The 72,089-nt window shown below is 39.3% G+C and overlaps 1 long non-coding RNA gene across 1 annotated transcript; it reads right to left on the reverse strand.

Moving 5' to 3' along the window:
• Window positions 1-25,899: 25,899 nt before the first annotated feature.
• LOC137229711 (uncharacterized) lies at window positions 25,900-31,597 on the reverse strand. The gene is made up of 3 exons (XR_010945807.1): window positions 31,474-31,597; window positions 28,738-28,953; window positions 25,900-27,459 (listed from the first exon to the last, which is right to left on the reverse strand). It is a non-coding gene; the product is annotated as an uncharacterized lncRNA (long non-coding RNA).
• Between the last annotated feature and the right edge of the window lie 40,492 nt (window positions 31,598-72,089).

Raw genomic sequence — 72,089 nt, forward strand, 5'->3', positions numbered from 1 at the left:
ATTCAGGAAGAAGAAAGAAGGAAGGAAGAATGAAAGGGTAATTCCTTTATCAGGAAATCAAAAACTCGCCCAGAAATCTTTCAGACTTCTCTTTATGTGTCCTAGGCCAGAATTTTTCTTGTGGCCTCCTATGACTGTAAGGGAATCTGAGAGGGCAAATATTTCAGTTGGGCATTTTGGCATCAGAAGCAAGATTGGGGTTCTCATAGTAAAGAGAAGGAGCACAGATATTGTGTAAGCAGCCAGCAGCCTCTGCAACAGGCAGCACACAATAAACACTCAATAGTTGCTAGTATCAAGAGAAGACACTCAATAAAAGTTTGCTCTGTTGGACTGAAGCTTCTCCACACTGCCTTTCTGGCCCAAGTCACCATCATCTCTTGCTACAGCGAGAGCCTCCTCACTGATCTCTCTACCTCCATTCTTGCCTCTTTATAATCCATTTCTCACCAGGAGTCAAGGTGATCTTTTGAAAATGTAAGTTGACCTAAATGTAAGAGCTAAAACCACGAAACTCCTAAAAGAAAACATAGGGTAAAAGCCTCATGATATTGGATTTGGTAAAAATTTCTTGAATATGACATCAAAACATAGGCAACAAAAGAAGATAAATAGACAAATTAGACTACATTTAAGTTAAAAATGGTGCATCAAAGGACATAATCAACAGACTGACAAGGCAATTGCAAAATTGGAGAAAATATTTGCAAATCATATATCTGATAAGGGGGTCCATATCCAGAATATATAAAGACCTCCTGAAACTCAACAACAACTAAACAAACAACCCAATTAAAAATGAACAAAGGATTTGAAAAGACATTTCTCTAAGGATGATATACAAATGGCCAACAAGCACATAAGAAGATGCTCAATTTCACTAATCATTAGGGAAATGCAAATGAAAGCAACAATGAGATACTGCCTTACATCCATTGGGACAGGTGTAAAAAATATAACAATAAAACAGAAAATAACAACTGTTGGTAAGGTTGTGGAGAAATTGGAACCCTTATGCACTGTTGTTGGGAATGTAAAATGGTGCAGCCACTGTGGAAAATAGTACAGCAGACCTCAAAAAATTAAAAATAGGATTACCTATGATTCAGTAATTCCACTTCTGAGTATATACCCCAAAGAATTGAAAACAGGGTTTTGAAGAGATATTCATACATCCGTGTTCATAGCAGGATTATTCACAATGCCTAAAAGGTGGAAGCAACTCAGATGTCCATAGACAGATGAATGTATAAACAAAATGTGGTATATACATACAATGGAATATTATTCAGCCTTAAAAAGGAGGAAAGTTCTTACATATGCTACAACATGAATGAAACTTGAGGACGTTATGATAAGTGAAATGTCAGTCACAAAAAGACAAATACTGTATAATTCTACTTATATGAGGTATTTAGAGCAGTCAAATTCATAGAGACAGAAAGTAGAATAGTTGTTGCCAGGGGCTGGAGGAGAGGGAAATGAGGAATTGTTTAATGGGTATAAAATTACAGTTTTGCAAGGTGAAAAAGTTCTGGAGATTGGTTGCACAACAGTGTTAATATACTTACCTTTAATGAATTGTACACTTAAAAATTAAGATGGTAAATTTTATGCTATATGTATTTTACCATAATGAAAAAAAAATGTCAGATCACATCTTTCTTGTGTACCATCTTCTGGTAGCTTTTCATTGCACCAGAGTAAAATCCAAATGACCTTTCATGACCTATAGGTTCCACTGGTTTGTCAACTGCCTACCCCCTCGACCTCATGTGATAGCAATCTCCTTGCTCATTATTTTCCACTGTCACTGATCTCATATATTAAACCTGCTAAACTCATTCCTGCTGTAAAGCTTTTGCTGCTTTTTTCTTTGTTTGGAACATTCTTCTTTAATTTCACACAGTTGGGTCCTTCTTATCATTCAGATCTAAGCTCAAATATTTAATCTTCAAAGAGGAAAGAGATCCTTCCCTAACCCTGTCTAATAGTGCCCTTGCCACACCTTAGTCACCATCTATCATATTGCCTAGTTTAATTTATTCAGAGCCCTTTTCATTCTGTGAAATTATCTAATTTGTTTATTACCTGTCTCCTTCAGCAGAATCTAAGCTGAATGAGAGCAGAGACTTTGTCTGGTTTGCTACTGTATTCTCAAGGTTGACACATGTAGAAATTTAATAAATATCAAACAAATAATTGAATTCAGCAAATACTTGTTGGGTTTTCATTATGTTCCAGGCAATGTACTAGGCACCAAGCATAAACAAACATTGTGTGATCAACTTCTTAATGATATATCAGTAGGTTATAGTCTTTCACAAGACTGGAGTTTTAAGGGCCACCACCTACTGAGGACCTGCCTTAGAGGGAGAACAGCATTGAGTGATGTAGGGTGGTCCTGATGACTCAGTTAAGTACTGTATCAAGCATCACCTGAGGTTAGCACAGGTGAAGCCTTTAGATCCCCTTGTGTGTTTAAATCAGTTTGAGCTTGATTTTTTCGCTTGCAAACCAAAGAGTCTTGGCCCATCAATACATAACAGAGTAGCAAGAGCCATAGACTCTTCATTCATTGTCCATGGATCACATGTACACATGTAAGAAGACAGAGATAATTTTGTCTTCTAGTTCCTCTTAGGAAGGACACAGCATTTATTTAAGAGGGAGAGAACTGAGACAGATGGGTATAAATGAAACTTCTCCACATGTGAAAGGGAAGAATCTCCTTATTAACCCAGTGGGAGAAGAAGAAGGAAGAAGGAAGAAGAAAGGAGGAAAGAGGTGATATTGGAGGCATGAGATGCAAAATTAACCCAACCTCATAATCCTCAAATCATTGGTAAAGTTATTAAACTCACAAAATGCTTGGGTGCAGGTGGATTTGGGGGGGGAACAGGGGTGGAGGTGGGATGTTGTCCAAAGGCTGGGCTTTGTGCCTGGATGGACATGCTATGGAATTGAGGCAGTAGAATGGAGAGGCAGAGAATATCCCAGAAGTCACAGAAAATGTGGGGAAGGTTCCAGACTCTTCTCAGGCTGTGGATTTGGGCTCAGGTCATGTTGGTACAGATCTCACAGGGGCAAGGGACTCAAGATGATATCTGGTCTATACACATATATGTTCTTCTACTAAAATAAATAAATTCTCAGTACACTACATTTCATTCATATGTCAATATGAATAAATAGTTATTTATATGTACATTATAGACTTTTGGCTTTATATATAATTTTTTAACTTAAATTTTACACAGAACTTTTCTTCTGAAGCTTTTCAGGCTATTTTAGAAATTTCAGTGTATTTTAGAAATTTCAACCTATTTTAGAAGCTGCATCCTAATGTTCTATAATTGTCACAGGGTTGTTATGATTATACCCACTTCCAATGTTTTCACAGGAAATTGTTTTCCTTCTAAAAACATGTCCCAGTGCCAGAACCTGATATAGATATCTGAGTCAATGGTCAGTGTCAACACCAGAAAGAAATGTTATGAATTTCTAACATATTGTATAATCCAACCTTTCTGAAATGACTTATCCTGTTTTAAAAGAAAGAAGTAATCACAGTGCATGCTGTGCTCCGTGGTTTGTCACCGCCATGGATCAGAAGACAGACACTGGCCAGATCTTGGACATGGGACCGAGTCAAAGAGGACCTGGGTACAGAGTTTCTGTCTCCTTGCGAAGTGGCTCATGGACCTCAGGCTGGAGGACACAGTAGTTAAGGATGCCAGTTGTAGCAGCTTCTCATCCTTATTATTCAGTCCTTTGGTGCTACAAAGCATGAAAAGATGGAGGAAATATGTTTTCCACAGAGGTGGTAGAGAGCAGTTAAGGCTTTGGTTCAGTCCTAGTTTCCTCCACTTTAGGCCTCCTTCCTCTTTAAACCTCAGTTTCCTCACCTGTAAAATAGTGCTACTGTCATGGTTCCAGAAGCCTATGCAGAATACCAAAATGCATGGATGCTTTAGTCCCTTATCTAAAATGGTATAGTACTGCCTGCCCTCTGAATCCGTGGGTTCTGCATCTGCAATTCAACCAACCACGGATGGAAATTTCAGTTGAATTTGCAAATGCGAAAACCCTGGATAAGGAGGGCTGACTGTAATTAATACCTACCCTGTAGAGTTGTAAGGATTAAATACTAATGAAGCATTTAGCATTTAGTACTTAGGGGCCTCTCAGTAAGGAAATCTATTACATGTTATTAGTATTACAGTCAGTGCATCAATGATATTATTCATTGGTGTGAAAAGGCAAATATATGGAAATAATGAGAAGTTACAGTAAAAAACAACAAGATGTTGCAGTCATCTATGCAAAAGCTACTCGCATCATATAGATGATTACATGTAAATGTTTTCAGTTTTGTCTCATTGCTACAACTATAGTAGGTAAAATGAAAATTATTTGAAAAATCAAATTCTCAAAATTAGTTAAGCTCTAAGAAATCATGATATTGTTATGTTAACATCATAAATTTTATGTACCACTGTTCCCCACTTCTCCCCTGCTCTCCCCCCGCCCCCCAATTCTATTCTTTCTGCTTCATGGAAGGCAGTATATAATGTCATATTGATAGTATGGGCTTTAGGGAGACCAAAGTTGAAACACAGGCAATTGCTAAACTTTCTGGATCTTTTTCCTCGTTAAAATGGGATATTCCAGGACTTCCCTGGTGGCACAGTGGTTAAGAATCCGCCTGCCAATGCAGGGGACATGGGTTCAAGCACTGGTCTGGGAAGACCCCACATGCCGCGGAGCAATTAAGCCCGTGCACCACAGCCACTGAACCTGTGCTCTAGAGCCCACGAGCCACAACTACTGAGCCTGTGTGCCACAACTGCTAAAGCCCGCATGCCTAGAACCCCTGCTCCGCAACAAGAGAAGCCACCGCAATAAAAAGCCCACACACCACAATGAAGAATAGCCCCCACTTGTCACAGCTAGAGAAAACCCGCGCGCAGCAGCAAAGACCCAACGTGGCCAAAAATATAATAAATAAAATAAATAAATTTATTTTAAAAAATGGGTTACTCCAACTCAACTACTCAGTGTTGTAGGAATTTAGTAAGAAAATGCCTCAAGTTCTTATCGAAGGATCTACTATGCGCAAAGTAGTTAATAAATGGTTGTTTTATTAATTATTGAAATTTTTTGCTGCATGCTAATGAGTGGCAACATTCTAGCCTTTCAGATGGATTATTGAATAATGTACTCAAACATCTTGAAAGTATTGCTGTTATCAAGATGCAGCTTATAAAGAGTACAGATGTTCACAAATTGGGCATTGGTTAGATCAGCATTTCTCAAAACATGGTCCAGAGATTGCTGAGGGTCTCTTTATGGGGGTCCTCAAGATACTTTCACGGGATGTGGAAGATCAAATTCTCTTCTTAATAATACTAACATTTGTTCTTTATTCTCTCATTTTCTCATGATTTTTCTGGAGGCTATATGACATGTTATATCATAAGAGATTGAATGGAGAAGCAGATACAGGAAATTAGCTGTCTTAACTGAAATTTTAGAGACATTTGCAAAAATGTAAAACGATGTCACTCTCCCCACTAAATTTTTTGAAATACAGTTATTTTTCATAAAATGTTATGTTAACATGTAATTGGTTTATTATTGATATTTTTAATGAATGAATAAAATATTTAAAAATTTCTCAGTTAATTTCTGTTATATAAATTAAAACTTGTACTATTCTCTAACAGGATCATTTGTCTTTGTTTTATGAGCAAGACAAGATTGTGTGGTCCTTCAAGGCAGAGACCAACACTTAAGATTCTTTTGCAACAATTATAGTACCTGACAGGGAGTTCAATATGTTGTAGGCACTAAATAAACACTTGAAAGATGTAAATGTTGCATCTCTCTTTCAGAAGAATTATCCCATTAATTCATTCCCATTCCATGTTAAAACCTTGCAATTTCTTCATTATTGTGTCATGAGGCAGGTCTAGAAGGAGCTAGAGAATTCTTAATATCAAAATATTTAGTTATTCCTGCAGTTTAAAAAAACAAAAATAAGCTTCTACAATCAAATATCGATATGTATTACTTAAAAACAAAATTTTCTCACTGATTCATTAGCTGACAGATTTCACACTCTGCGGTGTTAATTGCCTTATTCATGTCTATTTTTCCATTTGAAACAGAAGTACTAAAGAGAATGCAAGGCAAGACTGAGGCTACCCTGAAGGATTGTTGATTTTCTATATCAATTCCCACGCTCTGATGACTCCTAGAAGATAGAGGAGTGAGACAGAAACCTACTGAGGGCTCAAGTGTATATAATTGTTAGCTGGTTAGGAGGCTGTTGGAGTATCACTGACAGGTGAAGCCCATGCTCTGACAGGGCAGTGGCAGTGGAGATGAGAGGTAGGGCCAGTTTCCAAAGCTGGATTCATGTTTTTGGCTGAGCAACAGAATTTGATGATGGCTGGGTATGAGGGTGGAGGAACAGTTGAGGGAGAAACACAGATTTCTAAGCTTGGGAGACAGGAGATTGGAAATGCCATCAGCAGAGTCAGCGACAGAAGACGCAGGTTGAAGCCTGGTGAGGAAGTGATATAATGGACTCAGGTAAGGACAACTCTTGAGCGTTCAGTCTGGGACTTTTGTGCTGCTTAACTTCTTAGACTTTCCTCACCATCAATGGATATTATTCTCCTGCAGACTTGCCTCCACGCTGCTCCCTGAGGGTGGAGAATCTCTCTGATCCCAGCTTCCCTTGATTTTATTTACATATTTGAGTGTCTACTTTCTCCGTCTTTTAAGACCTGTTAGAAAGATTTAGAATTACTCCCACCTTCTTCCTATGACACTTTCTTGGAAATCGTATTAGATCATCCATTTGTCCAATTTAGTATATGAACTGAGTGTCCTCTATTTCCATCTATATTCAAAGATTTTAGATTGTGCTTAGATTATGAGCTCCTTGAAGATAGGAAAACTGCCTCTTCTGACAGTTGGTGACAACCAGTGTAAAAGTCTTGAAGGCAAATGAAACCATATTCCAAATCAGGGGAACACTGCACTGATTTTCAGAACCTGGAGCATGGGAATAAACTCTATTTTGTAATGGGTAGAACCCCAGACTGAGTCTCATAATAATCTGATTTATTGCAGTGGCTCCACCCCCAATTAGCTGTGTAAATCACTTAATCTCTCCAGGCCTCAATTCACTCAATTATAAAATTAAGTGTCAAGATAATCATATAAAGCAAGGTGATGTTAATAATAATCATCATAGCTAATATGCATTGATTAGTTACTATACCACAGGCACTGTGCTAGGCATATACATTATCTCACTTTCTTATCAGCAATCCTTTGAAGTAGGTATTGTTTTCACTCCCACTTTACAGATGAGAAAACTGAGGCTCGGTGCCCAGGTTCACAAGCTAGTAAGTGTTGCATCTGAATTCAAATGTAGATCTATCAAACTTCCAAGTCTTTGCCCTTATCCACTAAACCACTGCTTTTCTAGGTCCCTACTATTTTCTGAAATTTTCAAAGTTGAAACAACAACCAAAAATTATAATGAACAGGATCATGGTGATTCCTTCCCCCCTTGCCAAAATTAAACTGCTGAAGATCCAAACAGTCTGAAAAGAAAGTGAATAAGGCCAATTCTTGATTTTAGTTAATTCTCCAGCATGTTGGGAACCCAGCCTTGTACTGAGGAAAGATGGGCACTGCCCACATTCCTGTTAGCACTGTGGGGGAGGACAGGGAATTGAGAGGGTGTTTTTCAGGCTCCCTGTGGTGGCGAGCCACCCCTGTCCCTGTCTCCAGTTAGAGCTCCTGATTCATACAGAAAAAAGTGTTGTGGACATGACACAGACATCACAGTGTTGGTGTGAAGCATAGGTGGGTGCGTTGGTGACTGAGGACTATTGCCCTGAAAACATTACCAAAGTGAGTTTAAGCTAGTGGATGTTGGTAAATGATAATTACTACTGCAGAGGAGTCTAACCTCTGTGTCAAAGCAATAAGTTTGGAAAACTACACCCCTCTTCCCAAAATTAATTCAAGTTCCTGAGCACCTCCTAGGGGCCTCCTAGGGGCCAGTCAGAGTGGTGGGTATTGGGGACAGGAAGCTGAACAAGACATCAAGTGTGACCTTAGGAGCTGTGGGGGAGGGGACAGACATGTCACACATGCTGTGCACTGAGCACCCTGCTGAGGGAAGCACAGTGCACTGAGAGCACAGAATAGGCTGAGCCCAACAATAGTTTCAAGGAGGAGTTAAGCTTACAGATGAAGGTCCCTAAATAGAGGCCTAGAGTTCACTTTCCAGACACTCATCACTGAACTAGATTGTAAACCAGCACAGCAATTTTTTTGAGATTTATTTATTTATTTTTTAACATCTTTATTGGAGTATAATTGTCTTACAATTGTGTGTTAGTTGCTGCTGTACAACAAAATGAATCAGCTATACATATACATATATCCCCATATCTCCTCCCTCTTGCGTCTCCCTCCCACCCTCCCTATCCCACCCCTCTAGGTGGTCACAAAGCACCAAGCTGATCTCCCTGTGCTATGTGGCTGCTTCCCACTAGCTATCTATGTTACATTTGGTAGTGTATATATGTCCATGCCACTCTCTCACTTCATCCCAGCTTACCCTTCCCACTCCCCGTGTCCTCAGTCCATTCTCTACATCTGCATCTTTATTCCTGTCCTGCCCCTAGGTTCTTCAGAACCTTTTTTTTTTTTTAATTCCATATATATGTCTTAGCATATGGTATTTGTTTTTCTCTTTTTGACTTACTTCACTCTGTATGACAGTCTCTAGGTCCATCCACCTCACTACAAATAACTCAGTTTCATTTCTTTTTATGGCTGAGTAATATTCCATTGTATATACGTGCCACACCTTCTTTATCCATTCACCTGTCGATGAACACTTAGGTTGCTTCCATGTCCTGGCTATTGTAAATAGAGCTGCAATGAACATTTTGCTACACGACTCTTTTTGAATTATGGTTTTCTCAGGGTATATGCCCAGTAGTGGGATTGCTGTGTTGTATGGTAGTTCTATTTTTAGTATTTTAAGGAACCTCCATACTGTCCTCCATAGTGGCTGTATCAATTTACATTCCCACTAACAGTGCAAGAGGGTTCCCTTTTCTCCACACACTCTCCAGCATTTATTGTTTGTAGATTTTTTGATAATGGCCATTCTGACTGGTGTGAGATGATACCTCCTTATAGTTTTGATTTGCATTTCTCTAATGATTGGTGAAGTTGAGCATCCTTTCATGTGTTTGTTGGCAATCTGTATATCTTCTTTGGAGAAATGTCTATTTAGATCTTCTGCTCATTTTTGGATTGGGTTGTTTGTTTTCTTGATATTGAGCTGCATGAGCTGCCTGTATATTTTGGAGATTAATCCTTTGTCAGTTGCTTCATTTGCAAATATTTTCTCCAATTCTGAAGGTTGTCTTTTTTATGGTTTCCTTTGCTGTGCAAAAGCTTTTAAGTTTCATTAGGTCCCATTTGTTTATTTTTGTTTCCATTTCTCTAGGAGGTGGGTCAGAAAGGATCTTGCTGTGATGTATGTCATAGAGTGTTCTATGTTTTCCTCTAAGAGTTTTATAGTGTCTGGCCTTACATTTAGGTCTTTAATCCATTTTGAGTTTATTTTTGTGTATGGTGTTAGGGTGTGCTCTAATTTCATTCTTTTACATGTAGCTGTCCAGTTTTCCCAGCACCACTTATTGTAGAGGCTGTCTTTTCTCCATTGTATATTCTTCCCTCCTTTATCAAAGATAAGGTGACCTTATGTGTGTGGGTTTATCTCTGGGCTTTCTATCCTGTTCCATTAATCTATATTTCTGTGTTTTCCAGCACAGCAATTTTTATGCTGCTCTATAAAAGAGAGGTTGATGGATAGACAGAGGTAGCTGGGAATTGAAAAATATGCCATCAAACCAGAGCAGACCCTCTAGGGTCTTATGAGTATCTGTTGAAGACTTTCTATTAAGAACCATGTATTTTCAGAAATTAGGTCACAAACATGTATGACAAGACTTTTGTCATAAATGATAAGACAAGACTTTTGATGTAACAAGACTGTAGAAATGGAATTCACCATTGTACTACCTTGGACCTGTTATTCTATCTGCTATAAGATGTACCAAGTCTAAGAGAGTTCCAGGTAAGCCTGATGGCTCCCCTCTGCAAATCAAATAGGGACCCAGGCTAATGAGATTCCACCATCTTTAATACGTAGTGCCCAACATTGTCTTGGGCATGGACATCTGGCCAGGGTAAGGAGAAAGAGCATGGAGGATCTTATATAAGAGGATTTTACAGGATAGGCTGACCAGGAAGTGGTAAAAATCACCTCTGGTCACATTTAGTCTCTGGGCTACTACTAAGTGGCCAAGAGCATCTGAGAAAGGCAATCCAGCTGTGAGCCCAGGAAGAAGAAATGGTTTAGTGATCAGCAAATAGTTTGTACCACAACAATGAATGGGGATTGGCAGACTAAGCTGTAGAGCCTTTTGAAGATCCACCTAGAAAGAAGAAGAATTTGGAAGGAAACGAACAAGATAATAACCTTTATTGATGGTTTAGGTCCTTCTCCACCTCTCCCAGGGAATAAGGCTGAGTCACAAAGCAGCAAACACCTCCACATTTTGCAAGCGGATTTTGTAGACTGAAATCTGCAGGAAATCTGTATGTCTATATGCAATTTATACCTCTGGTGTAACCTATGCATACTTTATAGTATATTCTGATTATTATATTTCTTATGACATCATGTTCAAATGTCACCAATCTCTTAATGATAATAATAATAATAAATTGCTAGTACATGGAGTCTAATTGAGTCTTGTCAACAAAACTATCAAGTAGCTACTATTATTATAAGAATTTTGCAGATGAGGAAATTGAGGCTTAGGGTGGTTGACTTATGAGCAGTTAATATAAATCAGTAAATGTTACTCCCCTGCTTAAAAATTTAGTGGCCTCCCATTGAGATTAAATAATTTAACCTCCTTACTTAGGCCTTCATGTCCTCTATAATATGGCCCAGCTTATTTCTCTTTTTTCTTCCTCTCCTTCACTATGCTGTAGTTTTGGGGGCCTTCTTTTTGTTTCAAACCCAAAATTAGTCTTTTCTTAGAGCCTCTGGACTTTCTATCTCCCTGGTCCCAGGTGCTCTAATGTCTAGATAGTTTTTATCAATCAGGTCGCAGATAAAATCTCATCTCTTGGAAGAGGCCTTTCCTGGCCATCCTATTTAAATTAGTATTTTCCTCCTCAGAGTCATTCTCTGTCTCCTTTCCCTGTATCATCTTCTTCATGGAGCTTGTCATTCTCTGGAATTATTTTACTAATGCACTCTATTTGTAGTTTCCCCCTCTAGGTTGTAAACTCTACAAGAGCGATGTCCATGGCTGTTTTGCTCTTGGCTGTGCTCCCAGAGTCTAGAACAGTATGTAGCACAGAGGACAGAGTAAATTTTGTTGAGTGAATGAATAAAAGAGTAACTTGACCAAGTTACAAGATTAGCAAGAGCTGCTATTCAAACTTAGTTCTTTCTGATAACCCAAAGCAGCTTGTAACCATCTACTATTATGTCCAGTAGGCACTCAGAAACACTGTTGACTGGACCCAGCAGCAATGTTCCCAGAGACAAAAGACAAGGACTTGATAGATCTCAACTCCCATTAGTGACCTCAGGTCAGGATGCCCCATTGCGTGCTCTGTCATTTGTGACAAGCTCCACAACCCTCTAAGTCTGAGCTTCTCTGTCTATAAAAAGTGATAAAGTACCACTTATAGTTTTTGTGAGACTTAAATGAGATAAGCATATGAAAACTTCATTGAAGACTCTCAAACATGATATGAACGTTTCTTTTTGTCAGAAAGAAAAATAAAAATACACATTTTCTTCCTCAGTCCTTTCTGTGCAGTGTTTTTTTCCAATTTTTTTCTTCCAATTTTATTGAGATATAATTGACATACAGCACTGTATAAGTTTAAGGTGTACAGCATAATGATTTGACTTATACACATCATGAAATGATGACCACAATAAGTGAACATCCATCATCTCATGAATACAAAAATTAAAGAAATAGAAAAAAGTTTTTTCTTTGTGATGAGAACGCTTAGGATTTACTCTCTGAACAACTTTCATACATAGCATTAATTATATTTATCATGTTGTACATGACATCTCTAGTACTTATCTTTTAACTGGAAATTTGTACCTTTTGACCACCTTAATCCAATTTCCCCTTTCCCCACCCCCTGCCTCTGGTGACCATAAATCTGATCTATTTTTCTATGAGTATGTTTGTTTGTTTGCTTTTGAAGTATAATTAACCTATAATACTATATTAGCTCCTTTTACACTACATAGAGATTTGATATTTCTATATATTTAAAAATGATCACCATAGTAAGTCTAGTTACCATCTGTCACCATACAAAGATATTACATAATTAAAATATTACATAGTTATTGACTATATTCCCCACACTGTACATTTCATTCCTGTGAATTGCTTATTTTGTAACTGAAAGTTTGTACCTCTTAATCTCCCTCACCTATTTCTTTCCTACCCCCAAACTCCTCCCCTCTGGCAACCACCTATTTGTACTCTGTATCTATGACTCTGTTACTGTTAATTATATTTATTCATTTGTCTTATTTTTCAGATTCCACATATAAGTGAAATGATACAGTATTTGTCTTTCTGTCTGACTTACTTCACTTAGCGTAATACCCTCTAGGTCCATCCATGTTGTTGCAAATGGCAATTTGATTCTTTTATATGGCTGAGTAATATTCCAATATATATCACATTTTCTTTATCCATTTATCTATTGATGGGGATTTAGGTTGCTTTCATATCTTGGTTATTTAAAATAATGCTTCTATGAACAATGGGGTGTACATATCTTTTCAAATTAGTGTTTGTGTTTTCTTTTGAAAAATACCCAGGAGTGGAATTGCTGGATCATACAGTAGTTCTATTTTTAATTTTTTTGAGGAATCCCATACTGTTTTCCACAGTGACTGCACCAATTTACCAGTTTCCACCGACAGTGCACGAAGGGTCCCTTTTCTTTACATCCTTGCCAATACTTACTATTTGTTGTCTTTTTGATAATCACCATTCTGACAGGTGTGAGGTGATATCTCATTGTGGCTTTAATTCACATTTCTCTGATGATTAGTGATGTTGAGCATCTTTTCATGTACCTGTTGACCATTAGTATGTCTTCTTTGGAAAAATGTCTATTCAGGTCTTCTGCCATTATTTAATCAGGTTGTTTTTTCTAATTTGAGTTGTATGAGTTAGTTTTATATTTTAGATATTAACCCCTTATTGATATATCATTTACAAATACCTTCTCCCATGCAGTAGGTAGCCTTTTCATTTTGTTGGTAGTTTCCTTTGTTGTGCACAAGCTTTTTAGTTTGACGTAGTCCCATTTATCTATTTTTTCTTTTGTTTCCTTTGCCTAAGGAGACATATCCAAAAAATACTGCTAAGGTCCATGTCAAAGAGCTTACTGCCTATGTTTTCTTCTAGAAATTTTATGGTTTGGGGTCTTACATTTAAGTCTCTAATCCATTTTGAGTTTATTTTTTGTATATGGTGTGAGAAAGCAGTCAGTTTGATTCTTTTGCATGTAACTGTCCAGTTTTCCCAATACCACTTATTGAAGAGGCTGTCTTTTCCTCATTGTACATTCTTGCCTCCTTTGTCATAGATTAATTGACCATGTAAGTGTGGGTTTATTTCTGGGCTCTCTATTCAGTTTCATTGATCTATGATTCTGTTTGGGGGTCAATACCATACTGTTTTGATTAGTGTAGCTTTATAGTATAGGTTGAAATCCATAAGTGTGATACTTCCAGCTTTGTTCTTTTGTTTGTTTGCTTGTTTTATTTTATTTTTTCACAGCTTTGTTCTTTTATCTCAAGATTGCTTTGTATATTTGGGGTCGGCCTGTGGTTCCATATAAATTTTAGCTCTGTGAAAAATGTCATCAGTATTTTGATAGGGATTGCACTGAATCTGTAGATTGCCTTGGGTAGTATGGTCATTTTAACACTATTAATTCTTCCAATTCATGAGCACAGTATATCTTTCCATCTGCTTGTGTCATTTCTAGTTTCTTTCATCAGTGTCTTATAGTTTTCCAAGTTCAGGTCTTTTACATCCTTAGTTAGATTTATTTCCAAATACTTTATTCTTTTTGATGCGATTATAAATGGAATTGTTTTCTTAATTTCTTTTTCTGGTAGTTCATTGTTAGTGTACAGAAATGCAAGGTATCTCTGTATGTTAATTTTGTGTCTTGCAACTTTACCAAATTCAGTGATTAGTTCTAGTTGTTTTTTGGTGGCATCTTTACGATTTTCTTGGTATAGTATCATGTCATCTGCAGGCAGTGACAATTTTACTTCCTTCCCTCCAATTTGAATTCCTTTTATTTCTTTTTCTTTTGTGATTGTTGTGGCTAGGACTTCCAATACTATGTTGAATAAAAGTGGTGCAAGCGGGTGTCCTTGTCTTGTTCCTGATCTTAGAGGAAATGCTTTCAGCTTTTCACCGTTGAGTTTGATGTTTGCTATGGGCTTGTCATATATGTGCTTTATTATGTTATGTTCCCTTTATACCCACTTTGTTGAGAGTTTTTATCATACATAGATTTTGAATTTTGTCAAAAGCTTTTTCTGTATCTAGTGGCCTGATCATGTTTTTTATTCTTCAATTTGTTAAAGGGAGCTGGGTGCTGGAAAGAGGGGTTTGGCATGAAGACCCAGGGATAGGACAGCTCTTGACTGTGAAAAGACAGCCTGAAGGGACAGGAGCAAGGGACACCACAACTGGGAAGGCCTATGGAAAAAGCCTGAGACACCATAGCATCATAGCCGAGTGGCGTGCAAGGGGCGGAACGGCCATTATTACACCCCTTCCCCACCTGCCAGCTTCTTCTGCCTCAGCAGGCATTGGGAGGAGCTCCTACCTGAGCGGGCCCACCCACCCTTCGGGCCGGGGTCACCTCCTCCTGTGTAGGCTCCAGGGTCCTGAGCGCTGCCCACCCTAAAACCCCTTGAGAATCAGCCCTGGGTGTCCCTGCCTGAGACAAGAGTCCACTGAAGCTGGCAGGGTCAGAGGGCTAAAGCATGTGGTTGGAAAAGCAAAACCAGGGAGAGAAATGCAGTTGGCTGTGCAGATATAATAGAAGGGACAGGAGTGGAGGGATGTGAGGCCAGGAAAGCCCCTAGAGGAAGCAGGGTCTGCCTAGAAAGTGAGGCACCATTGTTGAGAGATGCACGGGTGTGGGCCAACAGTATTCCCATACACCAGCTCCTGCTGCTGCAGGTACTGGGAGTACTCAAGTGTGCTCCAAGCAGCTGCTGCTTTTGCTTCCACTCACCTGGGCAAGGATCAGACACCTGAGGTCAGCACACATGCAGAGGTGGGGTTAAAACCAAAACTGAGTCTGAAGGATGGTGCAACTAAGGAAGAGAGACACAAATCTTTCTATGCAGCAGCACAAGATGTGAATTAAATCCCCAGGATCAGCTGAGTAAACCCTGTATTTGTCGAATACCTGAATACACAATGAGTGTTGCAACATCTGAGACCAGTCTAGCCTTCACAGCACTGGACTTTGTGGGCAAATACACACAGGAATTGGGTCAGATAAGAGTCTGAGCTGACCCCATGGTGTCCACAGCAGGTCCAGAGACCTATGTAGAGGTGTATATTCTGTTTTATTCACTTTTTTGTTGTTGTTGTTGATGTTGTGTGTGTGCCCCCATATATGCTTTCTTTGTTTTCATTAGTATAATCCTTATCAATTGTTCTTATATTAGAATTCTCGGCCTCTCTCACCTTCTGAGATGGCCCACACTCTTTCTGTGGAGTGTGTTTCTAAAAAAAAAAAAAAAAAAAGAATTCTCCTGTTTGGTTGTCTGGTCCCTTGGTTTGTTTTTTTTTCTCTCTCTCTTTGTGTGTGTGTGTGTGTGTTGTATTGCTGAGGCTGCTATTTGTTTGCTGCTGTTCTTGCTATTTGCCATGAGCTTTGTCTGCTTTCTTTTGTTTTGTTTTGTCTTTCTTTTTTCTTTTCTTTTCTTTATTTATTGTTGGGCCACACTGTGTAGCTTGTGGGCTCTTGGCTCCCAGACCAGGGGTCGGGCCTGGGTCTCCAGGGTGGGAACATAGACTCCAGGATGCTGGAACACCAGAGAATTCCAGGACCCAGGGAATATTAATCAGAGTGTGTGTTCCTAAGGGTATCCATATCAACACAAAGACCCAGCCCCACACAACTGCCTGCAGGCTCCAGTGCTAAATACCTCACACCAAACAACCAGAAAATAGGAACACAGCCCCACCCATCAGTAGACAGGCTGCCTAAAATCATACTAAACTCACAGACACCTCAAAACACACCACTTGATGCAGCCCTGCCCATCAGAGGGAAAAGTATCAACTCCACCCAACAGAGCACAGGCACCAGGCCCTCCCCACCAGGAAGGCCACAAAAGCCCCTGGACCAAGCTCATTCATCAGGGGACGGTCAACAAAAACAAGAGGAATTATGACACTGCAGCCTGTGGAAAGAAAACCATAAACACAGTAGGTTAGACAAAATGAAATGACAGAGAAATGCACTGCAAACAAAGGAGCAAGGTAAAATCACACAAGACCAAATAAATGGAGGAAATAGGCAAGGTATCTGAAAAAGAATTCAGAGTAATGATTATAAAAATGATCTAAGATCTAGGAAATATGATGGGGAAAATACAAGAAAAGATTAACAAGGACCTAGAAGAACTAAAGAACAAACAATCAGTGATGAACAACACAATAACTGAAATGGAAAATACACAAGAAGGAATCAACAGCAGAATGACTGAGGCAGAAGAACAAATAAGTGAACTGGAAGATGGAATGTTGGAAATAACTGCCAAGGAACAGAATAAAGAGAAAAGAATGAAAAGAATTGAGGACAGTCTCAGAGACCTCTGGGACAACATCAAATGCACCAACATTTGAATTATAGGAGTCCCAGAAGAAGAGGAGAAAGGGAAATGGCCTGAGAAAATACTTGAAGAGATTATAGTCAAAAATTTCCCTAACATGGGAAAAGAAATAGTCAAGTCCAGGAAGCACAGAGAGTTCCATACAGGATAAACCCAAGGAGAAACATGTCAAGACACATATTAATCAAACTAATAAAAATTAAATACAAAGAAAAAATATTAAAAGAAGCAAGGAAAAAGCAACAAGTAACCTACAAGGGAAACCCCATAAGGTGATAAGCTGATTTTTCAGCAGAAACTTTGCAGGCCAGAAGGGGATGGCAGGACATATTTAAAGTGATGAAAGGGGAAAAACTTACAACCAAGATTACTCTACCCAGTGAGGATCTCATTCAGATTTGATGGAGAAATCAAAAGGTTTACAGACAAGCAAGAGCTAAGAGAATTTAGCATCATCAAACCAGCATTACGACAAATGCTAAAGGAACCTCTCTAGGTGGGAAACACAAGAAAAGAAAAAGACCTACAAAAACAAACCCAAAACAATTAAGAAAATGGTAATAGGAACATACATATCTATAACTACCTTAAATGTAAATGAACTAAATGCTCCAACCAAAAGACACAGACTACCTAAATGGACACAAAAACAAGACCTGTATATACACTGTCTACAAGAGAGCCACTTCAGGCCTAGGGACACATACAGACTGAAAGTGAGAGGATGGAAAAAGATATTCCATGTAAATGGGAATCAAAAGAAAGCTGGAGTAGCAATACTCATATCAGACAACATAAACTTTAAACTAAAGACTATTACAAGAGATAAGGAAGGACACTACATAATGATCAAGGGATTAATCCAAGAAGAAGATATAACAATTGTAAATATCTATGCACCCAACATAGGAGCACCTCAATACATAAGGCAAATGATAACAGCCATAAAAGGAGAAATTGACAGTAACACAATAATAGTGGGGGACCAGCAAACAGAACCCAACTACACATTAAAAGTGTCAAACACCCTGATTAACATGATCAAGTGGGATTTATTCCAGGAATGCAAGGATTCTTCAATATATACAAATCAATCAGTGTGATACAACATATTAATAAATTAAAGAATAAAAACAATTTGATCATCTCAATAGATGCAGAAAGAGCTTTTGACAAAATTCAACACCCATTTATAATAAAAACGCTCCAGAAAATGGGCATAGAAGGTAACTACCTCAACATAATAAAGGTCATATATGACAAACCCACAGCAAACATTATTCTCAATGGTGAAAAACTGAAAGCATTTTCTCTAAGATCAGGAACAAGACAAGGATGTCCACTCTTGCCACTACTATTCAACATAGTTTTGGAAGTCCTACCATGGCAATCAGAGAAGAAAAAGAAATAAAACAAATACAAATTGGAAAAGAAGAAGTAAAACTGTCACTATTTGCAGATGACATGGTACTCTACATAGAAAATCTTAAAGATGCCACCAGAAAACTATTAGAGCTAATCAGTGGATTTGGTAAAGTTGCAAGATACAAAATTAATATGCAAAAATCTCTTGCATTCCTATATACTAACAACAAAAGGGCAGAAAGAGAAACAATCCCATTTACCATTGCAACAAAAAGAATAAAATACCTAGGAATAAACCTACCTAATGAGGGAAAATACCTGTACTCAGAAAACTATAAAACATTGATGAAAGAAATCAAAGATGACATAAACAGATGGAGAGATATACCATGTTCTTGGATTGGAAAAATCAATATTGTGTAAATGACTATACTACCCAAAGCAATCTAAAGATTCAATGCAATCCATAGCAAATTACCAATGGCATTTTAAACAGAATTAGAACAAAAAGTTTTACAATTTGTATGGAAACACAAAAGACTCCTAATAGCCAAAGCAATCTTGAGAAGGGAAAATGAAGCTGGAGGAATCAGGCTCCCTGACTTCAGACTATACTACAAAGCTACAGTAATCAAGACAGTATGGTACTGGCACAAAAACAGAAATATAGATCAATAGAACAGGATAGAAAGCCCAGAGATAAACCCGTGCACCTATGGTCACCTAATCTATGACAAAGGAGGCAAAATATACAGTGGAGAAAAGAGAGCCTCTTCTATAAGTGGTGCTGGGAAAACTGGACAGCTACATGTAAAAGAATTAAATTAGAACACTGCCTAACACCACACACAAAAATAAACTCAAAATGGATTAAAGACCTAAATGTAAGACCAGACAATATAAAACTCTTTGAGAAAAACATAGGCAGGACACTCTTTGACATAAACCACAGCAACATCTTTTTTGACCCACCTCCTAGAATAATGGAAATTCAAACAAAAATAAGCAAATGGGACCTAACTAAACTTAAAAGCTTTTGCACAGCAAAGGAGACCATAAATAAGACGAAAAGATAACCCTCAGAATGGGAGAAAATATTTGCAAACAAAGCAACTGACAAAGGATTAATCTCCAAACTATACAAGCAGCTCATACAGCTCAATATCAAAAAAAAAACAAACAGCCCAATCCAAAATGGGCAGAAGACCTAAATAGACATTTCTCCAAAGAAGACATACTGATGGACAAGAAGCACATGAAAAGATGCTCAACATCACTAATTATTAGAGAAATGAAAATCAAAACTACAATGAGGTATCACCTCACACAGGCTAGGATGGCCATCATCAAAAAATCTACAAACAATAAATGCTGGAGAGGATGTGGAGTAAAGGGAACCCTCATACACTGTTGATGGGAATGTAAATTGATACAACCACTATGGAAAACAGTATGGAGTTTCCTTAAAAAAACAAAAATAGAGCTACCATATAACACAGCAATCCCACTAATGGCCATATACCCAGAGAAAACCATAATTCAGGAAAACATATGCACCCTAATGTTCACAGCAGCACTACTTAGAACAGCCAGGATATGGAATCAACTTAAATGTCCATCGACAGAGGAATGGATAAAGAAGGTGTGGTACATATATACAATAGAATATTACTCAGCCATAAAAAGGAATGAAACTGGGTCATTTGTAGAGATGTGAGTGGACCTATAGAGTGTCATACAGAGTGAAGTAAGTCAGAAAGAGAAAACATGAACATGGGTTGTCTTTCCATTTATTTGTGTCTTCTTTAATTTCTTTCAGCAATATTTTGTAGTTTTCAGTGTACAATTGTTTTGCTCCCTTGGTTATATGTATTCCCAGGTATTTTATTCTTTTTTGTGCTATTGTAAATTGAACTGTTTTCTTTTTGGATCACTCATTGTTAGTGTATAGAAATGCAACTTATTTTTGTATGTTGATTTTGTGTCTTGCAATTTGCTCAATCTGTTTATTAGTTATAATGCTATTTTTGTGGAATCTTTTGGGTTTTCTACATATAAGATCATGTGATCTCCAAACAGAGGTCCTTTTGTTTCTTCCTTTCCAATTTGCATGCCTTTTATTTATTTTTCCCTTGCCTAATTGCTCTGCCTAGAAATTCTAGTACTATGATGAATAGAAGAGGTGAAACTGGGCATCCTTTTTACTGAATAAAAAACTATCCATGTCAAAGGGAATAAGAGCATATAGTAAACTGATTTCAAAGGAAGATATTGAAGCAGATAAAAGTCAGACAGAGGATTTCCATAGGGATATTCTTAGACCCTTGGGTTGCTTTTCACCCTCCTTCGTGCTCCAACAGGGACAGTGACCTAGGCCACAATCACATTAGACAAATATTCCTGGATGAACAGATGCTAATCTAGGCACTGAAGATTTAGGGAACAAGATGGTAAGGCCCAGCTTTCAGGGTGATTATGGTCTTGTTTGGGTATATGTGTGTGTGAGTAATAAGCTATAATCAAATAAAGAAGAAAATTTTTGAAAGTGGTAAATCCTATAGAGAACATACAACAGGGTTGTTAGATAGGTAGTGACTAGGAGATAGTTAAGGCATCTTATCTGAAGAGGTGACACTTGAGCAACCTTGGTGTAAATGAGGGGAAGTATGCAGCCACGTGAAGACCTGGGAACAGTGCTCTAGACAGAGGAATCATCAGTGCATGAGTTTGTGACAGGAACAAGTTTGGCCTGCTCAAGCAAGATAAAGAAGGCCAGGGAGGATGGGGAAGAGAGAGCAAAGACACAGTCACAGGAAATGAAGTCAGAGAGGTTGGCTTGGAGATGATCATACAGGGCTTTGTAACTCAAGAGCTGTGACAAAGCGAGAGAGAAGCATGGACATATATACACTACCAAACGTAAGGTAGATAGCTAGTGGGAAGCAGCCGCATAACACAGGGAGATCAGCTCGGTACTTTGTGACCGCCTGGAGGGGTGGGATAGGGAGGGTGGGAGGGAGGGAGACTCAAGAGGGAAGAGATATGGGAACATATGTATATGTATAACTGATTCACTTTGTTATGAATCAGAAACTAACACACCATTGTAAAGCAATTATACCCCAATAAAGATGTTAAAAAAAAAGAATTTATTCTTAGAGTGATGAATAAGCGATTTGATCTACATTTTAAGGACATTCAGACTTATCATTATGATGCTGTATAAAGACTGGGTATGAGGATAATGGGCTGTACACATTCTGTTCTCAAGTCATCCTTACCTCGCACAGTGTTTTTCACCCACTGATCACAGCAAATCCCTGGACCAGACAGAGGCTTTCCTTTTATTCTCATATCAGGTGCCAGTCCAGCTGTCTAGGGCTATAGGGATGGCTAGGGGAGAAGGGTGTGTACAGAGAAGGTGAAGAGGGAAAGCCAGAGCTGGATTTTCAGATGTTGGGACTTTAGCTGGAGGTGAAAGTATAGTTGACACCAACACCTCATCCATATACCCTCAGTCTGTACCACCAGGACCATTCCAAGGGCATCATGGACTTTTCTATGTTTTCTATGTCTGTGATTCTGTTTCTGTTTCATAGACAAGTTCATTTGTGTCATATTTTAGATTCCACATATAAGGGATTTCATATGGTATTTATCTTTCTTTTTCTGACTTACTCCACTTTGTATGATAATCTCTAGTTGCATGGAGCCTGTATTTTGAATATGAAAGAATAGAGTCAGAGAATTCTACTATGTAGCCTCTGTCTATGTTTTGGTGAAGATTCAAGCAGCTATAAAAGATGTCATTTTCTGGGTTCTCTTCTTTCTCTGTGGCGGTACCACTACTCACCTTCATACTAGAGGGCACTAAAATCTTCATCCTCAGAGATGGATCTGCAAGGGCTTTGCTCCTCTGAAGCCGAGACAATGCAGCTTGGAGGAACTGTCCACCAACTGTGGTAGTGTACTTTTTCCTGGATAGTTTCCTATGAAATCTTGGAAGAATATATCTTAATCCAACTGTTCACTGATCTTTTAAACTTTCTTACAATTTGCTGATTGTGTAAGCCAGAAATTGAATAATCCCATACAGAGAGCTCATTCTGTTCTTTGAATGGCTTCATCCATATACTCAGCCAATATCTATGCCCCTATAATGTCTTCTCAATTGCTCCTGTTTATTCCCTGTACCCTGCTCAAACAGGCATGCTGGAATTTTAGCCCATTTTATTATGTGGCATTTAAACAACACTGAAAGCTTCTCTTCCTGCATAGTGATGTATGAAACAAACAACCCGTCCACACAAATTGTGTAAATAGTAACTTCCTGGCTAGATCAAAAACCTCGAGAAGCCAAACAAAAACAGAAACAAACCAAAAAAACACCACAAAACCAAAAATACCACCTCAAAATCAACACAAGAATGTGTTTCTTTCACTGCAAATATTTCAGCAGGGCATATTTCCTACCCAAGGACAATGTCAGGGAACCCTATATTCAATCCGAAAACCATGCATGGTAAGCACCAAGCACAGGGGTTAATGAAGTCAGGGAGAGAAAGAAAAGTCCCGTGTGGGAAGTAATTATGCTGAATTGCCTGCTCCCTTTGGATTGATGGTGCAAGCAGAGGGAGAGGTACCCTGCATGACAGAGACACCAGGTCCAGTGTCTTTTAAAACCAAACAAGTTCTCTCTCACATTAGTAGGGGTAAAAGCATATGTTTGGTGAGAAATAATGAGCTATACTCAATACAGAACATCCTATATATTTGCACCTAAGAATGGTTGTCTAAACGCTGAATGTACATTTATAATAACCATTAGAACAAAAAAGTACAGAAATATAGACAATGGATACCCATATATTAAATGTAGTTCAAGAAGATTATATTTTTTTCTGCTGCATTATTTATTTATTTTATTATTTTTTTTTTGCGGCATGCGGGTCTCTCACTGTTGTGGCCTCTCCCGTTGCGGAGCACAGGCTCCGGACGCGCAGGCTCAGTGGCCATGGCTCACGGGCCTAGCCGCTCCGCGGCATGTGGGATCTTCCCGGACAGGGACATGAGCCGGTGTCCCCTGCATCGGCAGGCGGACTCTTAACCACTGTGCCACCAGGGAAGCTCCTGCTGCTGCATTTTTTAAAACAATGTAGCTCTTTAGAACTAGAAGGGAAACATTTACATAATAACACCAGTTCTTCAATTAATCTTTGACCCAATACAGCTGTTCTCAGGATATGCTAATAGCTAGCTTTTACTAAAGCACCTGTGAGCTAATATCCTTGTACCATACCATTTAATCCTTAGCCCTTAAGGTAATATATAATACTTTCCTCATTTCTTAGATGTGGAAACTAAACTTTTATGAAGTTAAGCAAATTGTTCCAATTCACACAGTCAGCAAAATGGCAGAATCAGGCTTTGAGCTCAGGTGAAGTGACTCTGAGTTCAAGTCTGGGAGGTCCCTGCTCCACACCCAGTTCTTGAGTGAGTGAGAGGGACCAACAGGGAGGAAAGCAAGATGAGGCGGTGGACACTGTGTCTCTCCTAAGGGAAAACTTGCCTCTGAAGTTGCATCTGAGATGAAGCTGGAAGGACAAATAGAAAGATAAAAAATCAAGTGGCGGTGGGGAGATGGAAGGCAGGCAAAGGCGCTCTATGATACACCCACATGGACAGAGTACCACGTGAGAATGAGGGTGAAGAGGAGTGACATGACACATGGTACTTTCCAGGATGGTTGCAACAATGTCTCTTACCCTACATGCTCTTCTACAGCCTTGACACTCCCCAATCACCAGGTGGAGTCTAATCTCCTCACTTGAACCAATATAAAGTCATGGAAGTGACAGTGAGTACTTTCTGTTGCTAGGTCACAAAGGGTAAACAATGCTCCTGCATTGTTAGCTGGGACTTCCGCCTTTGGAGTCCTGAGCTCCATGGAAGAAGTCCAATGGACCTGAGCTTACCATGCTGTGAGAAAGTCTGGGTCACATGGACAAGCCATGTGTAGGTACTCTGGCTGACAATCTCAGATGAGGCCCCAGCCAACAGACTCGTGACATCATCACAGACACCAACCTCTAGACATGAGTGGAGATGCTTCCAGATGATCCCAATCTCCAGCTGTTAACTCCCTTCAGCCTTTAAGTCTACCCAGCTGAGTCCCCAGCCATAGTGCAGCGGAAACAACTCTTTGTAGAGTCCTGAGTTCCTGACCCAAACAATGGTTGTTTTATGCCACTCAGTTCTGGGATGACTTGTTATGTAGCTATAGTAACTGGAGTAGTTGGTTGTATTGTGCAAGCAGTTGACTAACCATGTCTGGAGCTCAGAAGAGAGATCTGAGCTGGAAATTTAGTCCCCGGAGTTTTCTACATGGTAGATGATAGCTGAGACCTTAAGAAGATATGAAGTAATCCAGAGGAGTGTGTACAATTAAACTAGAAGAGGGTTAAGAATGTAACCCTGGGATATATCAACATTGAAGAAGCAGAAAATGGACAAGGAACAAAAAGAGACCAAGAAGGAGGCATCAGAAGAAGGAGTAAAACTAGGAGAGAAGATTATTAAGGAGAGCAAAGGATGAGACCGTTTCATGAACTACAAAGAGATCAACACCCTTAGATGCTGCAGAGAGAGCCCTGGAAACGTGACCATGGGCTTAACAATAAATGGATGACATTGTCCAGAGTAGTTTCAGAGAGAAGTGAGGATGAAGGGCAGACTGGCGTGAAGAGTGAACACCTTGAAGAGTCAGCACTTAATAAATCTTTGTTGAGTAAATGAATCTGAGGTGATGAAATAGAGACAAGTTGGTTGCAGATGGAGTAAGTGAGAAATAACTGGCAGAAAGTGAACCTCCACGGAGTCTTGGTGAGAGGGAAGGGAGAGGGGTTTTAGTTTTGGTGTGAAGCTGCAGCCTCCTGCTCTCCCAGCAGCTGGGGTGACGTGTGGAGCCGACTGCAAACACCCCACGGTGGCCAGAGTGTCCCTAAAGTCCCAACCTGGGGCTCTTCCCACCACAGCCCAGTACTGTCTGGATGACAGTGACATGGGTGATGCCAACACTTCCCAGAGTCTTTTGTTTAACAAGAGGGTGGGGATTGGGGGAAGGAGAGAGCAGACAGCCAACTATAAAGCAGATCACAAACTGTGGGCTAAGATATAAGTGCCACAGAAAAAGTTAAGAACATCTATTCTGACAGCATCTTCTTTCTGCCAAAAGCCTATATCACTTTGTAATTCAGATTTGTTCCCCCAATCACCCAATCCAGCCCAAACATGCCGCTTCCTATATGAGTGGGGTCAGGAAAAGGGAGAAAAGAGGCAGGATAATCTTTCAGACAACTTTATTCTGATTTTTCACTTACAACCAGGTTTAAAACCAAAGAGATTTCACTGAATTTACAATTTTTATTTCATATTGTCAATTTAAGCTGGTTTTGAGGTAAATTTGCCTGCCACAGATTTCTTTTTCTTTTCTTTGTTTAGTAGACTTTATTCTTGGAGAAGTTTTAGCCACAGCAGTATTAAGCAGAAGGTACACAGATTTCCCTTAGAACCCTTGCCCCCATTCATACATAGCCTCCACCATTATCAACATTCCCCACCAGATACAATGTACAACATTTGATGCAATTGATAAACCTACATTGGTGCATCATTATCACCCAGAGTCCATAGTTTACATTAGGGTTCACTCTTGGTGTTGTACATTTGATCTGCCACAGATTTCTGACAAGTGGTTTAGGGATGAGTTATGCCAACAACCTTATGTTTATTAAGTAGGGAGAATCTTTGTCTAAATATACATTGTAATACAGTATTAAAGGGATAGTATTTTAATTCGGTTGCCATTCAGTTTCACTGATTCTCTGTTGAGCTGAGGTCTATTCTGGGCTGGAGAAATTCTAGGTCAATGGAAAATTATGAAAGCTTGAAGCAAGTTAGCAAAATGAGGGAATTATAGATCTTTGACAAATCATGTGCCTAAAAATCTGACTTAGACTAACCAGGATAGAAAAATCTTTTAAAAAAATGGTCATTAAAATACTCTTGTCTTATATTTGCTTGCCAAATATTGAAGGGGAATAGATTCCTCCAGGTTCTTATATTCTGAAGCAGCTTCTTATGAGGAACAGTTTGAATCTCTATTAATATCAAATAATCAGTTTGTTCTAAAGAAGAATCAGCCTCTGAGTATCTTCTATGTCCTGGGACCTTGTTTGCAGATGAATGCCTGAAACTGATGTCCTCTTAATAAGTCAAGTAAAGAAGCTGTCAACAACGTGCCATTTCTCCTGCCAGATCGTCACGAGACACAAATGTTTCCAAATTTGCCTTTCCCCATCTCCCCGAATTTGTTATTAACCAAAAGAAGACAAAAATACTCCAGAATATTTTTTTTAATCCTTAATAGGTATTAGTGTTCTAAAACCCTATTTCTTCCCATATGGTCAATAGCTTCATTTAAGAAGAGTGTTCAAGTCACAGTCTGGGAGTCATCTGAGTAGCTTCATCTGCAGACATGTTAGGTTCCAGAATGGGCTCTGTAAGGTGGACACCCAGCGAAATAGACCCCATCTGTGTCTGTAGCAATAAGCTTTTAGGAGCACACCCACAGAGGACTTTCTTCCTTCTTCTGTCCTTGTGATGGTTAATTTTATGGGTCAACTTGACTCGGCCATGGGGTGCCTAGATTTTTTGTTAAACATTATTCTGAGGTATGTCTGTCAGAGTGTTTCTGGATGAGATTAACATTTGAGTCAGTAGCCTGAGTAATCAGATGGCCCTTCTCAATGTGGGTGGGCCTCATGCAATCCATTGAAGGCCTGAGTAGAACAAAAGGCTGAGCCAGAGAGAATTCACTCTCTCTGCCTGAAAGCCTTCAAGCTGGAACATCGTCTTCTACTGCCTTTGGACTGACTCAAACTGGAACTTATTCCGTTGGCTCTCCTTGTTCTCAGGCCTTTGGACTGCAGATTATGGGACTTCTCAGCCTCCACGGTTATGTGAGCCAATTCCTTAAAACAAACAAACAAACAAATAGGTAAGTTAACAAATAAATATCTCCTATTGGTTTTGTTTCTCTGGAGAACGCTGACTGATGCAGGGCTCTTGTCATGCCCTTCCCAGCCCATGTTCAGGCTGCAACAAAAGATGGGAATCCTAGCAAAGCCATGGTGTCTGCAACCATGCCTGTGACCCAGCGTTTCACTCACAGTGGGATCCTCTTTCCTAGCACTGAGTGGAGGCTTCACTCCTGTCACTCAGATGGTTAAAATGGTAGGGGCCATCGCATAGTAACATGATTATCCCCCATCCTTCATCCCATCTTTCTTGGGTTGTTTGATGTGAAAACTCATTTACAGGGAGCTCCCTATAAACGTTTAGAGAAAATAAAAGTATAGAGCAGATGACCAACAAATTGTTCTTCAAAGCACTTTTAAATTCTTGACCATCTGGGTTTGATTGTCTAGCTTGCCAATTATTTAGAATCTTTAACCTCTCTAGCTGCTTACCTGCTTGCAGGTTATTTCAGCACTAATGAGCACCTCAACTTGAAGAGAGCCATGGAACATGGGAAAGAATGAATGTAGAAGTGATTTGTCTCTACTGCTTTTCTTCTTTCTGGTTTGATGGGAGTGAGATCCAGGTTTAGAGATTATACCTGGGTATTCTGGTGACTTTTACTGGAGAAAAAACAATGGGACATGCCCCACCTCAAAAAGATCACTTCCCATTCCTATGCTGTCACAATTTAGGAGGCATACATGTCATGCATGTTTGTTAAAATGGTAGTTCTGCATATCCAAGAAAGGCTTGTAAAGAGGTGGTGTGTCTTCAAAGGAAGGATACATTTTAAAATTATGATTCAGACACACAAATGCTTGATTAAAATTTATTTGGGACAGATGAAATATTTCCACAAGAAAATTTAAATAGACTTTGTAATAATGATCAGACTGACACAGGTGGTGCGGTAGAAAGAAAAGTGAGGAAGTAGGAGGATTGGACAGTTGTCTTAACTGTGGTACATGCTTATCGTAGATCTTGGACACATCACTTCACCTCTCTGATCTCTAACTGTCATGATGTCACATGAATGAAATGAGATGTGTGGTTTTCAAACTGGTTATCATGGTGCCCTGCTGTCTGCAGAGGTGAGGAGAACCTGAGTGGCGGTTCAGGTCCCGGCTTCAACTAGAGAAGCTCCATTTTGTTCAATTCCGTGTACATGTGGAGCCTTCATGCAATGTTTCATTTGAAAAAAAGTTTCCATAGCTAAAAAACTTACAAACCTTTGCTAGATGATCTCTGAGGTTCCTCTCAGTGTTGAAATTTTGTGTCATTATTTCAGTGCTCTTCACCCTGATTTGTCCATGGATTTTGAAATTTTGTGTCATTATTTCAGTGCTCTTCACCCTGATTTGTCCATGTTTTTGTTTGTTCATTCACTCATTCTGCTCTTGACTTTATCTCCTCTTTAGAAATCACCATTGCAATTTTAAAAGTTCCTGTAAGAAACAAATGGTTAAATATATCATAATATTTTATTTGCAGTCTTTCTGCCCCATTTACTTCCTTAACTGTTTGATTTTATTTTGGAGTTTTCTGAGTTCCCAGAGTAGATATTGTTTTATTCAGAGAAAACATACCAAAGATTTCCAAGTCAAAGATAAATGTTTTGATTTTTTTTTCTTACCATTTGGTATGCTTTTTAGCCCAAATGACAGACAATTCACTGAAACTTCATCTCTTGAACCGAAAATTACATTTTGTATGTATTGTCTCACTGGGGATGACTAAGCATCCTCCTAAGCTTTCTCTTCTCCAGGTGGAGTTAATCAAAGTGCTGGGTGTTGCTAAAAGGCAGAAATCTAAATCTTCTCTTGTCTGACTTTGTGTGCGTGTGTGTGTGTGTGTTTGTGTGTGTCTAAAAAATAGCTTATGAGGGTTTAATGAATACAGATCCTTAATCCTTGGTGTCTCGACCACACTTCATTCTATTGGAGTTTGTTTCTTTTAATGAGTGTACAGTCTGCTAAAAAAATGAGCCATATTTTAGTGTCATAAGCCAGGTCTGTGTTTTCAAAGGGTGTTTTGAGGCTGTACTGGCAAATGACACTACTACCTAAAAAGTAAGAGCTAGCCTTTTTATTATTGTTCTTGGTATTTTTAAAAAAATTATCTGAGGAGAAGCTCATAAGGAAAATCATTAAACTCTGTTTTCTGGTCCTTTAAATGATTATCATTTTTATATCTAAGATTCTATAATTCTGCCCTCACTAACCAGGACACAAAATGGGAAAGATCCCCTTATCCATAGGTAGTGAATTACCTTCTATCTGTTTTCAGTAAATTTTTTTTTATAACTCTTAGGCCAAATCTCCATGATGAAAATCATATAACAGGGACTTAGTCAAACATGGCCGTTAATTTACCCATTCATTTTGGTGAACTTCTCACGTTCCAATCTCACAGCCATGTCCATTGTCATCAGAAACAGCAGAGAGCAAAGCTTTATTATAAAGGCCACTCATCAGCAAAATCAGTTTAAGGGAAGGCATTCCCATGTTGTATCTAGCTGTCCCAGCTCTCTCTCTCTCTCTCTCTCTCTCTCTCTCATCTATATATTTATCAATCATCTCTATCAATCATCTATCTCTCTCATCTATCCACCTCTCTATATCTATCATTGATCTATTATCTCCACCATCTCTCTCTCTGTCATTTCTAGCTATCTATCATCTATCTATCTATCTATCTATCTATCTATCTATCTATCTATCTATCTATCTATCATCTATCTATCTTTCTATTATCAGTCATCTATATATCTCTTCACTCTGCTGTGAGCCCCAGGCATACAGGGACTGTGTATACTCATCTCCATGTGCCCCACAGCACTTAACCAGGAAATCAGACAATTTTCCTAGGAATCTCTACCCTCTATCCACTTTCCCTCCTTTGGAATTCTGCTAGTATTTGAACAGCCACTGGAACCAGATTGAGAGAGGTTTGGACTTTAGTAGAATTATCTGGAGAGTCTTGCTTCCTGGAATCTGGACCATATGGCTGTGTAAAAGTTCCAACTTCTATTAGGCCAAAGTAAAACAAAACAAAACAAATAAACAATCTCTGAATAGAAGGTTGGTTCACTCTGGCTTAAGAGAGATTGATGACTACCAAAAAAATTAGACCAGTGAATACTGAAGAAAAAAAGACAACAGACAAATTCAAAAAATCTTACTCCAAGAGAAGAGAAGCACCCCTCCATCCCCTGCCCTGACAGTGGAACCAGAGAGCTCTCAGGAGTTTGGGCTGTGATGTCATGATGTCTATTACTGTAAATAGGTTTCTCATTGAATTTACTGCTTTTTCAATATTGTCCTTTAAATTTTGGCCCCAGTAGACTAAACTAGCTATCCAATTGACTAAATTTTTTTACTGAGCCTGAACCTGACTTTTAATGTCTAGGGATTCCTCCCTAGGCAATGGGAGAATGGACATGGTAAAGACCTTCCTGGGGTCACCTGGTTCATTTAGCTTTAAGCAAAAAGAAAAAGCCTTTCAGCAGACACTTCTTCCATGAAACAACACTCTCCTTCCCCCATGTTGTGTACACTCTCTGCTTTCTGCTCTAGAGGATTAGTCTCTTTCAAGACTAATAGGCTGGCTACTGGTGCTCCACTGCCCCCAGAATAGAAGTCCAGCTCCTTCACAGAACGTTTCAGGCTCCTCACTGCCAGGGCTCAACCTACCTTCCAGCCTTATTCCCCCCTTCCTACATTCATATTCCAAAGAGAACAGCTAATTATTCCCCCAAGGCTCTTACTCCTTGCCTACTTCACATCACCTCCATACATTTCCACCCCACACACCGTATGTCTGTGTGTCTTTGCCATATTGTTCATTCTGCTGGATAATGACCACTTTCCTATCTCTGTATTTCTAGATCCTACCTTTTCTTTGAAACCCAGCCAGAGTACTTCTCCATGAAGCCTTCCCTGAGCCCCAGGTTCACGCTAACTCACCCATCCACGTGTGAGCTGTAAGTTCTCTTCCTCATCTGGAGTCTGTTACTCACGGGAAGTGTGTTATCTTTCGGAGCTCATTCCTGTTTGTACCACCCCAACCTCCACCAGGTGCATTCTCTGCCTCTCTCTGTCTTGTTCCATGCTCTGGGTTGCTTATCCTTAAACACTTTGTCAGCTGGCTCTTTTGTCTGCCAGCTTCCATTTAGTGTCAGCCAATGGGACTCAGTGGCAGGAAGATCAGGTTGAGGAGGAGGGCCTTTCCTTCCTTCACACTGTTTAGCACCATATCTCTGCCAGTAGCTGCCTCCTTCCAAGATCACAGCTTCTGTCAAGCTGCCTTTCTTCTACTCCTCAGCACTCATCAGATTCCAGCTGCACTCTTTCCTCCCCTTGCTCCTTCAGCCATAGAACCAGTAATGACTTACTGCTGTCGCCACTGCCTGGATGTCTCAACAGCCCTTGTTTATTTCTGTACATACTCATACCTCTGTATGTAGTCCTTTCATAAGTAGTTTCATATGCACCATCCAGAATGAGTTGTGTTTTCCACTGGGACCCTGACTGATAAACTCCCTTACCAGATATCTGTCTGGAAGGTATTATTTGCATGGCGCAGGGAAGGGCTAGGGAGTGAGACTTTTAAGTTGAGGTCTGCCTCTCACTAGTGTGGAATATTGGACACTCCCTTCCCCAATCTTTCCTCCAGTTTCATAGTTTGTGAAACAACAATCTTGAAAGTTTGTTTTGAGGGTCAAATGAGATCGTATATAGGAAAGCACTTTTTATGTCTTTGAACAGGATTTAATGCTGTTATGATTCATCTTTTAATCCTTCACAATGTAGTAAGTACTTAATAAATGAGCTGCTACATGTAGACCTGTTGGATGAATGGATGGAAAAGACTATCTTTTATGTATTTCTCCGAGTCAGCTATCCAGAGGTGTAGGAAGCAGAGGATCCACCTACGAAGGATTTGCAGTAGAAGACCAACCTGTATGAGCCACAGTCAGCAGAGGCCCTAAAATGGAGTGGGGAGCGGTTCTGACCAAGATCTATTTTGTTCAAGTATTCTACAACAATACTAAGTTTTAATCTACTGAGAAAGAAGTGTTGCAAGGATCCATTTTGAACTTAAACTAAATGGTGGGGAAGTTATGGAAAGGAAAAGAATACTGAATGTTGACTTGCGGCCTGGGATGAAACGAACATGACTGTGGAGAAGCCTTAGCCTTAGCCAAATCTTGGGTTCATTAGGGAAACTCTGGGGCTTACCATAGACACCTCTTAGCTACCCTGCCCTAGTTTTGGAGTCACCAGCATCCCTAACTGCTTTCATCTGAAAAGATCATATGCACTTTTCTCCATGAGTGTGCAAAACAAACTTTGGAAACCTAGTACCAGATCTTCACTATGTTTAAAATGGGTATTTGAGGACCATGGTGAACATGTGAGGGTGAATGTCAGTTATCCACAGTGAGTTTTTGTCAGAATACAGGGTGCATTAAGTTGAATGGTGATCCCGAACAGATATGTCCATGTCCTAATACCCAGGCACTCTACATGTTACCCTATTTGGAAAAAGAATATTTGTGGATGTAATTATGTTAAGGATCTCAAGATGAGATCATTCTGGATTACCTCAGTCCAATGACAAGTGTCCTAATAAGAGAGAGAAGAGAACAAGCACATAAAGAGGAGGAGGCACGTAGGCAAAGATTGAAAGCCAAAGAATGCCAACAGCCACCCAAAGCTGGAAGAGGTGAGAAAGATTTTTCCCCAGAGCTTCCAGAGGAACTGGATCCTGCTGACACCTTGATTTTGGACTTCTGGTCTCCAGAACTTGAGACAATAAATTTTTGTGGTTTTGAACCACCAAGTTTATGGTAATTTGTTTGTAGCTGTAGGGAAATAATATGCAGGGTAAGCAACATTTGCAAAAATCCCAGAGGAAAATCCACTATAGGTCATTGTCCTCAGTGAAGCTAGATGTACTGGAACAACTTGGACCATGAAAAGTGACCGTGTGACCTCCTCAAGGGCTCCAGAAACTAAAGACCATTACTGCCTCTCTCAATCGTTTGGGCAAACAGGAAAATAGAAATCAGCCTAATTCTCTCAGAGCAGAAGAGTATCAAAATAGTGCAAAGGGGGCTGGGAATGGAGAATATACCAAACCTCACTGCCAGAGGTGTTGGGAGAAATAACAATCCTGTCATTTTGGTAAAGGCGGCTTAAGCCACCTATTTGAATATGTTTAGTTGTAAAATAAATAGGCTTGGGACCTAAATGGCCTTGCTGAAAAGAGCTGGAATTGCTGAGAAATGCCTGAGGTGAGGGGCCCAAATCAAGCATCTGTGGAAAAATGCTACAGAAAACTCAGGGAAGTGCTATTCAAGGGCAGGATGTGTTAAAATAGTGCTCCATAAGAGCTAGGGCCAGGTGGACTTGGCAGTTTATCATTTGTGTGGAAAAAAATCCCAAACACATTCCATGTGAACATCTTTATGAAGGCATTCTGTGGCTTGGAATCGCTGTTTCTGTGCAGCATTTCTTACTCCCAATGGAAAGCTAGGAAACTGTCTATCACTAACACCTCCTCAGTCTCCCTCTCACAAACCACAGATAATGCCTAAGGGAATTTATTCCATTTCCCCCTACAATAATGTATCTTTAGAAAACCTCAAATGTTCCTTTGACTGAATATCAATGCTCTGTGACAAATCTTCTGCATCAGCCCAAGTCTCTTCTATTAAGACTCCTCAGTGTCAATGGATTCATGAACAGAAGACTTTACCTTCTTCCTTTCCTTCTCTTCAAAATTCCTGGTCTTCTGACTTCATAATCACAATTGTTTTGGATTTAAGCACACCGAACAAAAATTACAACTTCTAAGGGGTATTGGAAGTGGGGTCAGTAAGTCTATTCCCCTTGTAGGGGACTAGACCAGGTGAGGCCCCAGAGGCCAAGGCGGGTTTTAAATACAGTGGGGCCACCCAGAGTGGATCTGAGTGAAACTCTGCCTATTTCTGAGAGGAATGGAAGATTGACAGCCAGAAAAGATATTTCAGGCATTTGACCTGAAAGCTTAGAGCAGAGCAAGGGTTCAGGGGCCACATGAAAGCTTGGGAAGGCTAGGAGCTTGAGGCAAGTTGTAAATGGGGTATCCAGGACTCCTTTTTATTTGGTGCTAGCCATGTGGCACTGGTAGGTCAGCTCACCTTAAATGAGCAAAGTCAGGCCAAATGAGGACAGATTTTGGCAGTTGTTCTATTCTGTGTGTGTCCAAGCCCACCCAGTGAGAAGTGATGCTCGTTTCTTAACTCGTTAGAGCCCCTACTGTATCAAAGATTGATTAAATAACATTAATTAATTAACTTTTAAATGTTAAACAATAAATGATGCCTGGTTTGGGAACTAAGATAATTGAATTCACTTTAATTCTTTGAGAATTAATAATCCGTGGGATAAAATTCAGTTATGGACATACAATTAATCAGAAGTACCTAAGTCATACCACTTACTTTTCAGGCCAGATCATAGGTACCTGTTGATTGTTATTTTCACAACAGTACCCTTTAAAGTTCTTCTCATTTCACTTTTTACATTTTACTTTTAAATTCTTACATGTCTAAATAATGGTCAATGAGTCTTAGCTGATTTTTAAAAAGAACAAAGTCTCTCTCAAACCCCCGGACAAAAATGCTTTGTGTAACACTGAAGGATTCCTTTACTATTGTTATTGTTACCTTTGCCATGTTCTGACCATAATTTTCAGAGTACCTTTGAAATGTGATCAGCTCTGACATATCAGAAAAGTAAAAAACCAAGAGATATCTCATCTACCCAGCCTAATCCCCACAAGGTTCCCCTGAAGACACTGAGCATGCCTAGATCCAGATGGGGATGTATAATGGGAACTGCCGGTGAGGCCAGGAATTAATAGATCAAGCAGCAAAGAGAAGGCAGCTAAGTGAAATGATGCATGACATCTAGCAGAGAGAAGGCTGCAGCTGGGGCGCAGTGAAGCACTGCACCATTACTGCTGGAAGCCACTGCGCAGACGGCAGCTAATAATACAAAACAATGTTGGATCACATTTACTTCTAAATCCTGGATTGTACCACAAGCACCAACAAAAGACAAACACGAAACCCCATTCCGGTGTGGGGGTGGGAGGCTAACATTTGAAGTACAGGACTATCTTAGGAAAAGAAATTTAATGAAAAAGAAACATTCTGGAGCTTAGTTATACTTGGCAGGGTTTCACAAAGACTTACCTACAGCAAAAAGCAACCAGATATTCCTCCAGGTTTTGTATTCCAGGAGTCCCAATGCTCTGGATTTGAGTTAGCTACTAAGTCTGGAGAAATCTGTTTAGTAGCAGACCCATCACTTGGGAGGAGAGGTCCTCATAGCACTCATTAGAATATTGGCAGAGATAGTGGCTCCTTTGTGAGTAGTGGAAACCATGTGGTATTCCAACATTTAAAAAAAAGTTCAGTAAGCATCACTGAATACCTACCAGACACTGGGCTTTGCACTGGGGGCGTAACTGAGTGAGACATGGTCTCCACCTTTGAGGAGCTTGCAGACTGGAGCAGGAGACAGACAGAGCAGGATTATATGGAGTATATGTACCTCCCTATATGTATATGTACCTCCCTATATGTATACGTACCTCCCTATATGTATATGTACCTCCCTATATATATATGTACCTGTATATAGGAGTATATGTACCTCTTTAAGAGGAGGTACAGCGTGGATAAAAAAAAGTAAGAAAGCAGACCCCTTCAACTACATTCCTGGGTTTGTATCTTGGCTTTTTCACTTTTTAAGGTGAGTTACTTAACCTCTTTGAACCTCAGTATCCTCATCTGTGAAGTGGTATAGTAATAATACCTCATAAGCTGGTGAAGAAGATGAATGAGTTAAAACATGTAAAGCACCCTGAACACTGCCTGGCACGGAGTGAGCATGTAAGTGTTAGTCTGATGGAAAGAAATGAACGTTGTGGAAATACACAGAAGGAGCAGGGTATTTGTCACACGGGAGGCAGAGAGCGTTCCTCTTGGAAAGTGACATCTTGGTGGGGAGCCAACAGAAGAAGGGGTTAGTGTGTGGGCGGGACATTTGGAGCCTGAGGAAAGGGGGATGTGTGCGCGTGCAAAGGCTGAAGCAGGAGTGTGCCAGCACACATCGCCTCCAATAATTTAATGTTCTCATGCTGCCTGATTCATTTGGCAGGAAAAACAGGTTCACAAGTTTGCTGCCTTTACCAGATGACATATTACCGCTTCTCCAACCCCTCCTCTGTGAAATTATCTCTGATAGATTCAGTCAGCTGCTCTCCTTGCTGTGTTTCCATACGCCTTGGTAACACCAGTCACATGACAATGTGATTTGTTTACTTGTCTGTCTCCCCAGCAAGGCTGTGAGCCCCAGGATGGCTTCTTTGGCATACACCCTCGTATTCCCAACATCTAGAATAAGATCTGATTTGTAATGAGCGCTCAGGGAAAATGTATTGAATAAACGATAAAGCTTTGTGACACAACAGGGACTCACTCCAAGGTTCCACTTTTCCTAATTTTGTAGTCCTTCATCAGAACTGAATCTTAATTTATCCACTTCTGCATGTTCTATGCTTTTCAGATAAAACATTTAATCACTGCATTATTCCAGGTGCAAACCTATGGGCATGATTTTTCCCTCCTAAATTAAGCAGCTGTGACCAGGATGGGATAAGACCCTCTCAGATGTTTGAGTGGGAGGGCTGGAGTCAGGGAAGACTGGCTGTCACTGCACATGTGGATATGCTCAGATCTGGCGCCAAAGGCCATGGTCCTAGAGGATGCTTTGTGCTCCACGGAATATACAAGAATTATAGTTCATTTATTTATTCCAAAAACATTTATTGACTATGCACTCTGTGCCAGGCCCTGAGGAGACAGCATGTATAATACAGACAAGGGATCTCTCTTCATGGGGTTTACACCATCAGGAGGAGAGACAGACAATAAACACATATGGAGATATGATCATTCCAGATAGTGACAACTGCTCTGAGGTGCATGATGCAGGGAAATGACATAGAGAATATTAGGCCAGGGAAGCACTTAGCTGGGGTTGTCAGGAAAAGCTTCTCTGTGGAGGTGACACTTCAGTTGAGATGGAATGCGGAGAAGGATCCAGCCATATGAAGACCTCGGCAGGAGGAGACATTCAGGCAGAAGTTAGTGACACAACAAGGACCAGCTCTGTGCTTTCCCTATTCCTGCAAGACTCACCAGCCACACCAAAAAATCATGGATGACATAGGGCCTCTGTGTGACAACTCAGGAGGCATCATGCACATTGCATTCTGATGTCTCTTTCTCCTTTCAATAGGGTGTCAGACTAAATAGTCTGAGACAGGAATGGCTGCCTTGTTGGGGGACAGAAAAGAAGGCTTTTGTGGCTGGAGCAGAGCAAACAAAGGAAGAGCAGTTTGGTTTGGTTGTTATTGTTAGGACATAGCAGCAGAATAAAAATAGCTATCATGGCTAGGCTGATTCCTCCAAATACATGATCTTATTTAAAGTAAGTACTACTAAGTCTTCCTTTTGTAGATGAGGACACTGAAGCTGAACAGGCTTAAGTCATCAACCCAAGGTCACACAGCTACCAAGTCCTGGAGTCAAGTCCATATGTGTGTCTCCTCCAGAACCCAGACTCTTAAGCGTTATGTTGTCCTCTGCTTTTGAGAGGGACTGCACATAGGAGCCAAAGCACCAACTACTCAACATCCGGAGCTTAGATGGACAAGTGAAAACCACATGAGATCTGGTTGCTTCATTTTCCTTTTTGCCCTTTCTGGAAGAGGAAGAGTGAGCAAGCTCTGATTTTTCCAGTCTCTTTTCCTTGTCAGAGGAAGGAAAGTGTCTCCCAAGACCTGCTGTAACAAGATAAGAAGTAGAGCTTAGGGAGCAAAAATGATAAGACCATAAAGCAGCTTCTGAAAGAGTCCTAGAAACAGTGAGAGTCCTGACTTGCCATTTTCATTCAGAACTTCTGGAAGTTCTTTTCTTTTTTTAGGACTTTCCCTTAAGCTAATCATTTCAGCTTTGATGTGTTAGGATGAGTCATGGTGGATAACACTTACTGACTTTTGCTTTAATTGCGCTGGCGGTATCACATACATTTTTACCATCTCTGAACTCTGTTAGAAGTGGCTACACTTACATCAACTAAGGAACACTTCATTCACCTAGGAAAGTATGCTCAGAGAGAATATGAAATTCTCTAGATACATATATAATTCTGCACGGTGAAATTCACAGAATGTCACTTAATAAAAACCATGGGCTGATGGGAAAGAATCGCCACCGTTTTTTTTTAATTGATGTATAGTTGATGTATAATATTATATAAGTTACAGGTGTACAATATAGTGATATACAATTTTTGTCAATCCCAAACTCCCTAACTATCCCCTCCCCCCATCCTTCATCTGACTATTTAAAGAGTTGACTATTTTCTATCTTGTTTAAGTCATTCCTTCTTAAGGATTATGTAGGACCTTATCTCTAGATCCATGGTTCTCCTCAACCCCCAAGCTTTCTTTTTACTTTCAGAGAGCTTTGATTAGGAGAAAAGACCCCGTTTAGTCTCTGAGAGCACATGGAATACACACCAAGATCTAACCTCATAGCAGAAGGATCCAGAGGGCTCTGGAAGGGCCTGGAGCAAGAAGACTCCAAGAAGCTGCCTTGATAGAGCTTGATAATTATCCATCCATATTAAATCTCTGACCAAAGGAAAGGGTTTTAGGCAACCAATAGGCTGCCAAACTCTGCCCTTGACTTAGGAGAATAAAGGCATTCTGCTGGTGGCCCTCTTTCCCGTAGTGCTTTTGCCTATAATACAGAGGAAAGCAAACTTCAAAGAGCCTGGGCCTGTGTGCAAGAACTTTATCAGGGGGAAATGCCATAGAATGTGCTTCTTCTCTTCCAACGTTTCAAATCACTAATCATCACGTTTTAATTAAAGGTCTTGCCTGTATAACATGCCAGAGCTACAGAGTGCTAAAATACAGAGATGAAAACTTGCACGCCTTTAAAATGCATATATAATATTTAATTTAAAATAGTCTAATTCTAGATATATATTCTACTCTAATTATATATATATATATATATATAACTGAATCACTGTGCTGTACACTTGAAACGAACATAACATCATAAATCAACTATACTTCAATAAACAAAGTATTTTTTCACATGCTAACAGTATTTAATATACAATTTAAATGTGTGTATTTCTATTCAATTAATGATTTTATATTCATTTAAATTGCATAGAGCTAATAATAATTCATAATGACTTAGGCTTCCTTCTTTGTGCAGTGCACACACCCCTCTTTAGTTCAATAGCATTTTAGAATTATTTCAAACTACATAGAATTGAGTAAAATTGTACATGATAGAGTAAAATTGTAAATATTTTATTTAGGGACATAATAAAATCCTAAAAGATATTTAATTCAGGGATATTTTCTTTTTGATAATTAACAGGTATCTGTATGTCTCAGCTATTCCCACATTATCTAGATTTTTTAGAATAGAAATCTATGATAGTATAGCCATCAGGAGACTATATTTAACTTGAATCTTATGTTTTATTTAAGTATATTCATTTCTACTTTTTTGTTTCCTAAAGCTATTAGAACTATTATAACAATGTGATTTTTTGAATATACCCATGAAATTAACAAATGAAAAATATAATCTAATTCTAGAGCAAATTTAAAATTTTATTCATTATTTTTATTGAGGTGTAATTGATGTATAACATCATAAACATTATATTACTTTCAGGTATACAACATGATGATTGAATATTTGTACATATTGCAAAATGATCACCACAATAATTCTGGTTAGCATTCATCACCATACATACTTAAAATTTTTATTTTAATTCAAGATAGATATCATTGCTTACACAATTAAACTTATTTACCTAGAAATTTTTTCTACCTTTAAATATTGATTAATTTGAAATGATTTATTTCCTATTTATGCATCACATTTTACCCATTTCCCCTAGAATACCTCAAATGTAACAGAAAATTCTCAAAAGTAAAGAAACGCTAATAATGAGCCCCCATGCTAGAGTAATATGCTTTCTAAAACTGAAAAAATTGGATACAAGGTCTGAAAGTAGGTTACATTTATACTTATGTAAATTAACATTTAGTTTTTATAGTTTTCATGTTACTCTGTGGTGTGGGATGATTACTGAATCCATTTTATGTATGAGAATTCAGAGGCCTGGTGGATTATGTAATTTGCTCCAAATCTCACAGCCAGTAAGTGGTAGATTCAGGATTTCAAAGGAGACAATCTGGCTCCAGAATCTGAACTGGTAGCCACCGTATTAAGTGATTTATCAATGTCAAGCTTCCTCTTTCTGCTCTACCACTAAATATTTGAAATTGTGCTTCTCCCAGAATATCTGGAGTGTATTGCCACATCACTGAAATACTTAAAGCTATCTACTATTATAAATCGGCTGCTCTTTATTTTGTTTAAAAGATTTATACTACAGGGACTTCCCTGGTGGCCCAGTGGTTAAGACTCCTTGCTTCCACTGCAAAGGGCATGGGTTCAATCCCTGGTCAGAGAACTAAGATCCTATATGCTGTGTGGTGTGGCTAAAAAAAAAAAAAAAAATTATACTACAAAAGTAATGCACACTGTATACAAAAATTCAAATAATAAAAGTGTGCTAAAAACAAAAAGTAAAGATTGTAAGTTTGGGATTGACATGTACACACTGCTATGTTTAAAATAGATAACCAATAAGGACCTACTGTATAGCACAAGGAACGCTGCTCAATATTCTGTAATAACCTAAATGGGAAGAGAATTTGAAAAAGAATAGATACATGTATATGTATAACTGAATCACTTTGCTGCACACCTGAAACTAACACAACATTTCATTGTTAACCAACTATGCTCCGATATAAAATAAAACAAAAAAAAAAGTAAAAAGCCATAGCCTGATTTTTAAAGGACTCTCATTTTACAAGTGATGAATTTGTTTGTTTGTTTATCTATGTCTTAGAATTTATTCCCAGTGATTATCTGACAACCTATTCCCCTTCAGCTGCTCCTTCTCACCTGCCCTTTCTGGACTGGACTGCTCTCTGTAGACAATCCAAGGTTCCCTGCTGATGCTGTGAGTAAACGTGGTCTCTTTCTCACCCTTATCTTGAAAGTTCCTGAAAACTGAAGACCACATGTGTGTTCTATACACACTTGCATGTTTCCTCACCACGTGAGACAAAAAACAATCCGAGGGGCACATATGATAAGACTACAGCCAAGGAGTATCAGCCATATCTAACTGGAGGGAATTTGCTCAAGTTTTGATGAATTAGCTGGGAAGTTTTGATATTTTAGAACTGGAAGACATCTCATAGGTAATTTAATCCAAACTACTATTTTACAGATGAGAAAACAGAGACTCAAAGAAATGCAGAGAACGGAAAACATCCTTTGACATTAGACAGATAAAATTTGAATCCTGGCTCTGCATGCAACTAGCTGGTTGTGCAATCTTGTCAATTTCCCTAACCTTTCTGAATGTCAGTTTCCTTTTCTTTAAAATTTCAAGGATTATTACACTTTACTCCACTGCCACTGTCATCATTCTTTCTAATATAAGCCACCACAATCCCTTGCCCAGTTTCTGAATAGCCTCCTGACTTTTACTCCTTATAATTTGTTCTCCATTCAACACCCAAGGTGAAGTTTCATAAAACATAGATCATGTCACACTTAGTCCTTCAAAGACTTTTCATTGGTTTCAGAATGAAATCCTACAAAGCCTTACATGAGTTGACCCCTGCCTTTCCTGTATTCACGTCTCTTCTTGGCTCCCCTCCAGCCATACAGAAGTCCTTTCTCTTCCTGCAAAATTTGTTCTGGTTTGAGGGATTTGCATTAGCTCTTCCTGTGTCTGCGGAGCTGTCTGCCTTGTTCTTCCCTGGATAGTTCTGTCTTATTCTTCAGGTCCAAATAACCCCCATCCATGGTCAGTCTCTAGGATAAGCTTACATATTAACCTTTACATATCACATTACCCTTTAATTTTTTTATAGCATTTATCATTATCTGCAATTATCTTCCTTTAAAAAAAATGTGTTTACCTTAAATTATCTGTATCTCTTCCCAAAATACAAGATCTTTGTGGACAAGACGCTTATTTTACCAGAACAGCATCTGATTCACAGGAGCACTTCTCAAATGATAAATATTTTTATTTGTAACAATACTAGGGCACATAATCTTTTCATGTGAAATCATGGAGGTAGGTACTTGTTCTCATGGGACTTCCTTTGGGTTAGCAGTCAAATTTTAGGCTTTTTTTGTCTTCCTGGGACTGGGTGAGCCAGAGTGGGGGTAGGGAGGCGAAAATGCTGGACTAGGGTCAAAAGATAGAGGAAAGTGGGCGGGAAGAAGTCGGTGGGCATAGCCAGGGCCAAGAGGGTCAGTGTTAGCAACGGCAAGTACTGCCAGGGTCTGAGTATGAATTTTGGTCAGATCCCACCCCCAGGTTACTCTTACCCCTGAATATACCCCAGGGATTTAGGAGTTAAATATACAGAGTCTAGGACAAGGAATACTTTCTATTACCATCTTGGGCTTTCCGTTAGCAGGTACTTTTATTTTTTTTGATGTGGGCCATTTTTAAAGTCTTTTCTTGAATTTGTTACAATATTGCTTCTGTTCCATGTTTTGGGTTTTTGGCCACGAGGCATGTGGGATCTTAGCTCCTCGACCAGAGATCGAACCCGTACCCCCTGCATTGAAAGGCAAAGTCCCAACCACTAGACCGCCAGGGAAGTCGCTACCAGGTGCTTTTGACTTTGACAGATGCTTAGGAGGCCTAAGCATCTGTTTCAGGAGACTTTTAGACCCTACAACTCCATCACCAAACCAACCACGAGGCATTTCAAGAGGTATGAATTCAAAGGACAGATTCCAAAATAGCATGTTCACAGAATACGAGAGGTTTTAAACTCTGTTCTACACTCTGCAGTCTCTACTCTCTAGCACTTTGGTGGCCCAATTTCAAACCTTGCCCGAGCCTGAACTCTTCCTGCTTAAAGAATGTCTTGGAAGGTGCTCAGTAAAAGCAGGGAGAACTGCTCAGACCCGAGCAAAGGCTGCAATCCAGGGTCCGGAGGGTGGCAGCAGGGAGTTGCCCAATGAGCAAGAGGCAAACTAGCAAAACACTTTCAGGTTTCATAGTGATCTTTCAGACTTGGATGCTTCTTTTTTCATCCGGTTTTATTAAAATATAATTGACATATAACATCACATAAATTTAAGGTGTACAGCATAATGATTTGATATATGTATTTATTTTGAAGTGATTACCATAATTTAGTTCACATTCATCACCTCACAGTTACAAGTTCTTTTTTCCTCATGAGGAGAACTTTTAAGAGTACTCTTGAGGAGGAACTTCAAGATGGCAGAAGAGTAAGATGCGGAGATCACCTTCCTCCCCACAAATACATCAGAAATACATCTACATGTAGAACAACTCCTACAGAACACATACTAAACGCTGGCAGAACTCCCCACGTACCTGGGTTGGGCAAAAGAAAAAAGAAAAAACAGTGACAAAAGAATAGGGACGGGACCTGCACCTATGGGAGGGAGCTGTGAAGGAGGAAAGGTTTCCACACACTAGGAAGCCCCTTTGCGGGCGGAAACTGCGGGTGGCGGAGGGGGGAAGCTTCGGAGCCAGGAGGAGAGCACGGCAACAGGGGTGCAGACGGCAAAGCGGAGAAATTCCCACACAGAGGATCAGGGCCGCCCAGCACTCACCAGCCCGAGAGGCTTGTATGCTCACCCGCTGGGGCGGGCGAGGCTGGGAGCTGAGGCTTGAGCTTCGGTCGGATCCCAGGGAGAGGACTGGGGTTGGCAGCGTGAACACAGCCTGAAGGGGCTAATGCACCACAGCTAGCTGGGAGGAAGTCCAGGAAAAGTGCTGAAGAGACAAGAGAATTTTTCGGGCCTCTCTGTTTGTTTCCTGGTGCACAAGGAGAGGGGATTAAGAGCGCTGCTTAAAGGAGCTCCAGAGACGGGCGGGCCATGGCTATCAGTGCGGACCCCAGAGACAGGCATGAGATGCTAAGGCTGCTGCTGCCGCCCCCAAGAAGCCTGTGTACAAGCACAGGTCACTAATCCCACCTCCCCTCCCAGGAGCCTGTGCAGCCCGCCATTGCCAGGATCCCGTGATCCAGGGACAACTTCCCCGGGGGAACGCATGGCACGCTTCAGGCTGGTGCAACGTCATGCTGGCCTCTGCCGCCGCAGGCTCACCCCGCATTCCATACCCCTCCCTCCCCCTGGCTAGAGAGAGCGAGAGCCCCCTAATCAGCTGCTCCTTTAAGCCTGTCCTGTCTGAGGGAAGAACAGAAACCCTCAGGTGACCTACACACCGAGGCGGGGCCCAATACAAAGCTGAACCCCAGGAGCTCTGCGAACAAAGAAGAGAAAGGGAAATCTCTCCCAGCAGCCTCAGGAGCAGCGGATTAAATCTCCACAATCAACTTGATGTACCCTGCATCTGTGGAATACTTGAATAGACAATGAATCATCCCAAATTGAGGTGGACTTTGGGAGCAGCAATATATATATATATTTTTTTCCCCCTTTTTCTATTTTTGTGAGTGTGTATGTGTATGCTTCTGTGTGTGATTTTGTCAGTATAGCTTTGCTTTCACCATTTGTCCTAGGGTTCTGTCTGTCCATTTTTTTTTTTTTTTTTTTTTTAGTATAGTTTTTTGCACTTGTTATCATTGGTGGATTTGGTTTGGTTGCTCTCTTCTTTCATTCTTTCTTTTTTTATTACTTAAAATTTTTTTTAATAATTATTTTTTATTTTAATAACTTTATTTTACTTTATCTTATTTCATTTTATCTTCTTCTTTCTTTCTTTCTTTTTTTTCTCCCATTTATTCTGAGCCATGTGGATGACAGGCTCTTGGTGGTCCAGACAGGCATCAGGGCTGTGCCTCTGAGGTGGGAGAGCCAAGTTCAGGACACTGGTCCACAAGAGAACTCCCAGCTCCACATAATATCAAATGGCAGGAATCACCCAGAGATCTCCATCTCAATGCCAAGACCCAGCTCCACTCAACGACCAGCAAGCTACAGTGCTGGACACCCTATGCTAAACAACTAGCAAGACAGGAACACAGCTCCATCCATTAGCAGAGAGGCTGCCTAAAATCATAATAAGGCCACAGACACGCCAAAACACACCACCAGATGTGGACCTGCCCACCAGAAGGACAAGATCCAGCCTCATACACCAGAACACAGGAACTAGTCCCTGCCACCAGGAAGCATACACAACCCATTGAACCAACCTTAGCCACTGGAGACAGTCATCAAAAACAACGGGAAGTACGAACCTGCAGCCTGCAAAAAGGAGATGCCAAACACAGTAAGTTAAGCAAAATGAGAAGACAGAGAAACACACAAACAATGAAGGAGCAAGGCAATAACCCACCAGATGTAACAAATGAAGAGGAAATAGGCAGTCTACCTGAAAAAGAATTCAGAGTAATGATAGTAAGTGTGATCCAAAATCTTGGAAACAGAATGGAGAAAATATAAAAAGCATTTAACAAGGACCTGGAAGAGCTAAAGAGCAAACAAACAGTGTTGAACAACACAATAAATTAAATTAAAAATTCTCTAGAAGGGATCAATAGCAGAATAACTGAGGCTGAAGAACAGATAAGTGACCTGGAAGATAAAATACTGGAAATAACTACTGCAGAGCAGAATAAAGAAAAAAGAATGAAAAGAATTGAGGACAGTCTCAGAGACCTCTGGGACAATATTAAATGCACCAACATTCGAATTATAGGGGTCCCAGAAGAAGAAGAGAAAAAGAAAGGGACTGAGAAAATATTTGAAGAGATTATAGTTGAAAACTTCCCTAATATGGAAAAGGAAATAGTTAATCAAGTCCAGGAAGCACAGAGTCCCATACAGGATAAATCGAAGGAGAAACACACCAAAGACACATCTTAATCAAACTCAATAATTAAATACAAAGAAAACCTATTAAAAGCAGCCAGGGGGCTTCCCTGGTGGCGCAGTGGTTGAGAGTCCACCTGCCAATGCAGGGAACACGGGGTCATGCCCCGGTCTGGGAAGATCCCACATGCCATGGAGAGGCTAGGTCCATAAGCCATAGCTGCTGAGCCTGCGTGTCCAGAGCCTGTGCTCCACAAAGGGAGAGGCCACAACAGAGTGAGGCCCACGTAACTCAAAAAAAAAAAAAAAAAAAAAAAAAAGCAGAAAGGGAAAAACAACAAATAACACACAAGGGAATCCCCATAAGGTTAACAGCTGATCTTTCAGCAAAACTCTGCAAGTCAGAAGGGAGTGGCAGGACATATTTAAAGTGATGAAGGAGAAAAACCTACAACGAAGATTACCCTACCCAGCAAGGATCTCATCCAGATTTCACAGAGAAATTAAAACCTTTACAGACAAAAGTTAAGAGAATTCAGCACCACCAAACCAGCTTTACAACAAATGCTAAAGGAACTACTCTAGGCAGGAAACACAAGAGAAGGAAAAGACCTACAATAACAAACCCAAAACAATTAAGAAAAAGGTAATAGGAACATACATATCAATAATTACCTTAAATGTAAATGGATTAAATGCTCCAACCAAAAGACGTACACTGGCTGAATGGATACAGACACAAGACCCATATATATACTGTCTACAAGAGACCCACTTCAGACCTAGGGATACATACAGGCTGAAAGTGAAGGGATGGAAAAAGATATTCCATGCAAATGGAAATCAAAAGAAAGCTGGAGTAGCAATTCTCGTATCAGAAAAAAATAAACTTTAAAACAAAGACTATTACAAGAGACAAAGAAGGACACTACATAATGATCAAGGGAAGAATCCAAGAAGATATAACAATTGTAAATATTTATGCACTCAATATAGGAGCACCTCAATACATAAGGCAAATATGAACAGCCATAAAAGGGGAACTCGACAGTAACACAATCATAGTAAGGGACTTTAACACCCCACTTTCACCAATGGACAGATCATCCAAAATGAAAATAAATAAGGAAACACAAGCTTTAAATGACACATTAAACAAGATGGACTTAATTGATATTTATAGGACATTCCATCCAAAAACAACAGAATACACATTCTTCTCAAGTGCTCATGGAACATTCTCCAGGATAGATCATATCTTGAGTCACAAATCAAGCCTTGGTACATTTAAGAAAATTGAAATCGTATGAAGTATCCTTTCCGATCACAACGCTAGGAGACTAGATATCAATTACAGGAAAAAAATCTGTAAAAAATACAAACACATGGAGGCTAAACAATACACTACTTAATAACCAAGAGATCGCTGAAGAAATCCAAGAGGAAATTAGAAATACCTAGAAACAAATGACACTGAAAACACAATGACCGAAAACCTATAGCATGCAGCAAAAGCAGTTCTAAGAGGGAAGTTTATAGCAACACAATCCTACTTTAAGAGACAAGAAACATCTCAAATAAACAACCTAACCTTACAACTAAAGAAATTAGAGAAAGAAGAACAAAAAATCCCAAAGTTAGCAGAAGGAAAGAAATCATAAAGATCAGATCAGAAATAAATGAAAATGAAATAAGGAAAAAGATAAATAAAATGAAATGCTGGTTCTTTGAGAAGATAAATAAAATTGATAAACCCTTAGCCAGAATCATCAAAAAAAAAAAAAAAAAAGGGAGAAGACTCAAATCAATAGAATTAGTAATGAAAAAGGAGAAGTAACCACTGACACTGCACAAATACAAAGGATCATGAGAGATTACTACAAGCAACTCTATGCCAGTAAAATGGAAAACCTGGACGAAATGGACAAATTCTTAGAAATGCACAACCTTCCGAGACTGAATCAGGAAGATATAAAAAATATGAACAGACCAATCACAAGCACTGAAATTGAGACTGTGATTAAAAATCTTCCAACAAACAAAAGCCCAGGACCAGATGGCTTCACAGGCGAATTCTATCCACAATTTAGAGAAGAGCTAGCACCTATCCTTCTCAAACTCTTCCAAAATATAGCAGAGGGAGGAACACTCCCAAACTCATTCTACAAGGCCACCATCACCCTGATACCAAAACCAGACAAAGATGTCACAAAGAAACAAAACTACAGCCCAGTATTACTGATGAACATAGATCCCAAAATCCTCAACAAAATTCTAGCAAATAGAATCCAACAGCACATTAAAAGGATCATACACCATGATCAAGTGGGGTTTATCCCAGAAATGCAGGGATTCTTCAATATATGAAAATCAATCAATGTGATACATCATATTAACAAACTGAATTAGAAAAACCATATGATCATCTCAATAAATGCAGAGAAAGCTTTCGACAAAATTCAACACCCATTTATGATAAAAACCCTGCAGAAAGTAGGCATAGAGGGAACTTTCCTCAACATAATAATGGCCATATATGACAAACCTACAGCCAACATCGTCCTCAATGTTGAAAAACTGAAACCATTTCCAATAAGATCAGGAACAAGACAAGATTGCCCACTCTCACCACTATTAATCAACATAATTATGGAAGTTTTAGCCACAGCAATCAGAGAAGAAAAAGAAATAACAGGAATCCAAATCAGAAAAGAAGAAGTAAAACTGTCACTGTTTGCATGCAGATGACATGATACTATACATAGAGAATCCTAAAGATGCTACCAGAAAACTACTAGAGCTAATCAATGAATTTGGTAAAGTAGCAGGATACAAAATTAATGCCCAGAAATCTCTGGCATTCCTACACACGAATGATTAAAAATTTGAAAGTGAAATTAAGAAAACACTCCCATTTACCATTCCAACAAAAAGAATAAAATATATAGGAATAACCCTACCTAAGGAGAAAAAAGACCTGTATGCAGAAAATTATAAAACACTGATGAAAGAAATTAAAGATGATACAAATAGATGGAGAGATATACCAGGTTCTTGGATTGGAAGAATCAACATTGTGAAAGTGACTATATGACCCAAAGCAATCTACAGATTGAAAGCAATTCCTATCAAACTACCACTGGCATTTTTCACAGAACTAGAACAAAAAATTTCACAATTTGTATGGAAACACAAAAGACCCCAGATAGCCAAAGCAATCTTGAGAAAGAAAAACAGAGCTGGAGTAATCAGGCTCCTGGACTTCAGACTATACTACAAAGCTACAGTAATCAAGGCAGTATGATACTGGCACAAAAACAGAAATATAGATCAATGGAACAGGATAGAAAGCCCAGAGATAAAGCTATGCGCATATGGTCACCTTATCTTTGATAAAGGAGACAGGAATATGGAGTTGAGAAAAGACAGCCTCTTTAATAAATAGTGCTGGGAAAACTGGAGAGCTACATGTAAAAGAATGAAATTAGAACACTCCCTAACACCATATACAAAAATAAACTCAAAATGGATTAAAGACCTAAATGTAAGGCCAGACACTATCAAACTCTTAGAGGAAAACATAGGCAGAACACTCTATGATATACATCACAGCAAGATCCTTTTTGACCCACCTCCTAGAGAAATGGAAATAAAAACAAAATAAACAAATGGGACCTAATGAAAGTTAAAAGCTTTTCCACAGCAAAGGAAACCATAAACAAGACGAAAAAACAGCCATCAGAATGGGATAAAATATTTGCAAATGAAGCAAGTGACAAAGGATTAATCTCCAGAATTTACAAGTAGCTCATGTAGCTCAATATGAAAAAAACAAACAACCCAATCCAAAAATGCACAGAATATCTAAATAGACATTTCTCTAAAGAAGATATACAAGTTGCTGACAAACACATGAAGCAATGCTCAACATCATTAATAATTATAGAAATGCAAATCAAAACTACAATGAGATATCGTCTCATACCGGTCAGAATGGCCATCATCAAAAAAATCTACAAACAATAAATGCTAGAGAGGGTGTGGAGAAAAGGGAACCCTCTTGCACTGTTGGTGGGAATGTAAACTGATACAACCAGTATGCGGAACAGTATGGAGGTTCCTTAAAAAACTAAAAATAGAACTACCATACAACCCAGCAATACCACCACTTGGCTTATACCCTGAGAAAACCATAATTCAAAAAGAGTCATGTAGCACAATGTTCATTGCAGCTCTACTTTCAATAACCAGGACATGGAACAACCTAAATGTTCATCGACAGATGAATGGATAAAGAAGATGTGACACATGTATACAATGGAATATTACTCAGCCATAAAAAGAAACAAAATTGAGTTATTTGTAGTGAGGTGGATGGACCTAGACTCTTTCACACAGAGTGAAGTAAGTCAGAAAGAGAAAAACAAATACCTTATGCTAACACATATGTATAGAATCTAAGAAAAAAAAGAAAAAGAAAATGGTTTTGAAGAACCTAGGGTCAGGACAGGAATAAAGACACTGACATAGAGAATGGACTTGAAACATGGGGAGGGGGAAGGGTATTTGGGACGAAGTGAGAGAGTGGCATGGACTTATATATACTACCACATGTAAAATAGATAGCTAGTGGAAGCAGCCGCATAGCACAGGGAGATCAGCTCAGTGCTTTGTGACCACCTATAAGGGTGGCATATGGAGGGTGGCAGGGAGATGCAAGAGGGAGGAGATATGGGGCTATATGTATATGTATAGCTGATTCACTTTGTTATAAAGCAGAAACTAACACACCATTGTAAAGCAATTATACTCCAATAAAGATGTTAAAAAAAAAAAAGAATACTCTTAGTTTTCAAGTATGCAATACAGTATTATTACCTAGGAGTCACCCTGTTGTACCTTACGGCCCAGAACTTACTTACCTTATAACTAGAAGTTTATACCTTTTGAACACCTTCCTATTTTGCCCACCCATCACCCCCTGCCTATGGCAACCACCAAGCTGTTCTCTGTATTTATGAGTTCAGTGGGTTTTTTTTAAAGATTCCACATATAAGTGAGATGATGTGGTATTTGTCTTTCTCTGTCTGATTTATTTCACTTAGCATAATGCCCTCCAGGTCCATCCATGTTGTTGCAAATGGCAGTATTTCCTTCTTTTTAATGGTTGAATAGAATCACATTCTATATATTTATATATGCATTTTCTTTACCCATTCATCTGTTGATGGCCACATAGGTTGTTTCCATATCTCAACTAATGCTGCAAAGAATATGGAGATGCAGATATCTCTTTGGGATAGTAATTTTGTTTCCTTCAGATATATACCCAGAAGTGGAATTGCTGGATTGTGTGATAGTTCTATTTTTAATTTTTGGAGGAACTTCCATAGCATTTTCCATAATGGATGTACCAGTTTACATTCCCACCAACAGCATACAAGGGTTCCCTTTTCTCCACATTCTTACCAGCATTTGTTATTTCTTATCTTTCTGCTGACAAATTTATCTCACTAACCTTAATAACTAAACCTGTTTCCTGTGCTCTTTATGATCAGTAAAGAGGATGTAGACTTAACCTCAGAACTTATTCTGGGTTTTATATTTATTATTTCTGATCAGCAGCACATAGGGCAAAGACTTCTCTCCTCCTTCCTACCCCACCTTGCTTTACCTTAATTATCCCCACCATATTCAATCAGGTGCATTTTGAGAAGAGAGTGAGAGAAAGGACTGTTGGGTGTGGAGCAGCAGTTACCATATTCTACTTTCAAGTACAGATGAGGCCAATACCACTAACCGTACAGCCTCCAAGGGCATACTGTCTGTCCATCCTAGGTCTTAGATGCTTAGATCTTCCTGTATCCATCAGGATCATGATTCATCAGGGCAATTGGAATTGAGACTCTCAGGACTGGGGTGATGTTGGGGGTAGCAGCGGTGAAGGTAGAAGATGGGCGGGGGGGTGCAGGGACCAGAGCAGCCTTAGGTAATGAGAAGGTAAAAGAAGGCCAGAGCCCCACTTGAATTTCATGACTTATCTCTCTGCTCCCTTCTCTCTGTTCTTCTGGGGGCAAAGTCCTCCCATGACAGGTCTGTGGAACTTCTCCAATTAGATGCAGAAAGCCATTTCAAAACCTTCACTTCTCTTAACCCCTCAGGTCCGGCCAGAACATTTCCACCACCATTACTCAAGAGAACATCCTCCTGATACCATGTCTTGCCTCCTAGGGACCTTTTACTCCTTTGATCTTCCTCTCCCAAACCCTGCTGGCAAATATCAGCGGATCCTTCTTGAGCTTTGCTTTGACCTCTTGGTCAAAGCTTATTTGAATCACCGGTTTCCATTCTGACTTTCTTTCTCCCCAAATAAGACTCCACTTGAATAAAATCATACAGAATAAACCCCAAATTATTACAATCTCGTCCCTTCCTAACTCTATCCTCAAATATCCCAGGGCATGTTCACTTGCTGTTTTCTCAGCCTGGAGGGCTCTTGTTCATACTTTTCACATGGGAGACTACTCAAAGATCACCTTCTCACAAGAGTCTTCACTGACTACAATCTCAAATGGTCTCCTTTGTTATTTTCTCTCTGTTTATCCTTCATAGTGTTTCTCTCACTGGATAATTTAAAATATACAGTATGTCTACTTGTTTAATATCTATCTCCTCATTTAGATCACATGCACCAAGAGGGCAAGAATCACGTAAGGTCTGTGCCCCTCTCTTTACACAGTGCCCGGTACAGGGCCCTGCACTTGCTGGGTGCTCAGTAAACACTGGGAAGCAGCACAGCAGAATGGTTAAGCATATAAACTCTGGAATTAGATTTGAGTTGAAATCCTGCTTTTATAACTCACTGTGTGACTTAGGACAAGTTAATTAACCAAGCTGTGCCTCGATTCTCCCAACAATACTATAGGACTATAATATTTAACTCATAGTGCTATTGTGAGCATACATAAAGTGTTTAGTATAATGCCTGGCAAGTTATAAGTGTCAATAAATGTTAAATACTGTTGGGATGTCTGGGTTCAGAGTCTTAGCAAGGGTTGTGATGAATTAGCATAGAGTACAAGGAGCAACAATTGCTTAGATACTGAACTTTTCCAATCCCAGAGTGTTGAAAAACCTCAGAGATAACTTTCTAAATTAGGGATGTAAGGAGCAGAAATATTAATGTATTTGACTGTTTGGTAAACATTTATCACAGGCTTTATATGTGTGCCAGGTGCTATGCTGCTTAGTGTATGCTGTAAGTCATAAGTGACTTTGTGGCGTTGGGAGGCAGACACATGAGTCACCTACAGTGATTATTATGGAACACAATAAAAACAAATGCACACACACAGGGTTCAGTGGCAACACTGAGGATGGAGCAGCTGGCAGTATTTGGGACAAGAGAAGGGAGGTGCTTAGGGGAAAATTCATCCATAACCTCCTTTTAAAGTGGAATCCAGGTCAGGTGAAGAGGAGGCATGGAAACATGTCAGCCCAGCTGAAGGGGAGAAGGCTTTCAGCAACTGACTTCTGCTGTAACCCTAGATCTACCGCTTTCTGTCTTGGTCCCCATGGTTTGTGAAGATGTGTCAGTACCCTCTCACTATGCTATCCTGAGCTCTGAATTGTTCTTCATTCTCTCTTCTCTCCCTTGAAAGGTAACTAACTGCCCTGAGTCTCAGTCTCTCGGTGCCCTAGTTGTTGCTAGAGGACAACATAAGCTAATGGGTTATCAAAATGTCTAGAAAACATAAAATAATCCAGACTATTACCCCTACCCCTCACACACACACAGAATGCCCAAGCCTTTGGAAGGCCCAAAGATGAGGCACTAAGGAAAGGGATTCTGTTGATCATGTTATGCTAGTAAGAAGAGATGTCTTAATAGGCAGCCTTATTTTTGTTTCTCTATTGACAAAAGCAAGCTCTTAACAGGAGTTATAATGACAGCCAACACTTTTTGAACACTACATACTAAGTACTCTAATAGTCAAATAGTCACAAGGACTTTTTTTGTGGTAGGTCTTCTTATTCACACTTTACAACAAATCAGAGGCTCAGAGAAGTTAACTCAGCTCACACAGCTATTAAGTGGCCAAGCCAGGGTTTTAATCCAGTTCATTTGGCTCCAGGGTCACTTGCCTGGCTCTTGTGGAGCACACCAGCGATATTTTCTCCCAGGCTGGACCATAAGTACTCAAGTGCTTCTGCTCTTAAGTAAACGTTTCTGGTTAAGAGCAAACCTAGCTTTAGTAACATCTTCAATTTCGGGAGAACTGATAGAGGGAATTGGGAGCTTCATCTCAAGGCCAACCCAATTTCCCACATCTAAAATCCAAACATGCTTGATGTTTCTAAAACCATATAAGGGTATTTTGGTTGTATTCTGAGTGTTTCCATTTAACTTAATGTCGTCTTCTGGTTTCAGAGGAAATTATTCCCGAATAACCTCAACATGAGAGTTCTCTTGCCTTTCCGGTGAGAATGCTTAAATTGGTCTTCGGTCACCTTGGAATTATGTCACTTCTCAACTACTTAAACGTGACACTTCAATACAATCCCTTTGGTCCTGTTTCATTTCTTTTCACCTGAATAATGTTGACCTAACATATTCATCTCTAATATGAGAAATAAGACAAGTAAAAATCACTCTATATTTTATCAGCTTTTCCCCACACTTATTGTACAGCAAAAATCACATTCTGCAAATCTCATTTCCTCACTATTTCTTTTGTTTTTTTTTTTACTGGGGGTTGGGGGAGAGGCATTTTTCAAAATTGTGAAAGTCAGGGGACCTCTGTATTATTTTTTCAACTTCCTGTAAATCTTTAATTGTTTCCAGATAATTTTTCAATTGTGAAATACACACAGAGAAGAGTATATTAAAGAATATGTATGGTTTAAAGGGAACACCTTTGTGAACACAGTCTGCCTGCCCCATTTAAAAACATAATATCAGGGCTTCCCTGGTGGTGCAGTGGTTGAGAGTCCGCCTGCCGATGCAGGGGACACGGGTTCGTGCCCCGGTCTGGGAAGGTCCCACATGCTGTGGAGCGGCTGGGCCCGTGAGCCATGGCCGCTGAGCCTGTGCGTCCAGAGCCTGTGCTCTGCAATGGGAGAGGCCACAACAGTGAGAGGGCCACGTACCACAAAAAAGAAAAAAAAATAAAAATAAATTCTTGTATGTATTTTTGAACGCACACGCAAGTTTCTCTAGCATATATAACTAGGAGTAGAATTAGTGGACATAACATAAACTCATGTTCAACTTTACGAGGTGATTCCAAACAGAAATGCAAAGAGGTCATACCAATTACTGTCCCATCAGTAGTATGTGAGAGTCTCCATTGCTCTACAGCCTCATGAATACTTGATATTGTCAAACTTATTTTTTACCCTATCTGATGCATAGGTAATTATGTCTTATTTTTGTTTTAATGTTCATTCATCTGGCTGCTAACAAAATGGAGCATCTTTTAAATAATATATTGGATATTTGAATTTCTCTTTTATTAATTGAGTGTTCAAGTCTATCACCCATATTTCTATTGTGTTATTTTTTGCCCTGTTCTTACTGATTTGATGGGTTTCTTTTTATATATCTTTATATTCTTGAAAATCTTTTTATATATCTTTTATATATCTTGAATACCAATCTATTAGCATATATCTTGAATATTAGAATATAATATTATTCAATATTATATATTGAATATATAATATTCAATATTATACATCTTGAATATGCTTGTTATATGTGTTACAAATATCTTCTCTCAGTTTGTAGCTTACCTTTCACTCTCTTTAGAGTGTCTTTTAAAGAAAGATATTAATATTAATGTTGCTAAATTTTCTAATCTTATCCTGTTTGTCCTTTTATATCTTATTTAAGGAATCCTTCAAACCTGATGTCATGAAAATATTTCCCTGTGTTATCTTCTCAAAAGTTTATAGTTTTGTTTTTCATGGTTATACCTTTAATCCACTTGAGATTGGTTTTTGTGGATTATGAGAAGAGTCAAGTTTTATTTTTCACCTGTGGGGAACGAATTGCCCCCGTACCTTTCTTTGGAAAGTTGAAAAGTCCACCCTGTCATTGCTTTGAGCTCTGTCATAGGTTAAGTGTGTATCCATGTGTGGGTATGATTCTGGGCTCTTGATTGTGTTCCATCAGTCTTTGTCTATCTCCTCTGTACCAATTCAACACTGTCTTAATTACTGTGACTTTATAACACATCTCGATATCTAGGATGACAAGTTCCTCAGCTTTTGTTTACCTTTGAATGAATTGCCTTCCATGATCTTTTGAAACTATCAAGCTCTATTTAAACTGTTTTAGAAGAATTGAAGGATTTTTGATTATTGAGTTTTGTAATTCTTGAATTTGGTCTCACTGTCCATTTACTTGAGAATTCCTTAGTGTCTGCAATGGACAGGATAGGCCAGGTTATGCTGTGGTTATGGACAATCTCAAAAGTTCAGCGGCTTAACATAATGTTTGATTCTTATAAATAAAGAAGTGTCCATTGGGGCTAGCTGGAGATCTACTCTGTGTCATCCTTGCTCAGCAGCCCAGGCTGATGAAGCCTCACCATCTGGACCATTGCTGGTTGAAGAGGAAGTGAGAAAGAAAGATAGCTGAATAATTATCACGTATTAGGACTGATTTTAAGTCAAGTGCATTTTTAAAAACCATGTGATAATTACAATACAGTTATTGAGAACAGCTTTGTTTATGGAGAACTCACTGTGTGTCTGGAATAGTACTAAGTGCATTGCAGGCATTATCTCATTTGTCTATGCAGTGTACTAACTTATGTCCACTTTATAGATGAGGAGACTAAGGATAAATGACTTGTTCAAGGCTATGAAACTACTAAGTACCAAAGCCAGGAATCAACTTAGTCCTATTTGGCTGTCAAAATCTTGACCTTAACATCTGCATCACCTTGTTTCTGTCACACATCAGCTCACATACTACAAACAAAGGAGGATCCCATTCCATGGATGGCTGAATTTCAACTCTTAACCTTTGAAGATTTGGACAGAATTTCCTAGTTTACAGGTAATTGCTTTTTGTTTCTTTAAGCCTTAACTTTAGACTCAGTTTTGACCAGAATTTAAAAGTGAAGCAGCTAGTAGCAGGCAGGACTGGTTAGTTCGAGAGCCAGACAGCTCATGAGGAATACCAATCTATTTGGCAGACTCCGAAGAATTAACTATAGCAGTAGCAAACAGTCTGAGCCTTTCAGTCAGTTTGAAAATCAGTTCAGTCATCAACTGACAACACTGAGTTTGAGGAGTTCTTTTAAAAAGAAAGAAAGAATTGGTACCTGCATAACCTGTATGCTCTTTTTCCTTAAAACATTTATTGTATTAGAATTGTTCTCTTCCTCTCCCATATTTGCTATGTAGGCTTTATCTACTGAGTCTGATCATCAGGGAGGAAACTAATGATTCTGAATGCTGTCCCCTCTTTCCAAGAAGCTAAAGTGCCTTGATCTTAGTAGGAGATGATTTATTAGTTTGACTCTCAAAAGAGGCCTCTGAGACAAACCCCTTACCCACCCCAGGATGAAGTCTTCTAATTTGTGCTGAGGGTCACATATGGAGACTCAATCATCTTATCTTCCCTGATATCCCTCAGCTGCTTTCCATGAGAAATGGTTGTTGCAGGGATTGTGAGACAGGGCAGTGGTGGTGCTGAACTAGGAGGGGCTGTAGAAAGTAAATAGTAACATAATTCTTACATACCTGGGCTAGAGATATTGCATTATGTCTCTGAATGTTGGTGGGAATCATAAGATCAATAAGAAACTTGAAGATTCTTTTTGCCAGATCGGTGCCTGTATTCTCTATATTATTCCATAATCCCAAGTCATAGCCCTCACAGCTTGTGTGTGTGTGTGTGTGTGTGTGTGTGTGTGTGTGTGTGTGTGTGTGTGTAGGGGAGAGGGGGGCAGGGAGGGAGAATACAAGGTCCTGTGATAGTAAATGAATGGATTTGAATATCATTTCAACCAAGCAAGGTATCTTTAATTTGCCTTTGTAGTACATAGTTTTTATGCAGATGCTAATTAGAGATGATCTAAGAACAAGGGTCAAGACTAGTGATGCCTCTGAAATGTATCTCTCCAAATCCTGCTCCTCAGAAGAGTCATTGGGTATTTGGTGATTCATATTCATAAAAGAATAGGTGTTTCCTATGGGTGGCAGTGTCGATCTGGGTAGCTCTGGGCTCACGCACATCTGAAAGGATGTCAGCTTCATCTTCTGACATCTAGGTGGAAGTTGTCCTTGAAGATGTTCTACTCTAAAGGCAAGTCAGATAGGCATGCTCATTATACAAAGCAATACTAGCAATGGCATCATCTTCCTCATCCTTCCATTCTGGACCTGTGTCTTAACACGTGACATACATATCATTAGCGATAATGCCTTTCTGAGCTCCCTTCGCCCTAATTTTACCCTTTTGAAACCCTCTTACCTGTTCAAAGTAGTTAAGTTGTGCATTCCTTTTTATTAGTGAATCAGAATTTGCATGAGATAAAGCTAGAGAGCTAAACTGGGTCTGAATCTTAGAAGGCCTTCAATGGACCGCTCAAAAGTCATCGCAGGTTCTGGAGAAAGGGGCAATTGATTGTAGTGTACCTTAGGAAGCTTAATTTGGCATAGACCTAAGAGAAAATTGGAGATAGAGAGCCCAGATAGGTTGCTATTATAATAACCTAGGAAAAAGATACAAAGGGCTTAAACTGGAGCAATGGAAAGAAAAGAATACATGTGGGCAACATTAAGAAACACAACAGGCAGAACTTGTGAAATGAATGTATTTGACCTGGCATTTACTTTCCTCTTTATTTCTTCCCAATGAATTCCCAATTTTGTTCAGGAATGCACCTCTCCTCCATTTGTTCTGGGCTAAAGGGGGAAGGAAACTGACTCCATCCCAAGCACCAGTGGGTGGATCCTGGTTAGCCTGTAACCCAATCCTATTCATCCCACTCCCTTTGACAGGGATTGATTTAGAAGTGGACATGTTTCCAGTTCTAGCCAGAGTGATGTGAAGTAAGCTGTCCTGGGGCTTTGGAAAATGTTTCATTTACTCTTAAGAAGGAAATATTATTAGACATGTTCCCTTTCTTTCTCTGGATGTTGTCCTGTCTGGATGTTGTGACAGGAATCTGTGGGTAGCGGTCTTGTAACCAGGCAAAGCCAAGGGGATTCAGAGAAGTGAGGACGGCGTCACCTGATCTATGAAATTCTTGTCACATGAGAAACACATTTCCTAATTGCTAGTGATAACTGGAGTCAGGATTTTCTGTGACTGGAAGCTGAAGTCATCTTGATATAGTAAGAGAGATGAGAAGTTTAAAGTGACTCTAAGCTTTCAGCATGGGGGACTGGAAGAGTGATGAGTTTTTCCCGTGGAGGAAAATGACTGGACTTTAGAATCTGACAGAGCTGGGTGCAAATTCCAGTTCCACAACTTACTATATGACTTGGAGAAACTGTTTAACTTCTCTTAGCATGTTTTTCCTTTTCCAGAAGTATAATACTAATACATATCCTCACAGGGTTAATGTGAAGACTTAGTAAGATAGTGCATATGAAGTGCTTGTCACTAGTAGTAAGTTTGGTTTCCTTCTTCCCCAATTCCATGTCTGTCACATGGTTCCAGAAAAGTAGTTTCTTCCTAAACCTAACCTACTATTGTCGTGGATCCCAACCCTTAGCACAATGCCTACACACAATAAGTGATGAATAAAGATAAACTGAGATGAACCCCAAGTTAGGGAGCACAGAAGGATAAAGGCCATGGTTTTATGTTGAGAGGGGATTGGTGGGCTAGATTAGGAGTAAGGCTGAGCACAGTTTTGTAAATGCTTAGTTTAATAGCATGGTGGAATGTCAGATGGGATAATCAGCAGACAGTTTTAAATGGGAGAAATTGAGTCAAACACCTGTTTGACCACAGCACCATATCTGAGTGGTTTTAATATTAATTTTAAGTGGTTTTGGGAGAAATGAAGGAAGGGGCCGTAAGAGTACTAAATCTCACATTTTTTGGTTAGTACAATAAGGGATTAGGAGAGTTAGGATTTGAGTTCTAATAACCTCTAAATCTGTCAACTTAATGAGAAGCAAATTAATTGTTTAACATCTTGTAAAAAAAAAAGCAATTTAATGTCCTCATTAAATTGGATGGGTGGTTTTGGCATCACATAGAACCAACTTTAGTTACCCTTGTTCTGACAGAAGCCCAGTTACCAGGGTTTGTATAACACGTGGCAGGCAGAGATCTGGGTACCAGAAGAGAGGCTTACCATGTGGCCATAAGGTGGGACCTGTGAGAGGTTTGAATTCATGTTTGTGGTTAAAGCCCTCGTGTTCAGGCTTTTCATGGCCTCTCTCAATGCCTGGAGGAGCCACAGTAGACATATTATACAGTCAAGTGCAATTGCAGTAAATACAAATTGACCTCATTTTCTCATCACTTGGGTGTAGAATTTCTGGATGTAGAAGGACAGATTGAATACTAAAACAAATTAAATGACAATTTTGAATATTGTAATCATATTTCCTGGTTACAAGGGCTTGGGTGATTTTTCTGCCAACTGAATGATTCTCATTTGAAAAACACAGATGCATGTTGGCAGGTCCTGTGCTATCCCAAACACACTGTTAGAAACTCAAATATAGTTATTTAAATTACTGGAGAAAAGCATGCGTTCTTACCCAGTTTGGTTGTTGTAAATGCTTACAAGATCAGAGCGCCTGGCCCAGGCCTTGGATCACATTTTTTTCGGATGTAGGTGAGAGGGGAGTTTTGGGGGTAAAATTGGGAAGCTGGGGCCGAAGTGTTGTCACTTTTTCATATCGCTCTCCAAATTTCTGTAGTGATGAGAAAAGAGATGTTGGATAATTTGATTCTATCATGGGTTGGGGCCTGCGTGTCTTCACAAAATCATGGCAAGTGCCCAAGCAATCCTCTCCTTGTAGAGACCAAAAACCCTCTCACTCTCAGCGTGAACTGTAGCTATCATCTATCACTATGATTTACATGGATTATCTCATCTAATCCTGAAAGAACCCTGGAAGGAGAGATGTGGTTATCACCATGTTGCAGATGAGGAAACAAAGGTGAAGAGACATTAAGTACTTTGCCCAGCAAGACATGGTTAAGTTAAGTGGCAAAATGGAGACTTGAACCTCAGTATAGTTTTCTCAGATTCCAAAGCCAACGTTCTTAACACTGGACTATATTGTCCTAAGCCCAGTGAGTGTGGACTGTTGCAAAACTGAGGATGCCACTAATGCCAGGGCCTTTGGGAATTTTGAAGTGCTGGAAGACAGATACTTGGAATGGGGCCATGTGGCTTCCTGAGTGATGGAGCTATAGTCACAGGGTTAGCTTAATAAAAAGATTGCCTTTCATCCTTCACACAGGGATAATGAAATAATAGGGACTATGAAAACTCATCACCTGCTTGGCAAAAATCCCTACAGAGTTAGCCAGATGAAACCTTAGGTGACTTGGAGTTCAACAGGTTCACAACACCATCGAAACCTGTATCCAGCGCAGGCTAACTCTCTGTACAGCCCCACTCATACTTACGACCGAATGTATTTTCCTTCTCAACACCTGCTTTTCCTATCATCAGGCACAGTGTTGGATTTTATTCCTACCTAGACCACAATAGAGAATATTTGTTTCTCCCTTTCTGACAACGAATGATTTCCTTTTGCTCATTCTCAAAATATAAGAAGAGATCTTGCAGGGACACTTTAATCATCCTAGATGGAGTTCTTTTGCCTTGCACTCAGGTAAAAGAGATTCTATAATTTTCTTTGGTCTTCTGTGCTCTGGTCAACAGGAATTCTTCCTGAGTTCCAACCTAAGTTTGTTTTCCTATGATTTAAGCTCTTTCCCTCTAATTCTTCTTGCATTATTATTTGGAAACTGGCTACGCGGAAGAGGGGGTGGCTGGAGGATATGGAGGTTTTTTGTGGCTGTACTGAGTCCTGACTCGAGCTCAGCTTTGTAGAAGTTGACAGCTGCTCTGCTTATTAAAGAGAATATATTCCTTGTATGTCTATTTTTATATCCTCGGAGCACTAGGAAGCCTTCTTTAGAAGGGAGGTGATCTCTCTCAAGAGACTGAGCAACATGGAAAATAATAGGGGCTTTCAAGCATTTCAGGTGCCTAGAAATTGCTCTTTTAGAAACAGGCTCTTGCTTTTGAAACAGTTAATTGAATAGCGTTTACATTCATAACACTACAAGAAATCGTCCAACCCCATGTGCAGTTGTGACAGCTGGAAAGGATTTTTCAGTCATCTCCATGCATCAGACCCTATGGAACCTTTGTTGCCCCCCTCTTTCTCCCTGAAAGCCTATGAAATACATTTTCTTCTGCTGACACTGCAGCATGAACTTTCCATAGCAACTTATTCCCACACCACCTGTTAATAATGCCAAGAGTAATGTATTTAACTCCCTGCATACTGTGCCAAAATGTTTACACATTTCAGCTTATTTCAGACTTTAAAGACCAGATATAAATCCTAAACTAGCTGTGTCCTTTCCAAACACTCAGGGAGTTGGTTGCAACATTTTTGTGGGTAGAATTGGGCAGATTTTCCTCAAGTATCTTGTAGTAAAAAGTAGGATACTCCTTTTGGGCTTTTTGCTAACTGTTTTGGGGTCCTCGAAAAGGAACGGTTTTGCAGAATGTGATCAACTAGGAGTGCATCTTTTTTTTTTTTTACCCATTTTTAAAATTGAAGTATAGTTAATTTAAAATGTGTTAGTTTCAGGAGATGAATGTATCTTTTCAGTTAAATATCACTTTTATTGATAATGCCCTTAAAACCAGAAATAAAACTTCTAAACTAAAAATTTGTTAATGTAAATATCTGAAGATGATTTTTATAATTCATCATCTGATTTCTAAGAATACAAACTACACTTGTTTGTAATTCATTGCTTATTACTTTAGTTTATTACTGTTTTTATGAGAATTCTCTACTGTACAGATAAAAATCTACATTTTACTGCTGCGAAACCTGACTTATAGTAGGAAGTGATCTACCTAAGGTCACAAAACTAGTAGGTGATGGAGGTGGGATTTACCCTCTGATGTGTTTGCTTCTGAAGCCAGAACTCTTTACACTGCACCAAAACTTTCTAAAATGGTTTTCTAGAAACATTAAGTGAGGAGATATTAATAGGCGTGTCTCAAAAAGGTTGTTCTGTGATTGTTACCTTTGGAAATTTGACAGTCTATTCTTCTCCTGGAAATTCACAATATACAAGCATACTAAAGGCTCTGAGAAGTCCTGCAATGAAGAAACCTGCTTATTTCTGTGCAACCCAGATGTTTCCAAACTTACTTGAGCCTGGTGCACTTTTCCCTCAGCACATCTATTAACACTCAGAGGCTCACGGTCTGTGGAACTTAGGCAAAGGAGACATTGCACTTTGCCAGGCTGCTTCCTAACTACCCTGAATGTCCCAAGGGCCAGCTCTCCTTTCCTTTTCACTTGGTTTCCAATTGCCTCTGAAGTGCCTCTTGAAGAAGATATATAGAAAGCCATTCTATCTCCCCTTAGCCATTCCTTATTTGTTCTCACAGGGCTTCTCCCTCTTTGGAATACTTTAATCTGACTTCCTAAATGGGATAGTACCTCTGCCTTTCTGCAAATTTCGAAACAAATAACAAATAAGGCATGGATTGATCAAAGCTCAGATGGTTTATTCAGATCTCCAGAGAATCAACCATCATATTTTCATCTGAAAACCTCAACTCAGTCCAGCAAAACTCTCTGCTTGAGCAAACATTTTCATGGGACCTCACATAGTGACAAAGCCAAATGAATCAGTCAGTTCCTTCAGAAAGCCTTTGATATCATGCACACATGGTCTAAATCTAAAATGACATCACTCCTGGGTAAAGGGCCCAATGAGTGAAGAATCAGTAATTCCCGAGTGTGAATAACAAGTTTCATGAAAGACTATTGTTCACCAAATACCCAGCACTTAAAACTGAGAAAACCTTGCTTACAATCAACCTAAATATTTGAAAACTCCTTAAGTTCTAATTAGAATGTTCAGTTTTCTTCCAAATCCTTAACATTGTGTAGATACAGCCAGGAGTTTTGAATCATTGACTAATTTATTCCTTTCTGTTCTACAACTCCTCCAGTTCACATTGTACTAATCTAGTGCTTTACATTATGTAGACAATCTTATTATTGTTAGTTGGCTCCATGCCAGGGACCTTTAGCTATAAATATTAAGTGTCTTTTTATTGGCAAATGAGTAGAATGGAAACTAGGCAAAACCAAGAAGGAATAGCCATGGTCTTCCTGAAAGAATTTAGAAGCTAAAAGCGCAAGTTACTGTTTTAGTTTTCTTGATCTTTTCACTGTTATCCATCTAAGCCATAATGTTTCTTTTTCAAGACAACCTATAACAAGATTCGAAAGTGAAAACTCTAAAACCATGGTTTGGAGTATGCAGCACAGAAAATCTGATGGAAACTGTAAACCCCATGTCATAAGAGCAATTTAAAAGCATTCAGGGGAGAAATGACCTGGCAAAGTAAGGTATCAATGAATTTGGATCTAGAGACATGGATGAAAATGTCAAAAACTTGCAGCTAAGGATAAAATAAATTAAATAAAATGTTGCTCCTCTGGATTGGATTTTTTTCTATGTCAACCACTACTGAGTCATTAAGGAAAACGAGAGTCCAAGAGCTCCTGATTGCCTGTGACAGGCCTCTGTTCCCCAGATGGAGTCAATGTGTTGCCCTTGTCAACAGCACTGACTCAGCCACCTCTGCAGGGCGTGGCCACCAGCTCTGAAGTACAGAGAAGCAGAATCTGGTTGCATCTGCTTGTGTTCCTGGTCAGCTTGCATTTCGACCTTAGAGTAAAGGGATATGATTTAAATGTGGACATTTCTTAAAGTTCAGTTAATCCAGAGCATTTGTAAAAGGCCAAACACTTCAGAGCAATGATGGTTTTCTTATACCAAGAACAAAATTAAATGTTGTCTATCAGCTGGACTATGGAAAAAAGTGATCCAAGTCACATAATGTGCTATTAGCATAACTACATGCTATGATAATCACCATGATCATCTCACCATCAGGGTTGTAATGACTGCAGAGTAATGATGAGGTTGTGCCATGCTAGCCATACTCTTTGGGCTGATCAGGATGATCATCCGTGTGATTAAGGTCATTGTTGAATTAGCTTTCATTGGATAGACCTGCATTTGCCCTCTATTTGGAGAGAGTGGCATCTGTGAATACAATTTTCTTTTAAATGGGAGTTTGTCTTACTTTTTGATGCACAACTTGCAGAAGTCTGCTGTCACAGAATCCCAGAGCCAGCAAGGTCCCTGAGGGTCACTGAGGCTGCATGTACATGCTGCACACAAACAGGGTCAGGACGGTCACATCTGGCCATTGCAGCTCATTTATACAGCTGGGATACAGAAACATCAGTTTCACCATGCATGCTGTGCCAAGCGCCCCGCAGAGCCCTGGCCTCAAGGACATGTAAAGGGCTCCATCCACAGCACTGGACTCTACGCTCTCAGGCTGCTCATGGGTGGACCAGGTGACACTGTGTGTTATTATTTGGGAGGAATCAGCATTTGTGCCCCCAGAATCTCCCCTTCTGCTGGCACTTTGCCTGAATTCCCAACCACTAGAGTCACTCCTTTGGCTTAAGGCAGTGGTTCGTTATTTTTTTTTCCTTTAGTACAAAGAACCCTTTTTTTTTTTAATTGGAGTAAAATTGCTTTACAATGTTGTGTTAATTTCTGCTGTACAATGAAGTGAATCAGCTATATATATACCTATATCCCCTCCCTCTTGGACCTCCCACCACCCCCATCCCACTCATCTAGGTCATCATAGAGCATGGATCTGAGCCCCCTGTGTTATATAGCAGGTTCCCTCTAGCTGTCTATTTTACACATGGTAGTGTATTTATGTCAAACCTAATCTCCCAATTCATTCCACCCTCCCCTTCTCCCTCTGTGTCCACATGTTTGTTTTCTACATCTATGTCTCTATTCCTGACCTGCAAATAGGTTCATCTGTACCATTTTTCTAGATTCCACATATATGTGTTAATAGACGATATTTGTTTTTCTCTTTCTGACTTACTTCACTCTGTATGACAGACTTTAGGTCCATCCATGTCTCTACAAATGACCCAATTTTGTTCCTTTTTATGGCTGAGTAATATTCCATTGTATATATGTACCACATCTTCTTTATCCATTCATCTAGTGTTGGACATTTAGGTTGCTTCCATGTCCTGGCTATTGTAAATAGGGCTGCAATAAATATTGGGATACATGTGTCCTTTTGAATTATGGTTTTCTCAGGGTATATGCCCAGTAGTGGGATTGCTGGGTCATATGGTAGTTCTATTTTTAGTTTTATAAGGAACCTCCATACTGTTTTCCATAGTGGTGGTATCAATTTACATTCCCACCAACAGTGCAAAAGGGTTCCCTTTTCTCCACACCCTCTCCAGCATTTACTATTTGTAGATTTTTTGATGATGGTCATTCTGACCAGTGTGAGGTGATACCTCACTATAGTTTTGATTTGCATTTCCCTAATGATTAGTGATGTTGAGCATCCTTTCATGTGTTTGTTGGCAATCTGTATATCTTATTTGGAGAAATGTCTATTTAGGTCTTCTACCCATTTTTGGATTGGGTTGTTTGTTTTTTTGATATTGAGCTGCATGAGCTGCTTGTAAATTTTGGAGATTAATCCTTTGTCATTTGCTTCATTTGCAAATATTTTCTCCCATTCTGAGGGTTGTCTTGTTTATGGTCTCCTTTGCTGTGCAAAAGCTTTTAAGTTTCATTAGGTCCCATTTGTTTATTTTTGTTTTCATTTCCATTTCTCTAGGAGGTGGGTCAAAAAGGTCTTGCTGTGATTTATGTCAGAGTGTTCTGCTTATGTTTTCCTCTAGGAGTTTTATATTGTCTGGTCTTACATTTAGGCCTTTAATCCATTTGGAGTTTATTTTTGTGTATGGTGTTAGGTAGTGTTCTAATTTCATTTTTTACATATAGCTGTCCAGGTTACCTAGCACCACTTATTGAAGAAACTGTCTTTTCTCCATTCTATATTCCTGCCTCCTTGCCATAGATTAGGTGATCATATGTGCATGAGTTTATCTCTGGACTTTCTATCCTGTTCCATTGATCTATATTTCTGTTTTGGTGCCAGTACCATGCTGTTTTGATTACTATAGCTTTGTAGTATAGTCTTGGGGTCTTTTGTGTTTCCATACAAATTGTAAAATTTTTTGTCCTAATTCTGTGAAGAATGCCATTGGTAGTTTGATAGGGATTGCACTGAATCTGTAGACTGCTTTGGGTAGTATAGTCATTTTCACAATATTGATTCTTACAATCCAAGAACATGGTATATCTCTCCATCTGTTTATGTCATCTTTGATTTCTTTCATCAGTGCTTTATAGTTTTCTGAGTACAGGTATTTTCCCTTGTTAAGTAGGTTTATTCCTAGTTATTTATTATTTTTGTTGCAATGGTAAATGGGATTGTTTCCTTAATTTCTCTTTCTGCCTTTTTGTTGTTATTATATAGGAATGCCAGAGGTTGCTGTGCATTTTGTATCCTGCAACCCTACGAAATTCATTGATTACTTCTAGTGGTTTTCTGGTGGCATCTTTAGGATTTTCTATGTATAGTATTGTGTCATCTGCAAACAGTGACAGTTTTACTTCTGCTTTTCCAATTTGTATTCCTTTTGTTTCTTTTTCTTCTCTCATTGCCATGGCTCGGCCTTCCAAAACTATGTTGAATAAGAGTGGCAAGAGTGGATATCCTTGTCTTGTTCCTGATCTCAGTGGAAATGCTTTCAGTTTTTCACCATTGAGTATGATGTTTGCTGTGGGTTTGTCATATATGGCCTGTATTATGTTGAGGTAGGTTCTCTCTATGCCCATTTTCTGGAGAGTTTTTATCATAGATGAGTGTTGAATTTTGTCAAAAGCTTTTTAGTATCTATCGAGATGATCATATGGTTTTTATTCTTCAGTTTGCTAATATGGTGTATCACATTGATTGATTTGTGTATATTGAAGAATCCTTGCATTCCTGGGATAAAGCCCATTTGATCATGGGGTATGATCCTTTTAATGTGCTGTTGAATTCTGTTTGGTAGTATTTTGTTGAAGATTTTTGCATCTATGTTCATCAGTGATATTGGTCTGTACTTTTCTTTTTTGTGTAATATCTTTATCTGGTTTTGGTATCAGTGTGGTGGTGGCTTCATAGAACAAATTTGGGAGTGTTCTTCCCTCTGCAATTTTTTGGAAGAATTTGAGAAGGATTCATGTTAGCTCTTCTCTAAATGTTTGATAGAATTCTCCTGTGAAGCCATCTGGTGCTGGACTTTTGTTTGTTGGAAGATTTTTAATTACAGTTTCAATTTCATTACTTGTGATAGATCTGTTTATATTTTCTAATTCTTCCTGGTTCAGTCTTGGAAAATTGTACCTTTCCAAGAATTTGTGCATTTCTTTGTGGTTGTTCATTTTATGGGCATATAGTTGTTTGTAGTAGTCTCTTATAATCCTTTGTATTTCTGCAGTGTTAGTTGTGATTTCTTCTTTTTTATTTCTAATTTTATTGATTCACATCCTCTGCCTTTTTTTTTTTTTGATGAGTCTGGCAAATGGCTTATCAATTGTGTTTATCTTCTCAAAGAACCAACTTTTAGCTTTTTTGATCTTTGCTATTGTTTTCTTTGTTTCTATTTCATTTATTTCTGCTGTCATCTTTATGATTTCTTTCCTTCTACTGATTTTGGGTTTTTTTTTTTTGTTCTTCTTTCTCTAGTTCCTTTAGATGTAAGGTTAAATTGTTTTCTTGTTTCTTGAGGTGAGATTGTATTGCTATAAACTTCCTGCTTAGATCTGCTTTTGCTGCATCCCATAGGTTTTGGGTGGTCGTGTTTTCATTGTCATTTGTTTCTATGTATCTTCTAATTTCTTCTTTGGTTTCTTCAGTGATCTCTTGATTATTTAGTAGCACACTGTTTAGCCTCCGTATATTTGTGTTTTTTACTGTTTTTTTCCTGTAATTGATTTCCAGTCTCATAGCATTGTGGTCAGAAAAGATGCTTGATATGATTTCAATTTTCTTAAATTTACCAAGGCTTGATTTATGACCCAAGATGTGATTTATCCTGGAGAATGTTCTGTGAGAACAAAGTGTACTCTGCCACTTTCAGGTGGAATGTCCTATAAATATCAGTTAAATCTATCTGATCTACTGTGCCATTTAAAGCTTTTGTTTCCTTATTTATTTTCTGTCTGGATGATCTATCCATGGGTGTAAGTGAGGTGTTAAAGTCCCTTACTATTATTGTGTTATTGTTGATTTCCCCTTTTATGGTTGTTAGCATTTGCCTTATGTATTAAGGTGCTCCTATTTTGGGTGCATAAATATATATAATTGTTATATCTTCCTCTTGGATCGATCCCTTGATCATTATGTAGTGTCCTTCCTTATCTCTTGTAACAGTCTTTATTTTAAAGTCTGTTTTATCTGATATGAGTATTGCTACTCCAGCTTTCTTGTGATTTCCATTTGCATATGATATCTTTTTCCATCCCTTCACTTTTAGTCTGTATGTGTACCCAGGTCTGAAGTGGGTCTCTTGTAGAAAATATATATATGGGTCTTTTGTTTGTGCATCCATTCAGTCAGTCTGTGTCTTTTGGTTGGGGCACTTAATCCATTTACATTCAAGGTCATTATTGATATGTATCTTCCTATTACCATTTTCTTAATTTTTTGGGTTTTTTTTTTTTTGTGTGTGTGGTATGCGGGCCTCTCACTGTTGTGGCCTCTCCCGTTGCAGAGCACAGGCTCCAGACGCGCAGGCTCAGCAACCATGGCTCACGGGCCCAGCCGCTCTGCAGCATGTGGGATCCTCCCGGACCGGGGTGCAAACCCATGTCCCCTGCATTGGCAGGCGGACTCCCAACCACTGCGCCACCAGGGAAGCCCTGACATGCATTTTTGAATCACTAAGATTCCAGAATTCACTTAACTTCATGAACCATGGAACGTTTTTGTAGGCACAGTTGGGAACATTTTTCTGAAGAACACTGCTTTGTGTTAAAATACTATATCCAAAAGATCTCTGTTGAAAATAAACATATAACCTGTGAGAGGAAGTCTAGTAAGACTTTTGCCTCCAGGAGGATATTACCAAGATTGGCTCCTAAGAGAAAGTGTTGAGTTGACAGAGGGAAGGACTTGAAGAAATAGCTTCCTGGACATCTTGCCTCTAAGGAACATGAGACATGTGAAAGCATAGCTTCTTTTCTCAGGTGACACTTATGGCTATACTTATTTTCTTATTAAATTTCTCCCTCTCTTATAATAAAAACCTCAGAGACTAAGAGAGCAAATGGCTCAGAGTCCATCAGAAAATCAGGTAGCACAGTGAATGGAAACATTCTGGTAACACAGGGATAGATGTTCTCTAGGTGTTATATAAAAATATTGTATGCAGAGCTTCTGTCTTTAGGCTGGACACAGGTTTCACTTGTTTCTTTAGTGTGGCATTCAAGGTCCACTTCAGTGACAGAGTGAAGAGGCCTTGCTCGATTATAGCCTGTGTATCATGGTAGATGCACGCTAGCTAGAGGCTGCCTTCTGCTACTTCCCTTTTTGCCTTCTGATGTCCCTAAGCCTGAACTCACCTCTGATTATCCACCTTCTCTCAACACCCCCCGAAATACGCTGAGCCCCAAATTGTACCTATTAGAGCTTAATACTCTTTACACTTAAGATTTGATTTCCTGTTGAAATTCTGACCTTCCTGGAAAAGGTAAAAATGTATTATACTTTAGCAACCTTAGTGTGACACTGAAAACAGGATTGATGAGGTTGGAGGAGTGTGTAGAAAGGTGAAGGTGTTTGGATACTGGGAAAAGGCCCACTGGAGCCACCTAAGAGGGTATCTCTTGATAGAGGCTCAAAGGACCTAGAGGAAGCTCGTTTTGCCCCTTAAGTGGCCAGCTAAACAGCCAAATTTCTGTGGTAAAACAAAGCACAGGCCATCTGTGCTTTCAGGCACAGCTAAACTAATGTGAGGGAGAAAATAGGAGCAATTACTTAGAAATTTTAAAGCCTCAAGCAATTCTTCGTCAATCAAGTGAATACATCAAGTTAGAGTGGTTTTGGACTGAGGTTACTAGCAGAATGGTTTCAATTTGTCATTCTCCTTTCATGTGGAGACACCACTAATGAGTACATCTTTGCCACTCACTTATCTCAGTGGAGACATAATTTTGTTTTATAGCCCTTTCACACGACATTATTTTGATCAGTTAATAATTTATCAAGTATCTCTAGCCAAATATGAAAACAAATGTGCCCCATAATACATCACTATGTCTCTCTTTTGAACCATTCAAAAGGACAGGCATAAAGTCAAATTACAAAACATCTGTGCTTC

This window comes from Pseudorca crassidens, chromosome 9, assembly GCF_039906515.1.
Source record: "Pseudorca crassidens isolate mPseCra1 chromosome 9, mPseCra1.hap1, whole genome shotgun sequence".
Taxonomy (NCBI): Eukaryota; Metazoa; Chordata; class Mammalia; order Artiodactyla; family Delphinidae; genus Pseudorca; species Pseudorca crassidens.